The 72,089-nt window shown below is 33.3% G+C and overlaps 3 protein-coding genes and 1 long non-coding RNA gene across 4 annotated transcripts in view; all 4 read left to right on the forward strand.

The window, feature by feature from the left end:
* The first annotated feature begins 796 nt into the window (after positions 1-796).
* LOC134718333 (protein fem-1 homolog C-like) lies at positions 797-43,114 on the forward strand. Its single transcript, XM_063580827.1, has 9 exons — positions 797-814; positions 1,502-1,615; positions 10,200-10,298; positions 11,088-11,186; positions 11,991-12,089; positions 12,858-12,959; positions 24,303-24,383; positions 42,101-42,176; positions 43,080-43,114. Exons 1-9 carry the CDS (start codon positions 797-799, stop codon positions 43,112-43,114), a joined length of 723 nt encoding a protein of 240 aa, XP_063436897.1.
* A 3,959-nt stretch (positions 43,115-47,073) lies between these two features.
* Positions 47,074-61,709, forward strand: LOC134718334 (uncharacterized). Its single transcript, XM_063580829.1, has 6 exons — positions 47,074-47,341; positions 47,819-48,289; positions 51,120-51,226; positions 53,628-54,081; positions 60,205-60,977; positions 61,638-61,709. The coding sequence occupies exons 1-6, from the start codon at positions 47,128-47,130 to the stop codon at positions 61,707-61,709; spliced, it is 2,091 nt and encodes a 696-aa protein (XP_063436899.1). The 5' UTR covers positions 47,074-47,127.
* Positions 61,710-63,129: 1,420 nt separating this feature from the next.
* Positions 63,130-72,089, forward strand: part of LOC134719183 (uncharacterized) — a 17,937-nt gene continuing 8,977 nt past the window's right edge. The window contains exon 1 of the mRNA XM_063582152.1: positions 63,130-63,345. Within this exon, the coding sequence (XP_063438222.1) occupies positions 63,154-63,345 (192 nt within the window). The 5' untranslated portion in view covers positions 63,130-63,153. The remainder of the gene's footprint in view (positions 63,346-72,089) is intronic.
* LOC134719182 (uncharacterized) lies at positions 64,314-66,810 on the forward strand. The gene is made up of 2 exons (XR_010107535.1): positions 64,314-65,382; positions 66,393-66,810. It is a non-coding gene; the product is annotated as an uncharacterized LOC134719182 (long non-coding RNA).

Genomic DNA, 72,089 nt, shown 5'->3' on the forward strand with positions numbered 1-72,089 from the left:
GTTATTGCCCTTTGAAGTCAATTTTTAACCATTTTTCGTAAATCTTAGTTAACTTTTACAAAAATCTTCTCCTCTGAAACTACTGGGCCAAATATTACCAAATATAGCCAGAATCATTATTAGGCTATTTAGTTTAAAAAGTGTGTTTTGTGACCTGGCAAACCAACCAAGATGGCCGCTACGGCTAAAAATAGAACATAGGGGAATAATGCAGTTTTTGGCTTATAACTCAATAACCAAAGCATTTAGAGCAAATCTGACAAGGGGGTAAAATTTTTAATCTGGTCAAGATCTATCTGCCCTGAAATTTTTAGATGAATCGGACAATTTGTTGTTAGGTTGCTGCCCGTAAATTGGTAATTTTAAGGAAATTTTGCTGTTTTGGGTTATTATCTTGAATATTATTATAGATAGAGATAAACTGTCAACACCAATAATGTACAGCAATTTAAGACTCAAAAATAAGGCAAAATGACCAAAATGGTCAATTGACCCCCTAAGAAGTTATTGTCCTATATAATCAATTTTTAACAATTTTCATAAAATTTGTAAATTTTTAATAACATTTTCCACTGAAACTACACGGACAAGTTCATTATAGATAGAGATAATTGTAAGCAGCAAGAATGTTCAGTAAAGTAAGATGTACAAACACATCACAATCACCTAAACACAATTTTGTCATGAACTGTCTGCTTCCTTTGTTTAATTCACATATACCAAGGTGAGCGACACAGGCTCTTTAGAGCCTCTAGTTATAAATATACAATGATTTCATTTTCTTTTACAGGATATAATGGCAAGTTGGGATGGGGTAAGTTTTTCTTCTTAAAATTCAGTGTCATGTGACCTATGTCATGTGACATATGTTATCTATAAACTGTACATAAGATACAGGCATGCAGTATTCTCAGGGGGAGAACAGGAGAAATCAAAATGACTACAGTGAACAGAATTTCAATATTCAAAATTCCAGGAGACAAAAAAAAGAAACATAAGATATTGTAGGACATTCACAACTCTTTAAGTCGAAGAGAATCCGACAATGCCATGGAAAAAAATGAAAAACAATCAAAATTCAGCAGTCTACATTAGTCATTTCAGGGCCTTTTATAGCTGACTATACCATATGGGCTTTGATCATTGTTGAAGGCTGTACAGTGACCTATAGTTGTTATTTTCTGTGTCATTTGGTCTATTTTGTAGAATTGTCTCATTGGCAATCATACCACGTCTTCTTTTTATATTCAAAACATTACATAAAAAACTAAAGACCGAGCAACACAAACCTCAACAAAAACTTAGGCTGATCTCAAAACTGATGCATAATACGACCATGACAATTGTCTACAGACTTTTCTAAAAAAAAAATCTGAAATTATAGACGGCAATTTCACTCCTTCTTGGTAATCACTGCATTTGGTATCTACTGTTTTAAAACTGTAAAAATATAGCTTGTTAAATTCAATTATTACATTTATGATACATTTGTATGTTCTAGAGGAAAATAGATTTGTTTTGCTTACAGAAACTTCTTACAGCTGCAGAGAATGGGAATATAAAAGAGGTAGAATTATGTGTAAAGAACAGAGCTAACTTGGAATGTAGAGATGGTGTAAGTAAAGTAAAATGTTTAACACACTTACAGATATTTATTATATAGTATACACGCTGAATGGTAGCCCAGGCTTGTAAAATTGGTCTTGGGCCTGTAAACATCATATCTACAGGCCAACAGAATCTAACCAAAAATTTTCAAAAAATTGATCTCCGGGCCTGTAGATTTAACAGTTCATTGCGAAGACTATATAATAGTACCCATAATGTGGATCAGTTAAACACTGCCCTTGTTAGTGTTCAGTGATTCAGTGTACATTCTATTTATTGCAAATACTCTTGTCTTCAAAATATTAAGAAACATACTATTATGATATATTGTGATTTACTTCATTACACTGATGAGTACCACTCCAGTTTGTATGTCAAAGAGTTGCTGTCTGATACTTCGTAACTGGAAATATTGTGATTCACTTTATTACACGTAACATAGTATTCTACACAAAAAAACATTACTTTGGTTAAAAAAAAATCTTGCATGACCATGACTTGAGACGTGACACCTGAACATACAACTTTCATTGACCACACCTGTTCTAAACATGCCATGTGACACCTGATTCTACAATATTCATTAACCACTTCTGTACTGAACTTAACATGTGACACCTGATCATAAAACCTGCATTTACCACTCTTGAACTGAACATGACATGTGACCCCTGATTATACAACATGCATTTACCACTCCTGCACTGAACATGACATGTAACACCAGATCATACCACATACATTTACCTCTCCTGTACTGAATATGAAATGTGACACCTGATCATACAACCTGCATTTACCACTCTTGTACTGAACATGACATGTAACACCAGATCATACCACATACATTTACCTCTCCTGTACTGAATATGAAATGTGACACATGATCATACAACCTGCATTTACCACTCCTGTACTGAACATGACGTATGACACCTGATTATACAACATTCATTTACCACTCCACTTCTAAACATGATATGTAAGACCTGATTATATATACAACATTCATTAACCACGCTTGTACTGAACATGACATGCGACACCTGATCATACAACTTTAATTTACCACTCTTGTGCTGAACATGACATGTGACACCTGAATATACAACATTCATTTACCACTCCAGTACTAAACATGACATTTGACACCTGAATATACAACATTCACTTACCACTCCAGTACTAAACATGACATGTGACACCTGATCATACAACCTGCATTTACCACTCTTGTACTGAACATGACATGTGACACCTGATTATACAACATTCATTTACCACTCCAGTACTAAACATGACACGTGACACCTGATCATACACCATTCATTCACCACTCCAGAACTGAACATGACATGTGACACCTGATCATACAACTTTAATTTACCATTCTTGTGCTGAACATGACATGTGACACCTGATTATACAACATTCATTTACCACTCCAGTACTAAACATGACACGTGACACCTGATCATACACCATTCATTAACCACTCCTGTACTAAACATGACATGTGACACCTGAATATACAACATTCATTTACCACTCCAGTACTAAACATGACATGTGACACCTGATCATACAACCTGCATTTACCATTCTTGTACTGAACATGACATGTGACACCTGATCATACAACTTTAATTTACCACTCTTGTGCTGAACATGACATGTGACACCTGAATATACAACATGCATTTACCACTCCAGTACTAAACATGACATGTGACACCTGATCATACAACCTGCATTTACCACTCTTGTACTGAACATGACATGTGACACCTGATCATACAACTTTAATTTACCACTCATGTGCTGAACATGACATGTGACACCTGATCATACAACATTCATTTACCACTCCATTACTAAACATGACACGTGACACCTGATCATACACCATTCATTAACCACTCCTGTACTGAACATGACATGTCACACCTGATCATACAACATTCATTTACCACTCCATTACTAAACATGACACGTGACACCTGATCATACACCATTCATTAACCACTCCTGTACTGAACATGACATGTCACACTTGATCATACAACCTGAATTTACCAATCCTGACCTCTGACATAACAATGTCCCTCTTATACCCAACACCAAACTCTGACATAACCATGACACTTTTATACCTGACACCAACCTCTGACATGACAATGTCCCTCTTATACCCAACACCAACATCTGACATAACAATGTCCCTCTTATACCCAACACCAGCATGTGACATAACAATGTCCCTCTTATACCAGACACTAACCTCTGACATAACAAAGTCCCTCTTATACCCAACACCAACCTCTGACATAACAATGTCCCTCTTATACCCAACACCAACCTCTGACATAACAATGTCCCTCTTATACCCAACACCAAACTCTGACATAACCATGACACTTTTATACCTGACACCAACCTCTGACATGACAATGTCCCTCTTATACCCAGCACCAACATCTGACATAACAATGTCCCTCTTATAACCAACACCAGCATGTGACATAACAATGTCCCTCTTATACCAGACACTAACCTCTGACATAACAAAGTCCCTCTTATACCCAACACCAACCTCTGACATAACAATGTCCCTCTTATACCCAACACCAAACTCTGACATAACCATGACACTTTTATACCTGACACCAACCTCTGACATAACAATGTCCCTCTTATACCCAACACCAACCTCTGACATAACAATGTCCCTCTTATACCAACAACAACATGTGACATGATAATGTCCCTCTTATACCAAACACCAACATGTGACATAACAAAGTCCCTCTTATACCCAACACCAACCTCTGACATAACAATGTCCCACTTATACCAGACACCAACCTCTGACATAACAAAGTCCCTCTTATACCCAACACCAACCTCTGACATAACAATGTCCCTCTTATACCCAACAACAACCTCTGACATAACAATGTCCCTCTTATACCCAACACCAACCTCTGACATAACAATGTCCCTCTTATACCCAACACCAACCTCTGACATAACAATGTCCCTCTTATACCAACAACAACATGTGACATGATAATGTCCCTCTAATACCCAACACCAACATGTGACATAACAAAGTCCCTCTTATACCCAACACCAACCTCTGACATGACAATGTCCCTCTTATACCCAACATCAACCTCTGACATAACAATATCCCTCTTGTACCCAACACCAACCTCTGACATAACAATGTCCCTCTTATACCCAAAACCAACATCTGACATAACAACTTTACTATCATACCTAACACCAACCTCTGACATAACCATGACACTTTTATGCCCAACACCAATATGTGACATAGCAATGACACTCTAATACTAAACACCAACATGTGACATAAAATAACTTTAACAGTACCAATTTTTGCGGCACCAGATAAGGATTCCGACAATAAATGTCTCTTCGGTGATGCTCCAGGACAAAATATTTGCAAATTCAAAGCTTATTAAAACGATGAACAGCTATGATGCAAAAAGGTACAAGACGCATTTCAATGACACTCTTTACCTCAACACCAACATGTGACATATCAATGACACTCTTATACTCAACACCACTATGTGACACAGCAATGACACTCTTTACCCAAACACCAACATGTGACATAAATGACACTCTTATGCTCAACACCAACATGTGACATAGCAATGACACTCTTATACTCAACACCAACAAGTGACACAGCAATGATACTCTTTACCTAAACACCAACGTGTGACATACCAATGACACTCTTATGCTCAACACCAACATGTGACATAGCAATGACACTCTTATAGTCAACACCAACAAGTGCCATACCAATGACACTCTACCTCAACACCAACATTTGACATAGCAATGACACTCTTTACCTCAATACCAACATGTGACATAGCAATGACACTTTTATAGTTAACACCAACATGTGACATATCAATGACATTCTTCTAGTCACCCCAACATATGACATAGCAATGACACTCTTTCACTCAACACCAACATGTCACATAGCAATGACACTCTTAAAATCAACACCAACATGTGACATATCAATGACACTCTTATAGTCAACACCAACATGTGACGTAGCAATGACACTTTTATAGTCAAGACCAACATGTGACATAGCAATGACACTCTTATAGTCAACACTAACATGTGACATAGCAATGACACTATTATACTCAACACCAACATGTGACATAGCAATGACACTATTTCCCTCAACACAAACATGTGACATAGCAATGATACTATATCCATTAACACCAACATGTGACAGCAATGACACTCTTTACCTCAACACCAACTTGTGACATATCAATGCCACTCTTTACCTCAACACCAACATGTGACATAGCAATGACACTCTTATAGTCAACACCAACATGTGACATAGCAATGACACTCATATTCTCAACACCAACAAATGACATACAAATGACACTCTTATAGTCAACACCAACATGTGACATAGCAATGACACTATTTCCCTCAACACCAACATGTCACTTAGCAATGACACTCTTATAGTCAACATCAACATGTGACATAAAATAACTTTAACATTAGCAATTGTTTCTGCACCAGATGCAGATTTCGACAATAAATGTCTCTTCAGTGATGCTCGAGGACATAATATTTGAAAATCCAAAGCTTATTAAAACAATGAAGAGCTATGATCCAAAAAGGTACAAGACACATATCAATGACACTCTTTACCTCAACACTAACATGTGACATAGCAATGACACTCTTATAAATGTAAAGTCAACACCAACATGTGACATAGCAATGACACTCATATGCTCAACACCAACATATGACATAGCAATGACACTCTTATTGCTAACACCAACATGTGACATAGCAATGACACTCTTATAGCTAACAACAACATGTGACATAGCAATGACACTCTTATACTCAACACCAACATGTGACATAGCAATGACACTCTTATAGTCAACACCAACATGTGACATATCAATGCCATTCTTATTCTCAACACCAGCATGTGGCGTAGCAGTACCACTATTTACCTCAACATCAACATATCAGTTAGCAATGACACTCTTATACTCAACACCAGCATGTGGCGTAGCAGTACCACTCTTTACCTCAACACCAACATGTGACGTAGCAGTGACACTCTTATACTCAATACCAACATGTGACATAGCAGTGACACTCTTATACTCAACACCAGCATGTGACGTAGCAGTGACCCTCTTATACTCAATACCAACATGTGACATAGCAGTGACACTCTTATATTCAACACCAACATGTGACATAGCAAGGACATTCTTATACTCAACACCAACATGTGACATAACAATGACACTCTTGACCTCAACACCAACATGTCACATAGCAATGACACTCTTATAATCAACACCAACATGTGACATATCAATGACACTCTTATAGTCAACACCAACATGTGACGTAGCAATGACACTTTTATAGTCAAGACCAACATGTGACATAGCAATGCCATTCTTATTCTCAACACCAGCATGTGGCGTAGCAGTACCACTATTTACCTCAACATCAACATATCAGTTAGCAATGACACTCTTATACTCAACACCAACATGTGACGTAGCAGTGACACTCTTATACTCAATACCAACATGTGACGTAGCAGTGACACTCTTATACTCAACACCAGCATGTGACGTAGCAGTGACCCTCTTATACTCAATACCAACATGTGACATAGCAGTGACACTCTTATATTCAACACCAACATGTGACATAGCAAGGACATTCTTATACTCAACACCAACATGTGACATATCAATGACATTCTTCTAGTCACCCCAACATATGACATAGCAATGACACTCTTTCACTCAACACCAACATGTCACATAGCAATGACACTCTTATAATCAACACCATTATGTGACATATCAATGACACTCTTATAGTCAACACCAACATGTGACATAGCAATAACACTTTTATAGTCGAGACCAACATGTGACATAGCAATGACACTCTTATAGTCAACACTAACATGTGACATAGCAATGACACTATTATACTCAACACCAACATGTGACATAGCAATGACACTATTTCCCTCAACACAAACATGTGACATAGCAATGATAATATATCCATCAACACCAACATGTGACAGCAATGACACTCTTTACCTCAACACCAACTTGTGACATGTCAATGCCACTCTTTACCTCAACACCAACATGTGACATAGCAATGACACTCTTATAGTCAACACCAACATGTGACATAGCAATGACACTCATATGCTCAACACCAACAAATGACATACAAATGACACTCTTATAGTCAACACCAACATGTGACATAGCAATGACACTCTTATAGTCAACACCAACATGTGACATAGCAATGACACTATTTCCCTCAACACCAACATGTCACTTAGCAATGACACTCTTATAGTCAACATCAACATGTGACATAAAATAACTTTAACATTAGCAATTGTTTCTGCACCAGATGCAGATTTCGACAATAAATGTCTCTTCAGTGATGCTCGAGGACATAATATTTGAAAATCCAAAGCTTATTAAAACAATGAAGAGCTATGATCCAAAAAGGTACAAGACACATATCAATGACACTCTTTACCTCAACACTAACATGTGACATAGCAATGACACTCTTATAAATGTAAAGTCAACACCAACATGTGACATAGCAATGACACTCTTATAGTCAACACCAACATGTGACATAGCAATGACACTCATATGCTCAACACCAACATATGACATAGCAATGACACTCTTATTGCTAACACCAACATGTGACATAGCAATGACACTCTTATAGCTAACAACAACATGTGACATAGCAATGACACTCTTATACTCAACACCAACATGTGACATAGCAATGACACTCTTATAGTCAACACCAACATGTGACATAGCAATGCCATTCTTATTCTCAACACCAGCATGTGGCGTAGCAGTACCACTATTTACCTCAACATCAACATATCAGTTAGCAATGACACTCTTATACTCAACACCAGCATGTGGCGTAGCAGTACCACTCTTTACCTCAACACCAACATGTGACGTAGCAGTGAAACTCTTATACTCAATACCAACATGTGACATAGCAGTGACACTCTTATACTCAACACCAGCATGTGACGTAGCAGTGACCCTCTTATACTCAATACCAACATGTGACATAGCAGTGACACTCTTATATTCAACACCAACATGTGACATAGCAAGGACATTCTTATACTCAACACCAACATGTGACATAACAATGACACTCTTGACCTCAACACCAACATGTGACATAGCAATGACATTCTTATACTCAACACCAACATGTGACATAACAATGACACTCTTTACCTCAACACCAGCTTGTGACATATCAATGACACCCTTCACCTCAACACCAACATGTGTCATAGCAGTGACACTCTTATACTCAACACCAGCATGTGACGTAGCAGTGACACTCTTAGACTCAACACCAACATGTGACGTAGCAATGACATTATTACACTCATCACAAACAAGTTACAGATCACACTTATAGGCAATGCAAACTTGAAAAAAATACAAACATGGCTTATTGCAGTTCTTCACTTATACTCACCACAAACATACACCATTGCTATATTAATCTTATACTCACCACAAACATACACCTTCACTTATACTCACCACAAACATACACCATTGCTACATTACCCTTATACACAACAACTCATATGATATGAAGCAGCTGGTAGACACCCAACATTTTACACGGTAATACCACTAGATATTTTCTTAGCTTTGATCATTATTTTTAATAGACACAAAATACTGTTAATCAGACAGGTTTAATGGACAACACATATTTGTTAGAATTATATAAAGTGGGGTCTCATTTTATTCATAACACAGAACTGAATCAGATCGTTAAGGTTTTATTTTGTTTCCTGATGAAAAATTATTTTGTAAACATCTGATTTTAATGAGAAGTTGATGAGAACAAGTTGTGTTAACATCTTTATTCAGATAATGTTAATTCTACAGATCCAATGTAAAACATCTTTTAAAAATAACAAATACTTGACAGAATTATATAAAGTGGGGTCTTAATTTTCTCGTCTCTTCGTACTGAATCAGAAAATATTACTTGTTTAAATGTTTCTTGAAAAAAGTGTTTTTTTTTATCACTTCCGTCATTTTCTTAATCATTGTTAATTGGACAGATTTAATGGACAACAAATATCTCACAGAATTATATAAAGAGGGGTCTCATTTTAATTGTCTTGTCCAGCTGAGTCCATTGATATAAATATTGTTTTGTTTCTAGAAAAAAGTTTTTTTTTAACCCAACAGTTCTGATGGAAGTTCTGACATCTCAAAATAAAACAAGTTGTTTATTTGTTGTTTATGTAGAATATAAATAAAAGTGTGACTGGTCATTTTATTCAGTTTTGACCACTGATTCATGTGATATATATTTTGTTTATATTTATTACACAACATTGTCCAGTTTATGACACTAGTTTTGATGTCTGTTATATGTTGATATTACAGGGAGGAAAGACACCATTAATGAGGGCGGCTGTGTACGGACACCTGGAGGTGGTGACTTACCTGGTCACTCACGGCAGTCAGTTAGAGACTACAGACAGGGTAATGATAGATATAATCACCTTACTCTGAACAAACATCACTTTATACAGAATCTACACAAAATCATGTTGTTAATCAGACAAGTTTAATGGACAACAAATATTTGTTAAAATTATATAAAGTGGGGTCTCATTTTATTCGTAACACAGAACTGAATCAGATAGTAAAGGTTTTATTTTGTTTCCTGATGAAAAATTATTTTGTTAACATCTGATTTTAATGAGAAGTTGATGAGAACAAGTTGTGTTAACATCTTTAGTCAGATAATGTTAATTCTACAAATTTAATGTAAAATGCCTTTTAAAAATAACAAATACTTGACAGAATTATATAAAGTGGGGTCTTATTTGTCTTGTCTCTTCGTACTGAATCAGAAAATATAACTTGTTTTAATGTTTCTTTAAAAAAAAAATTTAAAACTGTTGATCATTCTACGTAATCATTGTTAATCAAACAGATTTAATGGACAACAAATATTTGATAGAATTATATAAAGAGGGGTCTCATTTTAATTGTCTTGTCCAGCTGAGTCCATTGATATAAATATTGTTTATGTTTCTAGAAAAAAGTTTTTTTTTAACCCAACAGTTCTGATGGAAGTTCTGACATCTCACAATAAAACATGTTGTTTATTTGTTGTTTATGTAGAATATAAATAAAAGTGTGACTGGTTATTTTATTCAGTTTTGACCACTGATTCAAGTGATATATATTTTGTTTATATTTATTACACAACATTGTCAAGTTTTTGACACAAGTTTTGATGTCTGTTATATGTTGATATTACAGTTTGGACAGACACCATTAATGTTGGCGGCTATGAACGGACACCTGGAGGTGGTGACTTACCTGGTCACTCACGGCAGTCAGTTAGAGGCTACAGACCGGGTAATGATAGATATAATCACCTTACTCTGACCAAACATCACTTTATACAGAATCTACACAAAATCATGTTGTTAATCAGACATGTTTAATGGACAACAAATATTTGTTAGAATTATATAAAGTGGGGTCTCATTTTATTCGTAACACAGAACTGAATCAGATAGTTTAGGTTTTATTTTGTTTTCTGACGAAAAATTATTTTGTAAACATCTGATTTTAATGAGAAGTTGATGAGAACAAGTTGTGTTAACATCTTTAGTCAGATTATATTAATTCTACAGATCTAATGTAAAATGTCTTTTAAAAATAACAAATACTTGACAGAATTATATAAAGAGGGGTCTTATTTTTCTTGTCTCTTCGTACTGAATCAGAAAATATTACTCGTTTTAATGTTTCCTGAATTTTTTAAATTTTTTTTTTAACTTTGATCATTTAATGTAATCATTGTTAATCAGACAGATTTAATGGACAACAAATATTTGTTGGAATTATATAAAGTGGGGTCTCATTTTAATTGTCTTGTCCAGCTGAGTCCATTGATATAAATATTGTTTGTGTTTCTAGAAAAAAGTTTTTTTTTTGTTTTTTTTAACCTAACAGTTCTGATGGAAGTTCTGACATCTCACAATAAAACATGTTATTTATTTGTTGTTTATGTAGAATATCAATAAAAGTGTGACTGGTCATTTTATTCAGTTTTGACCACTGATTCATGTGATATATATTTTGTTTATATTTATTACACAACATTGTCCAGTTTATGACACAAGTTTTGATGTCTGTTATATGTTGATATTACAGGGAGGAAGGACACCATTAATGTTGGCGGCTCTGAGAGGACACCTGGAGGTTGTGACTTACCTGGTCACTCAGGGCAGTCAGTTAGAGGCCACATCCCAGGTAATGATAGATATAATGACCTTACTCTGACTAAACACAACTTTATACAGAATCTACACAAAATCATGTTGTTAATCAGACAGGTTTAATGGACAACAAATATTTGTTAGAATTATATAAAGTGGGGTCTCATTTTATTCGTAACACAGAACTGAATCAGATAGTTAAGGTTTTATTTTGTTTTTTGATGAAAAATTATTTTGTAAACATCTGATTTTAATGAGAGGTTGATGAGAAAAAGTTGTGTTAACATCTTTAGTCAGATAATGTTAATTCTACAGATCTAATGTAAAACATCTTTTAAAAATAACAAATACTTGACAGAATTATATAAAGTGGGGTCTTATTTTTCTTGTCTTTTCGTACTGAATCAGAAAATATAACTCATTTCAATGTTTCTTGAAAAAAGTTTTTTTTTGAAATTTGATCATTCTACTGAATCAACATAAAATCATGTTGTTTATCATACATGTTAAATGGACAACAAATACTTGTTTGACTTATATAAAGTGAGGGTTGCTATTATTTGACTTGTTACACTTATATAATTAAGAGTTTACTATTTTTTTACCTGTTTTGTTTCACTGAATTAGAAAATATGCATTGAATTTATATATCTTAATCTACCATTTAATAGTTTATACACAAGTATAATTGTTTATTTTCTTACGCAATGTTATTTTTCTTACATTTGGTAAATTGTTTGACTCCTCTCATGATTTTGTTATCACACTCCATTAACATGTTTATATTTCTATATTGTTATAGGATGGAGAAACAGCTTTACATTATGCTGCTAAGTATGGACGGATTGATGTAACAAAATGTTTAATAGATCAAGGATGCAGTCCTTGGGTGAAATCATTGGAGGTAACATTCCGTTTTATTCTTATTAGATAGATATATATTTTATTCTCTAAAAACTTAATACAAGTCAACAGAGAAAATACAATTACAGTATAAATACAAATACATGTACAATAGTTGAGGGTAAACAGCTGCAGATAAAATATAATAAAGTACAACTTTTAAGTTTATGATGAAATACCTGTATAAAAAACAGGTTAAACTAAATATGAAGAAATCAGTCTGTGCTTAACTTTTACATGGAGGGACAAACCTTGTTATTAATACACCTAATGAATGAACACAGTTTTCTTAAGGAGGCTTGCGGGTATAAGATTTTCAGAAAAAAATTAAACAATAATTTTTCATTACAAATTTCATTTATTACCTTAGGTAGTTATTACTTTATCATTATGGTACAAGAATCATTCCAATAAATCAATTGGTGTTGGCCTCAGGTGACTTTTAAAATGTAGATATCATTGGAAAAGCTCAAAATCATCTCTTTTTTTGTGCAAAAATGCCATTTTTGGCATTAAATTTGAAATATCTTTTTTAACTCATCGGTGACCTATATTTTTGTTTTGTTTTCGAAAAAGCTGTACATAAACTAATTAACTGTAAAATTTAAGCGATTTCTGTAATTTAGTTCTTTTTTCATTTCGATATTACAACTATTTCCCCTATTAGGTCAACAGAAAAAAGGACATTAAGAAAAATGTATGCTTCTTTCGAAGGCAGATTGTGAGCGTAAATGAATGGTGACCACATTTTTTTAAAAATTAAACAAATGATTCAGACCCGCGAGTCCCCTTAAAACTGATTGTTTTTGTCGAGCTTTTGACTTTAATCTCAGAAAGCTCGGCATAGGAATGGTGATCAAGCAGTGGCTGCGGCGTTAGCTAACTTCTTAAAAGCTTTATATTTTAGAAGGTGGTAGACCTGGATGCTTCATATTTTGTATATGGATGCCTCATTTTACGAAGTTTCCGCCAGTCACATTTCCAATGTCCTTGTCCTCATTTTCATGATTCAGTGACTACTTGAAAAAAACTTATTTTGTAATTTAAATTCTCTTTTATAAGTAAGAGTATAACTATATTTGTTATGTGCGTACCTTGCAAGGTCCTCATGCCCGTCATACAGTTTTCACTTGACCTCGACCTCATTTCATGGATCAGTGAACATTCAACAAGGTTAAGCTTATTTATATAAAAAAATGAACGAAAAGTTAAGTTTTTGAGTTTTGGTCTTTTTTCTAATACTGCACAATGTATATACAATAGGTCAACTATATTTATACCCATGCAACGAAGTTGCGGAGGGTATAATGTTTTTGACCCGTCCATCCGTCCGTCCGTCCGTCAGTCCTGTTTCTTGTCATCGCAACTCCTCTCAAACCACACAACATAATTTCACAAAACCTTTTCAGATAATAAGGACATACTATGTTGTTGTGCATATCGACGGGAAATTGCGATTCAATTTTTTTTTCTAGGAGTTACACCCCTTTGAACTTATTTACTTTAATGTACTACTGCAACAGTTTGTCATCGCAACTCCTCTCAAACCACACAACAGAATTTCACAAAACCTTTTCAGATAATAAGGACATACTATGTAGTTGTGCATATCGACTAGAAATTGCTATTCAATTTTTTTTCTAGGAGTTACGCCCCTTTGAACTTATTTACTTTAATTTACTACTGCAACAGTTTGTCATCGCAACTCCTCTCAAACCACACAACAGAATTTCACGAAACCTTTTCAGATAATAAGGACATATCGACAGGAAATTACAGTTCAATTTTTTTTCTAGAAGTTATGCCCCTTTGAACTTATTTGCTTCAATGTACTTCTGCAACAGTTTGTCATCGCAACTCCTCTGAAAACACACAACAGAATTTCATGAATTTTGTAGATAATAAGGACATACTATGTATATTGAAATTATTATTCAATATTTTTTCTTATACAATTTTTTTTCTTATACTTATTTAATTTCTCCAATGACAATGTGGGGACATGGGGTATGTGAGCGTGCTCACTAAGGTTCTTTAATTGGTGTATGGAAATGTTTTATGATCAATATGTCAGTCGCGTAGGTTTTATTTTACCTTGACCTTATTTTCAGGGTTCATTGCTCAGTGTTAAGTTTTTGGGTAATGGTCTGTTTTTCTTAAACTATAAGCAATATGCCAACTATATTTGCTGTATGGAAGAACACACCCTACACCAATCCTAAACTACTGACACAACTACCATCTCATCATACTCCAACAACACACCCTACATCAATCCTAAACTACTGACACAACTACCATCTCATCATACTCCAACAACACACCCTACATCAATCCTAAACTACTGACACAACTACCATCTCATCATACTCCACCAACACACCCTACATCAATCCTAAACTACTGACACAGCTACCATCTCATCATACTTCAACAACACACCCTACATCAATCATAAACTACTGACACAACTACCATCTCATCATACTCCAACAACACACCCTACACCAATCCTAAATTAATGACACAACTCACATCTCATCATACTCTACCAACACAACTCACATCAATCATAAACTACTGACACAACTACCATCTCATCATACTCCACCAACACACCCTACATCAATCCTAAATTAATGACACAACTACCATCTCATCATACCCCACCAACACACCCTACATCAATCCTAAACTACTGACACAGCTACCATCTCATCATACTTCAACAACACACCCTACATCAATCATAAACTACTGACACAACTACCATCTCATCATACTCCAACAACACACCCTACACCAATCCTAAATAAATGACACAACTCACATCTCATCATACTCTACCAACACAACTCACATCAATCATATACTACTGACACAACTACCATCTCATCATACTGTACCAACACACCCTACATCAATTCAATTACACATCTAACACCAATTATACACTACCAACACATCAACCATCTAATCATACTCCAATTACACATCTAACTCAAAAAATACACTACCAGCACATCAACCATCTAATCATATTTCAATTACACTTCTACCACTAACCTTACACCAATCCTAAATACTGACACAACTACAATCTCATCAAACTCTACCAACACACCTAATATCAATCCTACACTACTGACACAATTACCATCTCATCATACTCTACCAACACATCTAACGCCAATCCTACATTACTGACACAACCACCATCTCATCATACTCTACCTACAGACCTAACACCAATCATACACAACTGACACAACAACCATCTAATCATACTCCACCACCACACCTAACACCAATCATACATTACTGACACAACTACTATCTCATCATACATCACCAACACACCTAACACCAATCCTACACTACTGGCACAACTACCATCTCATCATACTCCACCAATACACCCAACACCAATCATACACTACTGACATAACTACCATCTCATCATACTCCACCAACACACCTAACACCAATCATACACTACTGACACAACTACCATTTCATCATACTCCACCAACACACTTAACACCAATCCTACACTAATGACACAACTAACATCTCATCATACTCCACAAACCAACCCAACACCAATCCTAAACTACTGACACAACAACCATCTTATCCTACTTTACAAACACACCCTACACCAATCATACACTACTGACACAACTACCATCTCATCATACTCTGTCAACACACTTAACACCAATCATACACTACTGATTCAACTACCATCTCATCATACTCTACCAAAACACCCTACATTGATCATATACTACTGACACAACTACAATATTATCATACTCTGCCAACACACTCAACATCAATCATACACTACTGACACAACTACCATCTCATCATACATCACCAACACACCTCACACCAATCCTACACTACTGACACAACTGCCATCTCATAATTCACCAACACACCTAACACCAATCCTACACTACTAACACAACTACCATATCATCATACTCTGCAAACATACCTAACACCAATCCTACACTACTGACACCAGTAATACACTACCAGCTCATCAACCATCTAAATATACTCCAATAACACATGTAATTGTATCAGTAATGTAGGATTGGTGGTAGGTGTGTCAGTAGCATATGATGTAGTAAATTATGATCCTGGTACCTTTGATAAATAACTCCAATAATACACTACCAGCTCATCAACTCATCTAATTATACTCCAATTACACATCTAAGTCCAATAAAACACTACCAGCTTATCACTCATCTAATTATACTCCACCAACACACCCTACATCAATCCTAAACTACTGACACAACTACCATCTCATCATACTCTACCAAATACACCCTACATCAATCCTAAACTACTGACACAACAACCATCTCATCATACTCCACCAACACACCCTACATCAGTCATATACTACTGACACAACTACCATCTCATTATACTCCACCAACACACCCTACATCAATCATATACTACTGACACAACTACCATCTCATCATACTCCACCAACACACCCTACATCAGTCATATACTACTGACACAACTACCATCTCATTATACTCCACCAACACACCCTACATCAATCATATACTACTGACACAACTACCATCTCATCATACTCCACCAACACACCTAACACCTATCATATACTACTGACACAAATACCATCTCACCACACTTCACCAACACATCCTACATCAATCATATACTACTGACACAGCTACCATCTCATCATACTCCACCAACACACCCTATATCAATCATATACTACTGACAACTACCATCTCATCATACTCCACCAACACACCTAACACCAATAAAATACTACTGACACAGCTACCATCTCATCATACTCCACCAACAAACCTAACACCAATGGCACACTACTGACACAACTACCATCTCATCATACTCCACCAACACACCTAACACAAATCATACACTACTGACACAACTACCATCTCATCATACTCCACCAACACACCTAACACCAATCGTACATTACTGACACAACTACCATCTCATCATACTCCACCAACACACCTAACACCAATCCTACACTACTGACACCAATAATACACTACCAGCTCATCAACTATCTAATTATACTTCAATTACACATGTAATTGTATCAGTAGTGTAAGATTGGTGGTAGGTGTGTCAGTAGCATATGATGTAGTAAATTATAATCCTGGTACCTTTGATAACTAACTCCAATAATACACTACCAGCTCATCAAAACATCTAATTATACTCCAATTACACATCTAAGTCCAATAAAACACTACCAGCACATCAACCATCTAATTATACTCCAATTACACATCTAACACCAATAATACACTACCAGCACATCAACCATGTCATCATACTCCACCAACACACCCTACATCAATCCTAAACTACTGACACAACTACCATCTCATCATACTCTACCAAAACACCCTACATCAATCCTAAACTACTGACACAACTACCATCTCATCATACTCTACCAAATACACCCTACATCAATCCTAAACTACTGACACAACAACCATCTCATCATACTCAACCAACACACCTAACATCCATCATATACTACTGACACAACTACCATCTCATCATACTCCACCAACACACCCTACATCAATCCTAAACTACTGACACAACTAACATCTCATCATACTCCACCAACACACCCTACACCAATCCTACACTACTGACACAACTACCATCTCCTCATACTCCACCAACACACCCTACACCAATCATAAACTACTGACACAACTACCATCTCATCATACTGTACCAATACACCCTACATCAATCCAATTACACATCTAACACCAAAAATACACTACCAGCATATCAACCATCCAATCATAGTTCAATTACACTTCTAACACAAATACTACACTACCAGCATATCAACCATCTAATCATAGTTCAATTACACTTCTAACACAAATTCTACACTACCAGCACATCAACCATCTAATCATAGTTCAATTACACTTCTAACACAAATTCTACACTACCAGCACATCAACCATCTAATCATAGTTCAATTACACTTCTAACACAAATTCTACACTACCAGCACATCAACCATCTAATCATAGTTCAATTACACTTCTAACACCAAAAATACACGAACAGCATATCAACCATCCAATCATAGTTCAATTACACTTCTAACACAAATTCTACACTACCAGCACATCAACCATCTAATCATAGTTCAATTACACTTCTAACACACATTCTACACTACCAGCACATCAACCATCCAATCATAGTTCAATTACACTTCTAACACAAATTCTACACTACCAGCATATCAACCATCCAATCATAGTTCAATTACACTTCTAACACAAATTCTACACTACCAGCATATCAACCATCTACTCATAGTTCAATTACACTTCTAACACAAATTCTACACTACCAGCATATCAACCATCCAATCATAGTTCAATTACACTTCTAACACAAATTCTACACTACCAGCACATCAACCATCTAATCATAGTTCAATTACACTTCTAACACAAATTCTACACTACCAGCACATCAACCATCTAATCATAGTTCAATTACACTTCTAACACAAATTCTACACTACCAGCACATCAACCATCTAATCATAGTTCAATTACACTTCTAACACAAATTCTACACTACCAGCATATCAACCATCCAATCATAGTTCAATTACACTTCTAACACAAATTCTACACTACCAGCACATCAACCATCTAATCATAGTTCAATTACACTTCTAACACAAATTCTACACTACCAGCACATCAACCATCTAATCATAGTTCAATTACACTTCTAACACAAATTCTACACTACCAGCACATCAACCATCTAATCATAGTTCAATTACACTTCTAACACAAATTCTACACTACCAGCATATCAACCATCCAATCATAGTTCAATTACACTTCTAACACAAATTCTACACTACCAGCACATCAACCATCCAATCATAGTTCAATTACACTTCTAACACAAATTCTACACTACCAGCACATCAACCATCCAATCATAGTTCAATTACACTTCTAACACAAATTCTACACTACCAGCACATCAACCATCTAATCATAGTTCAATTACACTTCTAACACAAATTCTACACTACCAGCACATCAACCATCTAATCATAGTTCAATTACACTTCTAACACAAATTCTACACTACCAGCACATCAACCATCCAATCATAGTTCAATTACACTTCTAACACAAATTCTACACTACCAGCACATCAACCATCCAATCATAGTTCAATTACACTTCTAACACAAATTCTACACTACCAGCACATCAACCATCTAATCATAGTTCAATTACACTTCTAACACAAATTCTACACTACCAGCACATCAACCATCTAATCATAGTTCAATTACACTTCTAACACAAATTCTACACTACCAGCACATCAACCATCTAATCATAGTTCAATTACACTTCTAACACAAATTCTACACTACCAGCACATCAACCATCTAATCATAGTTCAATTACACTTCTAACACAAATTCTACACTACCAGCACATCAACCATCTAATCATAGTTCAATTACACTTCTAACACAAATTCTACACTACCAGCACATCAACCATCTAATCATAGTTCAATTACACTTCTAACACAAATTCTACACTACCAGCACATCAACCATCTAATCATAGTTCAATTACACTTCTAACACAAATTCTACACTACCAGCACATCAACCATCTAATCATAGTTCAATTACACTTCTAACACAAATTCTACACTACCAGCACATCAACCATCTAATCATAGTTCAATTACACTTCTAACACAAATTCTACACTACCAGCACATCAACCAGCTAATCATAGTTCAATTACACTTCTAACACAAATTCTACACTACCAGCACATCAACCAGCTAATCATAGTTCAATTACACTTCTAACACAAATTCTACACTACCAGCACATCAACCATCTAATCATAGTTCAATTACACTTCTAACACAAATTCTACACTACCAGCACATCAACCATCTAATCATAGTTCAATTACACTTCTAACACAAATTCTACACTACCAGCACATCAACCATCTAATCATAGTTCAATTACACTTCTAACACAAATTCTACACTACCAGCACATCAACCATCTAATCATAGTTCAATTACACTTCTAACACAAATTCTACACTACCAGCATGTCAACCATCTAATCATAGTTCAATTACACTTCTAACACAAATTCTACACTACCAGCACATCAACCATCTAATCATAGTTCAATTACACTTCTAACACAAATTCTACACTACCAGCACATCAACCATCTAATCATAGTTCAATTACACTTCTAACACAAATTCTACACTACCAGCATATCAACCATCCAATCATAGTTCAATTACACTTCTAACACAAATTCTACACTACCAGCACATCAACCATCCAATCATAGTTCAATTACACTTCTAACACAAATTCTACACTACCAGCACATCAACCATCCAATCATAGTTCAATTACACTTCTAACACAAATTCTACACTACCAGCACATCAACCATCCAATCATAGTTCAATTACACTTCTAACACAAATTCTACACTACCAGCACATCAACCATCTAATCATAGTTCAATTACACTTCTAACACAAATTCTACACTACCAGCACATCAACCATCTAATCATAGTTCAATTACACTTCTAACACAAATTCTACACTACCAGCACATCAACCAGCTAATCATAGTTCAATTACACTTCTAACACAAATTCTACACTACCAGCACATCAACCATCTAATCATAGTTCAATTACACTTCTAACACAAATTCTACACTACCAGCACATCAACCATCTAATCATAGTTCAATTACACTTCTAACACAAATTCTACACTACCAGCACATCAACCATCTAATCATAGTTCAATTACACTTCTAACACAAATTCTACACTACCAGCACATCAACCATCTAATCATAGTTCAATTACACTTCTAACACAAATTCTACACTACCAGCACATCAACCATCTAATCATAGTTCAATTACACTTCTAACACAAATTCTACACTACCAGCACATCAACCATCTAATCATAGTTCAATTACACTTCTAACACAAATTCTACACTACCAGCACATCAACCATCTAATCATAGTTCAATTACACTTCTAACACAAATTCTACACTACCAGCACATCAACCATCTAATCATAGTTCAATTACACTTCTAACACAAATTCTACACTACCAGCACATCAACCATCTAATCATAGTTCAATTACACTTCTAACACAAATTCTACACTACCAGCACATCAACCAGCTAATCATAGTTCAATTACACTTCTAACACAAATTCTACACTACCAGCACATCAACCATCTAATCATAGTTCAATTACACTTCTAACACAAATTCTACACTACCAGCACATCAACCATCTAATCATAGTTCAATTACACTTCTAACACAAATTCTACACTACCAGCACATCAACCATCTAATCATAGTTCAATTACACTTCTAACACAAATTCTACACTACCAGCACATCAACCATCTAATCATAGTTCAATTACACTTCTAACACAAATTCTACACTACCAGCATGTCAACCATCTAATCATAGTTCAATTACACTTCTAACACAAATTCTACACTACCAGCACATCAACCATCTAATCATAGTTCAATTACACTTCTAACACAAATTCTACACTACCAGCACATCAACCATCTAATCATAGTTCAATTACACTTCTAACACAAATTCTACACTACCAGCACATCAACCATCTAATCATAGTTCAATTACACTTCTAACACAAATTCTACACTACCAGCACATCAACCATCTAATCATAGTTCAATTACACTTCTAACACAAATTCTACACTACCAGCACATCAACCATCTAATCATAGTTCAATTACACTTCTAACACAAATTCTACACTACCAGCATGTCAACCATCCAATCAAACCTTACCATCATAACTACTATCTAATCACATTCAACCAACATACCTTACACCAATTATATACTACTAACAAAGCTATGATCTAATCCTACTCCAGCAACACATCATACACTACCAACACAACTACAATCTTATACTTTACCAACACACTTGATACCAAGCATTCACTAATTAATCAATTAGCCAATATATATAAAAAGTATAAAACAAAAACATATTTCAGCCTTTTATAATGTAGATACAGCACAAACAAGAAAAATGACAAATATTACAGTTTTCTTCATGTGTCATTAATATTATATTGAAAAGAGCACAAACAAGAAAAGTGACACTCCACAGTAACATAATATGTTAGCCTTTTACTTGTGTGTCATAGTGGTTGTCAATGAAGCACATTATAGAATAATGATATTATTATTCATGTGAATCGAACACAAAGCACGAAAAATGATACTCTGCAGTAACATGTGTCAGCCTTTTACTCATGTGTCATAGTGGTTGTCATAAAGCTAGTAGTAGAATAATAATACTCTCAATGTCAATGTGAATCGAACAAAAATCACGAATAATAACACTCCACAGTAACATATGTAAACTTTTTACTCATGTGTCATAGTTGTAAATAAAGCACTTACTAGAATAATATTACTGTCATTGTCAATGTGAATCAAACAAAAATCACGTGAGTAAAGAAACAATCCCAGCTGTATTTTGCAGAATGTATTTTAATATAACAGTTGTACCAGTAATATGAGATTTTTCATATGTTCCAAATATGTAGAGTTAGTAAAATCCCTTACACTGTGTTGTTACTTATTACAAGTTAATGACACAGACAAAATTAAGTGTAGTTTCCAGACAGATTGTTGAATTATCATAAAGATAAATTGATTTCTCGTATTTGTTTTGGTTTTAATGTGATATTTTACATACTGCAATAATTTCTTTAACAGTAAAATCTCAAATACTATTCATTGATTTCTTTATAATGTTACTTCATATTTGTTGTTGGTTTAGGTTCACTGTTCTTTATGTTAAGTATAAATAAGACTATTCTGCATTGTATAAATAAAATTGATGCAACAGTTACCTATTACTTTATTGCATTATACATGTTATAAAGGTAACATTAGTGCAATAATTTACCTATTATTTATCGTTTTGAATTATACAGGTAACATTAATGCAACAATTACCTATTATTTATCGTTTTACATTGTACATGTTGTATAGGTAAAATTTATTCAACAGTTACCTATTAATTAATGTTTTACAGTTTTTGAAATAAAAAATATATATGTGTATAATTAATGAAAGATTATTTGATTGTATTTCAGGGTAAGACTCCTTATGATCTGGTATTTATATCAATGTATTGTTATGAAGAGAAGAAGAAAGAAGTGATGTACTTCCTTAAGGTAAATAGTCTTGTCTTACTTTAAAAGATATTTACAGATTATGAGAGACAAAACAGACTTGGTACAAAGAAATTACAATTAAACATTTGCCTGTAGTTTTCAATGTCATTGTAGTAATTTTTGTCAGTTAACAATGTAAGTTAGATTTATGAGTTTGACTGTCCCTTCGGTATCTTTCGTCCCTCTTTTTTTGACAATTCCAAGCTTGTTGCCTGATATACATGTTGGCATATGTGAAAGACAAATGTTTAAAATCTGTGTTCTCATCTGTTGGATGTCTCTTATTTTTAGCTCAGCTGGCCCACAGGGCCAAGTGAGCTTTTCCCATCACTTGGCGTCCTGCGTCATCCGGCGTTGTTAACTTTTACAAAAATCTTCTCCTCTGAAATTAATGGGCTAAATTTCACCAAACTTGGCCACAATCATCATTGGGGTATCTAGTTTAAAAATTTTGTCCGGTGACCTGCCAAACCAACCAAGATGGCTGCCATGGCTAAAAATAGAACATAGGGGCAAAATGCAGTTTTTGGCTTATAACTCAAAAACCAAAGCATTTAGAGCAAATCTGACGTGGGTAAAATTGTTTATCAGATTAAGATCTATCTGCCCTGAAATTTTCAGATGAATCGGACAACCCATTGTTGGGTTGCTGCCCCTAAATTGGTAATTTTAAGGAAATTTTACTGTTTTTGGTTGTTATCTTGAATATTATTATAGATAGAGATAAACTGTAAACCGCAATAATTTTCAACAGAGTAAGATTTACAAATAAGTCAACATGACCGAAATGGTCAGTTTACCTTTTTAGGAGTTATTGCCCTTTATAGTCAATTTTTAATCATTTTTCGTAAATTTTAGTATTCTTTTACAAAACTTTTCTCCTCTGAGACTAATAGGCCAAATTTAACCAAACTTGGCCACAACCATCTTTGTGGTATCTAGTTAACAAAAATGTGTGGAGTGACCCTGCCAACCAACCAAGATGACAGCCATGGCTAAAAATAGAACATAGGGGTAACATGTAGATTTTGGCTTATTACTCTGAAACCAAAGCATTTAGAGCAAATCTGACTGAGGTAAAATAATCTATTAGGTCAAGATCTATCTGCCCTGAAATTTTCAGACAAAACAGAAAACCTGTTGTTGGGTTGCTGCCCAAGAATTAGTAATTTTAAGGACATTTTGTAGTTTTTGGTTATTATCTTGAATATTATAATAGCTAGAGATAAACTGTAAACAGCAATTATGTTCGGCAAAGTAAGATCTACAAATAAGTCAACATGACCAAAATTTCAGTTTACCCCTTAAGGAGTTATTGCCCTTTATAGTCATTATTTAACAATTTTCATAAATTTTTGTAATTTTTAGAATATATTTTCCACTGTAAATACGGGGCCAAGTTCATTATAGATAGAGATAATTGTAGCAAGAAGAATGTCCAGTAAAGTTAGATCTACAAACACATCATGATCACCAAAACACAATTTTGTCATGAATTTATCTGTGTCCATTGTGTAATATGCACATAGACCAAGGTGAGCGACACAGGCTCTTGAGAGCCTCTAGTTTTATATGCAAGTCAACATTTTGACGGGACATATTATGGGATACAAATGACCGGTGTCTGTCCGGCGTAAACATGTCGCACCATAACTTGAGAACACCTTATTTAAATTTCATGAAACTTAATATAGTTGTTTCTTATAATGATGGTCAAATGATCTGTATACTTTTTGGTGAAAATAAGATTTAAACTTTATGAGTTATGGCACTTTGTAACTAAAACAGTGGTGTGATTCTTTTTCACATGTAGCACCGTATCTCAAAAACGATTCTTGATTATTGCTTGATTATTGCTTAAAACTTTACACACGTCTTAGTTACATTAATCTTAATATCTGTTTATCACTTTTTGGTGATGATTCAAAATTTCATAGTATTTTGTAAAAAAGGGGGAGGTTTTTTTTACATGTTGCGCCGTATCTCAAAATTAATTTATGAGTAATGCGTAAAACTTTACACACCTCAGGGATGATTCCACTATATAGTTTAGGGCCGCTTGGCGGCCCTAAAATCGACCAGCGGCCCCCCAAAAAAACACTTGTGAAAGTAAATTCCCAATTCATGAAAATGAAATAAAATCGGTATTTCCGGAGAAGTTTAGGACTTTATTTGTTATAGGTTGAAAAATATAGGCAAAATATAGATGTTTATGAAGTGTCCTTTATTTTGACTTTAGTGGACGATTTGATTATGTCCATATGTGGTAAACAATTTTAGGAGCCGGATTCAATTGATTAAAATGTTAGGGGATTATTTGATTTATTTATTTATGAAATTTACAATTCCAAATAATTTTAAAGTTCTCTGGTCAATTGCTTTAAATATCTTATCTATTAAGTATATAAACTTTTGTAATTGTCTTTCTGAATACGACAATGGACCAGTTCAATTTAAAATCTATTTTAATCAAGGTAAACTTATAAAGATGACCTGTTGAAAATATACCACATGAATGATTTTTTTTCATTGGTTTATATGGCAAGCCATTTTGCTATTTAATTTAATTTCAAGATATCTTAAACACTTTATAAGATATCTTGTATAGTTTATAAGATATTATATGAAATATCTTATAGATTATTTTACAAAATATTCAATAACTCAAAAACAAAATTTTGAATCATCACCAAAAAGTATACAGATCTTTAGATTAATGTAACAAAGAAGTGTGTTAAGTTTTAAGCAATAATCATAAATCATTTTTCGGACATTTGTATAACAAAATACGTCCCGTCAAAATTTTGACGGGCGCATAAAAAAGGAAGAGAAACCTTTTTTTTTCATCAGGGGCCTCGTTTGCCAAGAAGTCCCAAGTAGTTCTTCTACAGTAAACACTAGACAGTCAACACTGAGGGTTTGAGGGCAAACTCGCCCGTTCTGGGGTTTTCGACTCCAATATTAATTGATTAGGACTGTCAGTTTTCCTATTAAATGTGTGTGGTTTTCTCCGGGCACTCCAGCTCCCTCTACCAATAATAACTGGGCGCCATGAAATAGCCGAAATGTGGCACTTAAAGGTGAAGTTAAAACATCAACAATCAATCCATCATTTTTTCTTTTATTTTGAAACTACGATGATTGTACAAAGTGTTTAATTTATCAACTTTTATGGAACTTCAGGTCAGATGGCGGATTTTGTTTTTTTTTTGGGGGGAGGGGGAAAGGGGGGGGAGGTGTCGAATAGCCTGTTCATTCTTGAATTGGAGAATGTAACGTTTTTAGTCTCGCTACACTCGTTGATATTTTTTAATTCTATAGAATACATGTCACATCCCTTTCAGAATCTAGGAAACGCCCCTAAAGGTAAGAATAGATTTGAACTGTGCAGTATATCTGAGGTAGTTAATGCACACCTTAGCTGTGTATTATTCAGATTATAGCACAGTAAGAACAAAGAGATTTTACCCATGTCATGTGTTAAGATATCTTATATAATTTTCTTTATAAGATATCCCATAAACTATATAAGATATCTTAGAAACTATATAAGATATCTTGTAAATTATAAAAGATATTCATAAGATATCTCATATACTTTATGAGATCTCTAATAAATTTATGAGATATTTTATATAATTTATAAGATATCACATATATAAGACATCTTATGTAAATGAAATTATAGAAGATATCTTATATATAAAATGAGATATCTTATATATTACATGAGATATCTTGACATTTGATTAAATAGTAAAATGGCTTGCCATAGATTTATGTTAGCTGGTATATATGTTTATGTACTATATGCAATATGCCTAGGTTACTTCGAAGTAAGGCACCAAAGAAAAACAAATATAAAAGCCTTTCATGATCAAGACCTCATAATTATTTGGACTAGTGCATCATGTGCAATGATATTCATGTAATACAACTTCCCTGGTCTCAATCCAATAATTTTCAAGTAATCTGGTGATCATATCTATGAGCTCAGAATCATAATGATCATATATATCATAATCAGTAGCCCATCCATAATTATTCAAAATGTTACAAATTCTTAAATCAATGTAGACAGGTAGAGGTTAAACTTAATATACATTTTCCGTTTTTATAGGAAAATGATATGATTTCGTCTTAGATTTTATGCATAAAAAAATTCCCAATTTGATTTTCAAGGGACCCATTTGAAAACACCTGGAATCATCCCTGCACCTCTTTGTTATATTTATCTAAAGATCTGTATACTTTTTGGTGATGACTCAAAATTTTATTTTGAGTTATTGAGTATTTTGTAAAAAGGTTCTGTTGTAAATAGACTATTTTCTTATTACTGACTCTTGACTCCGGATATATGTTCCATTTTTGTCTCGCCTGTGACGAAAGTCGTAGAGTGAGACATGGGTATTACTATCCCTTGGCGGCGTAAACTATTTGTATAAAACTTTATATTTCAGAAGGTAGAAGACCTGGATGCTTCATACTTTTTATGCAGATACCTTATGTTAGGAAGTTTCCCTCTGTCATATGTCCATGGTCCTTGTCCTCATGTTCATGGTTCAGCGACTGCGTGAAAAAAAATTGAATTTTTTGTTATGTGAATTTCTCACTTATGAGTAAAAGGATAACTATATTTGGTATATTAGTCCATCAGCTAGTTCTCAAAAGCGCGCTAGTTAAGGAGTTTGTATTACACCCCAGGGTACCGCGATTTTTTTTTTATAGAATTCAACTTCATTATCGTATTGATAAAATACAAGGTGTTAGACTAAAAAAAAAGTGTCCAAAAGAGAATTAAAAACGTCCCTTCCAATGGTCCCCTCATTTAGCAATCACGACCAAGTAATTTTTAATTAAGTTTTTTAATACAAATCGATTAAAAAAAAATAAAGTATAGGTTTAAACAACTAAAGCAGATACAAAACTTATCATATTAAATGTAACACGGAAGATTTTTTGTTTAAAAAAAATGTTTTTTACATTACAAACAATCCGATTTTTTGGGTTCAAATTAAGGCATATTTTCTCCTTTCGTAAAGACATTCGTTATACAATTACCCGTTTTAGTTAATTAAACTTGAGAATTAATCATTATGCAATGTTTAAATCATTTGCAGTGTTTATTTATCATCTAAAATATGAATTATTTAATAAAATATGTACGTGCGAATACTCGTGAAATACCGGAAATCATCAAATAACCGTCTTTGATTCAGTATACAACATGTACAATGTATTCACACAATAGCATTATCAATTTGCAACTGAAAACAAACATTTAATTGTCGATTTATGATGTTTTTGTGAGTCAAGTTATTTTATATAGTGAATGTGTAACGAAATATTTATGAAAAAAATACAAATTAAGGTGATTTTTTTTTTGCGTTCAAAAAAGGTGCACTCTATCGAACTCAATAAACAATGATAAAGGTGTGCTTGATAACATTTTGTGTTTTAGCTATAAAGTGATTGACTTTAGATTGTTAAGTCATTCATTCGACAAACATCGCTTTGAACGAACGTCAAATAGTCAGTTGTAGGGTTTGGCAATACTTTTTACTTTCTTAGGTTTCTTAGAGATACAAACAAATGGCTTTGTTGGTTTCAGTTAAAATAAAGATTCTGATAAACGTTGGTTGATAAATGCACATGAAAGAGCTTCAATATCATTAAAATTTCGAGAATTGGTAAGAATGGTTAACCCTGAAACATCCACCCCAAAAGAACTGAGAAAAACTCCAATGAAGCGAGTCGAAACTGATGTTTTGAAACTGTTTCAGACACTGCAAAGCTGGCCAATTCCATTGTAACATCTGAGCAGTTATATGGCTTGTTCTCGAGTTCTGTTGCTTCTTCGAAATTAATGTGCGACATTTTTAATGCGTATGAAAAGAGTAATCTTGCTTCAGAAATTTTCATTACGGAACGGCTTTTTCAAAAGTCAACCGATATCTTCAAAACACTCAAAAGAAAATCATTGCTTGCATATTCAAAAAAGGAAATAAAATGCAAGCAGTTAATGGCCGATAAGAACAACAAAACATTGAGAGCAGATGAAAAAAAATGTCGCCTGCTTGTCATATCCCAGACAAGTTATGCGATAGGTTCTCTAGTTTGAATTAGGCCCTCTTCCAATGTCTCTTTTTTTTTTGCAAACTTTGATGGTACACATGTAATGAAAAATAAAAACCTGTCCTGAAAAGGCTCATTCCTAAGGAAAGTATATGTGGATATTTGATGACATGGCAGTTATTCAAACCATAACTAGGATACCAAGCACTTTTTTTGATTTGGCAATTGTTATTTTAAAAACCATTCTTTTAGTTACGAAAAGTGGTCCTGCATTGATTTTGTCTCTGAATAGTTTCGCACAATATTCATAACGAAATTAGAACGGCAGGTCCTTGGGAGGGCAAATCATTACCATAAGTTCTAAACCATAACAATCGTGTTCTTGGGAATGTTTGTTAGTTGGGGGAAACAAAGTTGCTTTTGTTGAATTCTTTTGTTTTGAAAAGAGTAAACAATCCTATAGATGTACGTATTGATTTATCTGTATCACAAGGAAGTATGTGCCACAAAATATATGTTGAAAATGAAATAGCGTAGATTGGTTTTAGCTTATAATTAAACAGGAAGACGCCGATAAAAAATGTTTCTTAATAAAATGCAAAAACAAGCAGCTGACAAAGGTTAGTTAGGTTACGACTCCATTGTTAAAAAACCTTCTGACACTGTTGTGGAAGTATGTGCTTACTATTTTCACAGTTGCATATCAATTCTAACATTGTAAGTCTGACAGATACATCCCCCAAATGCAGATTATTAAATGTGCAATCAATGTGTGCAAATTTGGTGAGAATGTTTGTAGAAAACTGCCAGGATTTTTCGCCAATACAGGTTGTGATTCAGTAAGTGTTTTGTCTGGTACAAAAAAGGCAAAGCATTCAGCTTTTTTAAACGTTATATGGAGTTTTTAGAAGGTCTATTCCATCTTAGTGAAACCTTGGAAGAGGTTTGGGAAGAGTTGTCAAAACACTCGAGAGGTTTTCGTGTTCTATATATGGCTAGGAAATTAAAAATATCGATAAATAAAGATCAGAATATTTTGAAATGCAAAAGATGCAATGTTAAAGCACATTAAACAAGCAAACTTTCAGACGAAGATTTGTAAATCTGCTCTTAAACACAACACTGGTCTGTTGCCAAACAAATATGGATGGATTGTTTAGAGCGGTATAATCAGTATCAATTTTCTAGACCAACCACCAGCGTTAGATGCTTTGGTAATTCTGATGTGCTGTTCGTGTAAAGCTGGTTGAGCCAAAAAAGATGTTCATTTGTTCAACAAGGTTTATCCTGAACAGATAGCTGAATGTTAATGCTCAAAAGCTTGTAGATATAAGCATTATCAAATCGTTGATATTGCTAATGATGACGACAAAGATAATGGAAAATATGATAATGATATTTCGGTAGATGCAGGTGACTAAACTGATGATGATTCTATGGATTGACCTTATGTGTGACCTTAAAATGTGGTGATGCGGTTGTTAAATTAAAAAAAAAATAGAAATCTAGAAACCCTGACAGTTTTGTGTGTTTTAATATGTGAGTTATTTCATGAATGCGATGTATAAATTTGTGAGAGAATCGTGCATTTCTGATTGCCTATGTTTGTGTTTGTCGTTGATTCTATGTTTTTGTTTCTTACCTTTAATTTTTTTTCCAACAGGCTTTATATACTTATGCTATATGTTTCAATGTGAAAAAATATACCATTTAATCAAGAAAATTAGTACGTATGCTTCTTTTCATTCAAAATCATGACTTTTGGAAATTAACTCTCTCCCTTTTTTTCTTGGTCCTCTACGATTTAAAAATTAATTAAAAATTAGCCTGCGTTTTAATAAGATATGATGTGTTCCATTTAATAAAAAGTATAGTACTGAATACTGGGTTATTTTTACATTTTTCTGTAATAATGTGCAAAACAAAACTTTTGATATACCCTGAAATAAGTCCCCTTTTAACCCCTTTTGGACACTTTTTCAAAAGTCTAACACCTCTTAAATATTCTTCAGATATTACTATTTAAATTTATGCAAAAAAATTGCAGTACCCTGGGGTGTAACACAGAACTGAATTTTTGCCCTACCAGCTGATGGACTATATGGGTTCCTTGCAACGTCTACATGTCCGTCAGATAGGGGTCACCTGACCTCCACCCCATTTCATGGATCAGTGATCAAGGTTAAAGTTATGTGATTAGGTCCATTTCTCGGATACTATAAGCAGTAGGTCAGCTATGTATGGTGTATAGAATGATTGTAAGGGGTACATCTGACCTTGACCTCATTTTCATGGTTCATTGATCAATGTTAAGTCAACAATACTTGGTGTATGGATTAATGATTGTAAGGTGTACATGTCTGACTGGCAGGTGTTATTTGTCCTTGACCTCATTTTCATGGTTCATTGGTCAATGTTAAGTTTTAGTGTTTTGGTCTGCTCGTCTGTGCCTCTGTTCAGGTTAAAGTTTTTGGTCAAGGTAGTTTTTGATGAAGCTGAAGTCCAATCAACTTGAAACTTAGTACACTTGTTTCTTATGATATGATCTTTCTAATTTTAAGGCCAAAATAGACTTTTGACCCCAATTTCACGGTCCACTGAACATAGAAAATGAAAAGGGGAGTTTCATGTTAAAGTTTTTGGTCAAGGTAGTTTTTGATGAAGCTGAAATCCAATCAACTTGAAACTTAGTACACTTTTTGCTTATGATACGATCTTTCTTATTTTAAGGCTTTTGGATTTTTTGTTATGTGAATTTCTCACTTATGAGTAAAAGGATAACTATATTTGGTATATGGGTTCCTTGCAACGTCTACATGTCCGTCAGATAGGGGTCACCTGACCTCCACCTCATTTAATGGATCAGTGATCAAGGTTAAAGTTATGTGATTAGGTCCATTTCTCGGATACTATAAGCAGTAGGTCAGCTATGTATGGTGTATAGAATGATTGTAAGGGGTACATCTGACCTTGACCTCATTTTCACGGTTCATTGATCAATGTTAAGTCAACAATACTTGGTGTATGGATTAATGATTGTAAGGTGTGCATGTCTGACTGGCAGGTGTCATTTGTCCTTGACCTCATTTTCATGGTTCATTGGTCAATGTTAAGTTTTAGTGTTTTGGTCTGTTTTTTCTAATACTATAAACAATAGGTCAACTATGTTTGGTGTATGGAATGATTGTAAGGTGTATATGTCTGTCTGGCAGGGTTCATCTGACATTGACCTAATTTTCATGGTTCGTTGGTCAGTGTTTAGTTTTCCTGCTTAAGTCTGCTTCTTAGATATTATAAGCAATAAGGTCAACTTTATTTGATGCATGGAATGATTGTAAGGTGTACATGTCTGTCTGACTTGGTTTATATGACCTTGACCTCATTTTAATGGATCATTAATCATTTTAAGTTTATGTGATACTTGTAGCGAAACTTAATCTTTAAGACTATCAACATAAAACCAATCATGGTTAGTAAAGCAGGCGAGACATTTCAGAGGTGCACTCTTGTCAGAATTATTTCGTTTTACTTTTCTAAAAACCATATATACTTATATTGGGTGATTGCCCCCCAGACTAGGCAAGTTAGTCTGTGTCAACAGACCCTTTGTCTATAATTTTGAAAACCATTATAAAGAGAAAATCTGACAAGAGCTAAAATGTTCAGGATGTTGAGCTCTGCCAATTGTCTATACTTGTCAAAACCGTCAGATGACTTCTTGTAGGATTTATTGCCCTCAAATGACAAATTTAACCATTTTTTTTATTTTTGCCTACTATCTTGAAAACTATAATAGATACAGCGGTGAAGATGATGAACAAGACAAGTTCTACAGATAGGTCAACATGGTCAAAATTGTCTATAGACTCCTTATTAGAGTTATTGCCCTTCGCTGACCAATCTTTCCGTTTTTATGCCCCACCTACAATAGTAGAGGGGCATTATGTTTTCTGGTCTGTGGCTCCGTTCGTCTGTTCGTCTGGGCGTCCGTTCGTCTGTGCGTCTGTTCAGGTTAAAGTTTTTGGTCAAGGTAGTTTTTGATGAAGCTGAAGTCCAATCAACTTGAAACTTAGTACACTTGTTTCTTATGATATGATCTTTCTAATTTTAAAGCCAAAATAGACTTTTGACCCCAATTTCACGGTCCACTGAACATAGAAAATGAAAGGGGGAGTTTCATGTTAAAGTTTTTGGTCAAGGTAGTTTTTAATGAAGCTGAAGTCCAATCAACTTGAAACTTAGTACACTTGTTGCTTATGATACGATCTTTCTTATTTTAAGGCTTTTGGATTTTTTGTTATGTGAATTTCTCACTTATGAGTAAAAGGATAACTATATTTGGTATATGGGTTCCTTGCAACGTCTACATGTCCGTCAGATAGGGGTCACCTGACCTCCACCTCATTTCAGTGATCAGTGATCAAGGTTAAAGTTATGTGATTAGGTCCATTTCTCGGATACTATAAGCAGTAGGTCAGCTATGTATGGTGTATAGAATGATTGTAAGGGGTACATCTGACCTTGACCTCATTTTCACGGTTCATTGATCAATGTTAAGTCAACAATACTTGGTGTATGGATTAATGATTGTAAGGTGTGCATGTCTGACTGGCAGGTGTCATTTGTCCTTGACCTCATTTTCATGGTTCATTGGTCAATGTTAAGTTTTAGTGTTTTGGTCTGTTTTTTCTAATACTATAAACAATAGGTCAACTATGTTTGGTGTATGGAATGATTGTAAGGTGTATATGTCTGTCTGGCAGGGTTCATCTGACCTTGACCTCATTTTCATGGTTCGTTGGTCAGTGTTTAGTTTTCCTGTTTAAGTCTGCTTCTTAGATATTATAAGCAATAAGGTCAACTTTATTTGATGCATGGAATGATTGTAAGGTGTACATGTCTGTCTGACTTGGTTTATATGACCTTGACCTCATTTAAATGGATCATTTATAATTTTAAGTTTATGTGATACTTGTAGTGAAACTTTATCTTTAAGACTATCAACATAAAACTAATCATGGTTAGTAAAGCAGGCGAGACATTTCGGAGGTGCACTCTTGTCAGAATTATTCCGTTTTACTTTTCTAAAAACCATATATACTTATATTGGGTGAATGCCCCCCAGACTAGGCAAGTTAGTCTGGGTCAACAGACCCTTTGTCTATAATTTTGAAAACCATTATAAAGAGAAAATCTGACAAGAGCTAAAATGTTCAGGATGTTGAGCTCTGCCAATTGTCTATACTTGTCAAAACCATCAGATGACATCTTGTAGGATTTATTGCCCTCAAATGACAAATTTAACCATTTTTTTTTATTTTTGCCTACTATCTTGAAAACTATAATAGATACAGCGGTGAAGATGATGAACAAGACAAGTTCTACAGATAGGTCAACATGGTCAAAATTGTCTATAGACTCCTTATTAGAGTTATTGCCCTTCGCTGACCAATCTTTCCGTTTTTATGCCCCACCTACAATAGTAGAGGGGCATTATGTTTTCTGGTCTGTGGCTCCGTTCGTCTGTTCGTCTGTGCGTCCGTTCGTCTGTGCGTCTGTTCAGGTTAAAGTTTTTGGTCAAGGTAGTTTTTGATGAAGCTGAAGTCCAATCAACTTGAAACTTAGTACACTTGTTGCTTATGATATGATCTTTCTAATTTAAAAGCCAAAATAGACTTTTGACCCCAATTTCACGATCCACTGGACATAGAAAATGAAAGGGGGAGTTTCATGTTAAAGTTTTTGGTCAAGGTAGTTTTTGAAGAAGCTGAAGTCCAATCAACTTGAAACTTAGTACACTTGTTGCTTATGATACGATCTTTCTTATTTTAAGGCCAAATTAGACTTTCACCCCAATTTCACGGTCCACTGAACATAGAAAATGAATGGGGGAGTTTCAGGTTAAGGTTTTTGGTCAACGTAATTTTTGATGAAGCTGAAGTCCAATCAACTTGAAACTTAGTACACTTGTTGCTTATGATATGATCATTCTAATTTTAAAGCCAAGTTAGTCTTTTGACCCAATTTCACGGTCCACTGAACATAGAAAATGAAAGAGGGAGTTTCAGGTTAAATTTTTTGGTCAAGGTAGTTTTTGATGAAATTGAAGTCCAATCAACTTGAAACTTAGTACATATGTTCCCTATAGTATAATCTTTCTAATTTTAATGCCAAATTAGATTATTACCCAATTTTTACAGTCCATGGAACATGGAATATGATATTGCAAGTGGGGCATCCGTGCACTTTGGACACATTCTTGTTTGCCTTTTATCTTAAAACTATATTAGACAGATAGAAAATTAGCTAGACAAAAACGATCAGCAAAGCAAAATCTACAATGAAGACAATATGGAGGAAATGGTCCGATGACTCCTTTTTGGAGTTATTGCCCTTAAAAAGATGATTTTCACCTTTTTTTTGCGTTTTGTCATAAATGATAGAAAATTATAATAGATAAAGATACACTTTAAATCACAAAAAGATCAGCAATTCAAGATCTACTTACAATTCAAATTTTGCCGATATAGTTAAGTAGACTGACTCTTTATAGGAGTGATTGCCCTTAAATGAGAATTTTGTTTATCTTCTTTTGTGTTTTGAGCAAAAACTAAAGAAGTTAGATAGAAAGTAAACAGGCTAAATGATAAGCAATACAAGATCATCTAAACTGATTTTTGTAATGAATTCTATTCTTGTCTACAATGTTGGAGAGTGTCAGTTGTTGAATATGCACATAGACCAAGGTGAGCGACACAGGCTCTTTAGAGACTTTAGTTAAAAGTTATCTAGTAAATAAATCTAGTTAATCCTGCAGCCATATTAATTTTTATGGAAGGAGAAGTATTTAGATATATATTGAAATTCTCAAAATAGAAAGAGTTGTTCAACATGTTCAACAAGAAAAAAAAAAGATATATATATATATATATATAGAGATTACTAATAAATCCAATATTTCCGGTATGAATAGTTTTAACTCACTAGTACTTTCATGTTTAAATAACAATCTTCAGGTGAAACTATACATGATTAACGTAATTAGTAATCTATATATATTTCTATACACAAGAACATTTATTATAGTGATCTTTATATATATATATATATATATACAACTCGTCTAAACATCAACCTAACAATGTTAGATCTGTAAATTTGCTTTCGCAAACTTTTGGTTCTTCCCTCGCCGGGATTCGAACCCATGCTACTGTGATATCGTGACACCAAATCGCCTGCACTGCAGCCGTCCCGCTAGACCACACGACCACCTGGGCTCTCAAAAAAAGAGCTTTCGGTGGCCATATGTTACCTTTCCACGTCAGTTTTAATCTAGCGGCGTACTACAGTACATGATATATAAGGCATGAAGATGTTATTGTTACAGATCAGCTAAATTATCTATAGTAAAGGATCCTACAAATTAATGTAAGATACAGTCACAGAAAATATATATATCTGTCATTTGTGGATAGATGTCTTATTGGCAGTCTTACCCCAGATATCTATAGTTTTATACCATATTCATTATATATGTACCGGTATTAGAATATTCTTATTAGTATATTAGTAATACTTTATAAAACAAATTCTCTTAATTATAAAATAAATATGTCTCCTGTCTTACACACTTGATAATATATAAATTAATGCATAAATATATTGTCTAAATTTTTTCTTCACTGTAAAAAGTTAAGAAGACACTTTAAATATCACTATTTTGAACTAAATGTGCATACACACTTATTCAAAATGGTGGAAATTCTAATGTACTTACAAAAAGATGTTTCCATAAATATTTGTTAAAACATCAATCTTCCTAAATCCAAAAGTCATGCCATCAGATGAATACACTGCACTATTCAATGTCTATACAGTTATTAGTAAACATTCATTGTAAAATTCTTATTTTATTCATGATAGCTAGAAGACATCTTTGCTTGCCATGTGCATGCTCAAGCCCAGTTCAAATTTTAACTTTGATTGAGGTTTTTAGGGTATTGTGACAGTGTGATCCCTTTAACATTTGCTCCTAATAATAACTATTTTAATTACCAAAATCTTGAATATTTGATCTTATAATAAAAAAATACTGTTTGTTTTTTTATTTTTATGTTATGAGTTACTGTGAAAGTACTTTTATTCGTGGAGTACCAATTTTCGTGGTTTTCGTGGATGACTTAATCCACGAATTTAAGTGTCCAACGAAATAAAACAACCATGGTCAAATCAAGACATGGAAAGATTCCCATGAAGGTTTGACTACTGATATAATCTGGAGAACATATTGAATAACCTCGAATCTGAGAATACTTTATTATCAGCCACAAATCTACAACTGCATGCAGGATTATACCCATTTAGTTGTTGATAACATAAACTGTACAACTTTTGATCTTTTAATTTTCATTAAAAAAGTTTTTTTGATGAAAGACAGATTTACGATAGTGATATGCAAGTATGATAAAGTGTTCATTTTATATCCTCATAGTTTTCGTACATATTGGAAATAATAATTTCATGCTGGGTTTGATTTTGATAAGAATTATTTGACAATTTTAATTGCTTACAGCATTTGTTTATGATACTGATTTCTATAGGTGACATGTTTATGGCCTAATTAACACCTGTGATGGTCCTTAATCTGATGATCACTTTATCTTGGTTTAATTAGTGTTGTCACTACGATTTACAGGATCAATATTTACTTTGCAATATCCTTCTATTCAGACTATTTGAAACCTCCGTTTCTAAAGGCTTTAATTGTTCTTCTTTTTTTTTAGAAAACTAAAATCCACGAATTTAAAAACACACGAACATGTAAATATTGCACCAACCACGAAAATTGATACCCACGAATTAAAGTACTTTTACAGTATAGTTAAGTAAATACCTGAAGAAAAATGTATTAAAACATGTGCTTCCCTTAATTTTGCCTCAAACTCTGTGTACATTTACAATACAATTTCCTCTCTTCTTGTACTTTACACATGTACACAGAGATAAATTGAAAACAGATGGACCACATAACATTGATATCACCAGCTCATATTTCTAATTGCTCAACTTTTGCTCAACTACATGAAAAGTTAAATCAAAGATCAATTGCTCAACTTTTCTTCAACTACAAAAAAAAAATCAAAGTCTGAATGCTCAACTTTTGCTCAACTATATGAAAACCAAAGATCAATTGCTCAACTCTTCCTCAACTTAATGGCCAGGTTCAATTGAGGGCCAGTTGAGCGACATCTATCAAACATACAGTGCTTGGCAAGGTTTGAGTTGAGCTATAAAATTGAGAATGGAAATGGGGAATGTGTCAAAGAGACAACAACAGCAGAAGGTTACCAACAGGTCTTCAATGCAACGAGAAATTCTCGCACCAGGAGGCGTCCTTCAGCTGGCCCCTAAACAAATATATACTAGTTCAGTGATAATGAACACCATACTAAACTCCAAATTGTACACAAGAAACTAAAAGTTAAAATAATACAAGACTAACAAAGGCCAGAGGCTCCTGACTTGGGACAGGCGCAAACATGCGGCGGGGTTAAACATGTTTGTGATATCTCAATCCTCCCCCTATACCTCAAGCCAATGCAGAAAGGTAAACGCATAACAATCCGTATTAAAATTCAGGTCAAGAGAAGTTCGAGTCGGATGTCAGAAGATGTAACCAAAGAAAGCTGCTCAACACCTAGCCCTCAACTATTTTGCTTAAAACAGCTAGCCCTCAACTGGCCCTCAACTTTTTATACGACCGCAAATTTTTAAAAAATTTTCGTCGTATATTGCTATCACGTTGGCGTCGTCGTCTGCGTCGTCGTTGTCGTCGTCATCGTCGTCGTCGTCGTCGTCGTCCGAATACTTTTAGTTTTCGCACTCTAACTTTAGTTAAAGTGAATATAAATCTATAAAATTTTATCACAAGGTGTATGACCACAAAAGGAAGGTTGGTATTGATTTTGGGAGTTTTGGTCCCAACATTTTAGGAATTAGGGGCCAAAAAGGGCCCAAATAAGCATTATTCTTGGTTTTCGCACACAATAACTGTAGTTTAAGTAAATAGAAAATAATGAAATTTAAACACAATGTTTATGACCACAAAAGGAAGGTTGGTATTGATTTTGGGAGTTTAGGTCACAACAGTTTAGGAATTAGGGACCAAAAAGGGACCCAAATAAGCATTTTTCTTGGTTTTCGCACCATAACTTTAGTATAAGTAAATAGAAATATATGAAATTTAAACACAAGGTTTATGACCATAAAAGGAAGGCTGGTAATGATTTTGGGAGTTTTGGTCCCAACAGTTTAGGAATAAGGGGCCCAAAGGGTCCAAAATTAAACTTTGTTTGATTTCATCAAAATTGAATAATTGGGGTTCTTTGATATGCCGAATCTAACTGTGTATGTAGATTTTTAACTTTTGTCCCTTTTTCAAATTGGTCAACATTAAGGTCCAAAGGGTCCAAAATTAAACTTCGTTTGATTTTGACAAAAAATTATTCGTTTGGGTTCTTTGATATGCTGAATCTAAAAATGTACTTAGATTCTTGATTATCGGCCCAGTTTTCAAGTTGGTCCAAATCGGGGTCCAAAATTAAACTTTGTTTGATTTCATCAAAAATTGAATAAATGGATATGCCAAATCTAACTGTGTATGTAGATTCCTCATTTTTGGTCTTGTTTTCAAATTGGTCTACATTAAAGTCCAAAGGGTCCAAAATTAAACTTAGTTTGATTTTAACAAAAATTGAAATCTTGGGGTTCTTTGATATGCTGAATCCAAACATGTACTTAGATTTTTGATTATGGGCCCAGTTTTCAAGTTGGTCCAAATCAGGATCTAAAATTATTATATTAAGTTTTGTGCAAGTCTTTTCAATTGCACAGTATTGGGCAATGGCAAGAAATATCTTATTGCAAAATATTGTGAAATAGCAATTTTGTTTTTAATTAGAGTTATCTTTCTTTGTCCAGAATAGTAAGCAAAAAATATCTAATTGTAAGATTTTTTTTTATTTGGAGTTATCTTTCTTTGTCCAGAATCAACTTAAATCTTTGTTATATATACAATATACAATGTATATTCACTTTTTACTACCAACTGATAAATTAAAATAATCTTTACCATTCAGTGATAACAAGCAGTTTTTTTACATCTTAATATTTTATGATGTATTTAAATGAGTAGTTATTGTTGCAAACTCCATTAGAAATTTTAATTGAGATTAGTTTTGGAATAAGGGAAAGGGGGATGTGATTAAAAAAATTGTATCAATTTTCTCATTTGAAATTTCATAAATAAAAAGAAAATTTCTTCAAACATTTTTTTGAGAGGATTAATATTCAACAGTATAGTGAATTGCTCTAAGAAAAAACAAAAAATTAAGTTCATTAGAACACATTCATTCTGTGTCAGAAACCTATGCTGTGTCAACTATTTAATCACAATCCAAATTTAGAGCTGAATCCAGCTTGAATGTTGTGTCCATACTTGCCCCAACCGTTCAGGGTTCAACCTCTGCGGTCGTATAAAGCTACGCCCTGCGGAGCATCTGTTTTTTTCTGTAGGGGTATTAAACTATTTGACAAGTTTTCACATGGGACATGATAGTCTATAGCATATTTTTCTTTTGTAGACTGTCATGTCAAAGACATCCCCAGAAGTAACTCCTGACACCCATTTACAAGAACCTGCAGCACCAGTAGTTGAAGGTAATTATCTAATGTTAATCATTCAGATACCGGCTGAAATGATTTATAATTACTTGTTTCTAATATAGGGATATTTGTTGTCCCAAGTACATCCATACTTTTCTGAGAGTATTGCCACAGTGGGATATAGCTGATCTGCCTAAGACAAGTAAATGGATGTTTTAAGTTCTGCCTACAATAGTAGAGGGTCATGATGTTTTCTGGTTTGTGCGTCTGTCCCAGTATCAAGTTAAAGTTTTGAAATACACATGTAGTTTGTGATCACATCAACTTGAAACTTAGTTAATATATAAATCAAGCAATTGAATATTTGATTAAAATTGAGAATGGAAACGGGGAATGCGTCAAAGAGACTTCAACCAGATTAAAAAGCATTAAACAGCCCAAGGCCACCAATTCGTCTCGAACACAGCGAGAAAATCCCACACCTAGAGGCTGCTTCAGCTGACCCCTAAACTTTAATGTATACAAGTTCAGTGAAAATTGATGTCTCACTAAAATAAACTATCAGTATTCACAAAGTGTGGATTAATAAAATAAATTAAGTAAAAAGACAGGATATCACATACTTATGTATTGAAGTGTTTCTTTGCAAGTACAAACTGATGGACGCCACTAGTGGATCAATAATTGTTCTCATGGACGTTTGGTAAGATTTTTTGCTCTATCTGCAATTTCATGTTTAATGTTTTTAATGGATTTGTGTTTGTCTTGATGTTGATTCTAATGCGAATAAAAGGAAGTTGAATTGCTGAAAACCAGCTATCGGCTTAACTGGATTATACAGAATAAGTAGTTTTTTGGCATATTAATGCATTGACACATAGACAGACAGACACATTGATCAGTTGACCTATTAAAAAATTGACATATTAATCAATTGACATATTAAAACATTGACAGATCATCATCTCAAAATTGAGGTATCAAAAGAGTAACAAATTCAAACATTGACACAGACATATTGACACATTGACCAGTTGACAAATTAACATATTGACATATAAATACATTGACAGTTCTAAAGCTTTTTACACATCAACACCTTGAAAGATCGACACTTAAACAGACTCATATACTGACACATTGACATATCCACACTTAGACAGATCAACACAATAACAGACTCATATATACGTCGACACATTCAGGCCTCTACAATAACTTTTTTTTCAACTTGTCCAGTAGGACAAGTACATACCAAAACTTACCTGTCCGAATGAAATTGTTACTTATCCAAAATTTTTTAACTAAAAATAACCTTTTTACATTCTAAGTTGATTAAAGGAACAAAACGGATTTAAATAATAGAATAGAATTTGATGAATTTCTTTTAAAAAAGATTCAAAAATATGAGTCAAGTACAACTGAATCTAGTCATGTCACAGGACTTAGGTTCTAGTTTTCACCAATGCCAGTCTCATCAGAATCTAAACATTAGGCACCATCTGATAGGCCTGTACACTCATCATTGCTTATTGAATTTGTATCCTGATTTTTTAGTTGAAACAAGTTTTATTCAAATGCAATCAATAAAAAGAAGATGAGGTCTGATTGCCAATGAGAAAACTCATATGGTATTTATTAAAAAAGAACATAATAAGGTAAGAAAATGAGATACTGATTTGTCTTGGTCCCAAATTGTCTCCTGTCTTGCCAAACTGTCTATCAATCATGTCTACTAAATATGTGTCCTACGGTGCCAAACTGTCTTAAACTTCGAGCTAAACCTGTCCAGGTGACGAACTGTACTATAAAGTTACCTTATCTATAAAGCGCAGCATTGATTCGGATCAGTAAGACTGGTTTCCAAGAATAGTATACTTTTGACCTGTTAAAAACACCTGACAAAGAACCAGTTAAAAATTATCGATTGCAAGTCGAAGAAAAAGGTTTTGCATTTGAATAGACAAAATACAGAAACCACGTGACAGAAACATGTCAAATTAATATTTGTTTTGTTTGTTTGTTGTTTATAATTAAACTTTGTTCATTAAAGTTGGATGAAGTTTATTTTCTGCAGAATAATTGTACTTGTCCCAACGGACAAGCTTGATACAGCTTTTACTTGTCCGACCTTTTTTCCCTCTGGTACCGGACAATCGGACAAGCGTTATTGTCGAGGTCTGCACATTGCTATATTGACACACTGACAGATTAACACTTTTACAGATTCATACATCAGCACATTGACATATGACAAACTGACAGATCAACACACAACAGACTCATCAATTAGCATATTGCTACACTGACAAATCAACACATAAACATATTCATACATCAACACATTGTCATATCGATACACTGACAAATCAACACTTAAACAGATTCATACATCAACACATTACCATATTGACACACTGACAGATTAGAAAAATTAACAGACTCATATATTGACTCATTGACATATTGAAACACTGACAGACACATCAACTGACTCATACATCAACATTTGATATATCAACACATTGACAGATCAACACATTAACAGACTCACACATCAACACATATACATATTGACACACTAACATATTTAACACATCAACACATTGACATATTGATACACTGACAGATCAACATATTAACAGACTGGTGCATCAACACATTGACATTTTGACACACTGACAAATCAACATATAAACACACTCAAACATTAACAAGTTGACATATTGACACACTGACAAATCAACAAATAAACAGACCCATACATCAGCACATATACATATTGACGCATTGACAAACTTGACACATTAAAAGATTCACACTGACAGATCAACATATTAAAAGACTCGTACATCAACACAATGACTTATTGAACATATACATTGGCATATTGACACACTGACAGATCAACATATTACCAGACTCCCACTTCAACAATTTGACATATCCACACACTGACAAATCAACACTTTAACACACATTTGTCATCACGCTGATAGATCAACACATTGACAGGCTCATACATCATTACATTGACATATTGACACACTTACATATCAACATATAACCAGATTAAAACATCAACACATTGACATATTGACACACTTACATATCAACATATAACCAGATTCATACATCATTACATTGACAAATTGACACACTTACATATCAACATATAACCAGATTAAAACATCAACACATTGACATATTGACACACTTACATATCAACATATAACCAGATTCATACATCAACACATTGACATCTTGACACACTTACATATCAACATATAACCTGATTCATACATTAACACATTGACATATTGACACACTTACATATCAACACTTTAGCACACATACATCATCACGCTAATAGATCAACACATTGATAGACTCATGCATCAGCACATTGGATATTGACACACTGACATATCAACATATTACCAGACTCAAACATCAACAGATTGACATATTGACACACTGACATATTAACACATTCCCTGACTCAAACATCAACACATTGACATATTGACACACTGACATATCAACACATTCCCTGACTCAAACATCAGCACATTGACATAATGACACACTGACATATCAACACATTCCCTGACTCAAACATCAACACATTGACATAATGACACACTGACATATCAACACATTCCCTGACTCAAACATCAACACATTGACATATTGACACACGGAATATCAACATCTTACCAGACTCAAACATAAATACATTGACAGATGAACACATTAACAGACTCATACATTGACACATTGACAGATCTACACATTAACAGACTGAAACATTTGCATATTGACAAATTGACACACTAACAAATCAACACATTAACAGACTAAAATATTCACACGTCGACATATTCACACATTGACAGGATCATACATCAATACATAGACATATAGACACTCTTGACAGATTGAACCACAAACATATTGAACAACTCATACATTAACACATTAACACATTGACACACTGTCAAATCAACACATTAACAGTCTCTAACATTCACAAGTTGACATTACGACACATTAAGAGACTCACACAGCAACACATTTGGATATTGACACACTGACAGATGAACACTATTACAGATTCATAAATCTACACATGACATATCAAAACATCAACATATCAACACATTAACATACTAAAACATCTACACATTGATACATCGACACACTGACAAATCAACCCATTAACACTCATACATCAAAACACTGACATATCTACATAGAACTAGACTCATACATCAACACAATGACATATTGATACCTTGAGAGACTTAAAAATCAATGCATTGCCATATAAACACACTGACAGATTAACACATTAACAGATTCAAACATCAATGCATTAACACACTGATATATCAATACATTAACATACATCGACACATAAACATATTGACACACTGACATATTAACTAAAATTTCAGACTCATACATACACCTTGACATATTGGCACACTAACATATCAACAAATTAACAGACTTGTACATCAACATGTAGACATATCAACACACTTATAAATTAACACATTAACAGATAAATTCATCCACACAGAGATATCGACAAACTGACATTTTAACACATTATCATGCAGACTCATACATCGACACAGACATATTGACACACTGAAATTTCAACACATTAAAATATTCACATATCAACACATTAACATATTAAAACACTAACAACTTAACACATTAACAGACTTCTACATCATTACACCAATAATTCAATACATAAACAGGCTAATACATCAACACATAGACATAAAGACATTGTGACATATTTAACACATTGAAATATCGAAAAGATGACATATCAACATATTAACCAACAAATGAGGAGAAATTATCTATGAGCATGATGAGTGTTTGTATGGATACATTTTTTTTTTCACAACATGAACAAATCAAAACTTTCCAATTTTTTTTTTTTTTTTTAGATTCCATCGGAAAAGGGCAACAGTCTGCCATGTTAAATCGTTTATTAGGGAAGGGCAGCTATGAATCTTTTGATATGAGATGCATGGTAACTGGCCAATTTTCTGTTGGGAAGTCGACTCTTGTTAAGCTGTTAGCTGGAGAAATTATACCTGATGGTCGACACCCGACAGATGGGATTTCTCTGGTAGAAGGTCGCTGTGGCCTAGATATTCTTACAAAAGAGTGGATTCTTGTTGATCCAGGTGAGAAAAGGCATAAGTATCTGACCACATTTAAAAAAACTCTATTGTATGGACTGCGCTATCAGCAGAGATGTTATAGCACTGATTTAAATTAGTTTCACATTATAGCCATCTTTTTTGTGCCTTCTATTCACGCACCATATTAATTCAATATCAAATTTTATTTGTGTATGAAAATCTTAACATCATTACTAATCTCATTAGAAGGATGTTAAGGTTTTTATATTTTGAAATTGAATTTAAATGTTAAAATTATGCAATGAATTAACATTTATTTTCAATAATCAATAATGTCATCAATCAATCAGTTAAAATATGACTCTCTTTAAAATGTGTTAATAGCATTATGTAAATGTTACACCTGATAAGATATGATTCTAAGCTTAATTACTGATTTTTCTTACATTCTTCACTTCGTTTTGACAGCCTGCAGCTGATTTTGATTTGATTTGCCTGATGTATTAAATATAATTTCAGACTCTTTTAATGCCCTGGATGTTGTGTACAGTAAGGTTTTAATGACCTCTTTGGAAGAAGAGGATGAGAGTGAACTAACCAAAAAGTTCATCAAAGCTTCAGATACAAGCCCAACTGGTTATGCCAAAGCTACACTTTCCTCTTTGCCCTCAGAACAGTCTGCAGCAGCACAATCTCTAAACGTGCCCCACACGGTAAAACAGACGGAAAAGAAAATGAGAACAAGAATGACAAAAGAAGAAATAAGAAAGAAAATGGAAAAGTTCCTCAAAAGTGGAAAGTATAAGATGAAAGTTGGACGTCTTATCTTCTGGGATTTTGGTGGACAATATGTTTATTTAACAACACATCAGACCTTCATGACGTTCCGGGCATTGTTTCTTGTAGTATTTGATGGGAGCAAAGATTTGCATGAACAGGTCCCTGATGTGATGTGTTTTCCAGGGCAGCACATGACGCCAACGCCAGCAGGTAATGTGCATGTTATTTACACTCAGATAATGCAAACAGGATACATTTCTATAACAGCAAGGTGATAATTCAAAAAAACAATTGAAATTGTCTAAATATTTAAGCCAATCTAAATGTTTACGTAACTTGTTTACATTCTCACTTTGAGCTTGTTACAAACTACAATATTAACCTCAATATGTCTCACATTTTGAAACATTGATATGAGGTAAGACAATAATATTTATCAAAGATACCAGATTTGAATTTTTGTATGTCGGAAAGTGCTTTAGATTTTTGAATGAGTAAATTCTTACAAAAAAGGAGCTGATGATGTTATCATAAGCATGAACAGAGTGTTGCATTTATTGACAGACAACATTATTTTTTTGCGGTCATATATTGGTATGAAGTTGGCGTCGTTGTCGTCGTCGGAAGACATATTGGTTTTTGCACAATAACTTAAGTTTAAGAAATGGATCTCTATGAAATATTACCATAAGGTTCAATACCACAAAAGGAAGGTTGGGTTTGATTTTGGGGGTTATGGTACCAACATTTAAGGAAATAGGGGCCAAAAATAAGCATTTTTGTAACTTCCAGACAATAACTTGTGTGTTAGTGTATGGATCTCTCTGACATTGTACCACAAGGTTCGATATCACAAAGGAAATGCTGGGATTGATGTTGAAGGTAATTGCCTCAAAATTTTTGGAATTAGCGGCCAAAAAGGGTAAAAAAACATGCATTTTTCTAGTTTCAGGACAATAACTTTTGTGTAAGTGTATGGATCTTTCTGAAATCATACTACAAGGTTCCATATCACAAAGGGAATGCTGGGTTTGAGTTTTGGGGCAGTTGCCCTAAATATTTAGGAATTTGGGACCAAAAAGGACACAAAAAAGCTTTTTTTCTAGTTTCCAGACAATAACTTGTGTTCAAGTGTATGGATCTCTCTGAAATTGTACTGCAAGGTATTATACCACAAAGGGAAGGCTGGGATTGAGTTTGGGGTGATGAATCATAAGGGGTTCAAAAAAGTTGGGGGGAATTTTTTTTTCTGTTTTTTTTTTCTTTATTTTTTTTTAATTTTAATTTGTTAATATCTGATATATATATATATATAAAAGCAAATAATAATGATATGGCAGGAGATACACACCAAACAGGATATGTGAATTATTATATTAAGTATTGTGCAATAGCAAGATATTTTCAATTGCACAGTATTGCGCTATAGCAAGAAATCTTCAAGTGCACAGTATTGCACAATAGCAAGAAATCTTCAATTGCACAGTATTGTAGGTGTGATCTGACCTTAACCTCATTTTCATTTCATTGAGTTTTAGTATTTTTGTCGAGCCTTCGACTTGAGTCGAAAAAGCGAGACTAAGCGATCCTACATTCCGTGGGCGTAGTCGTTGGCGGCGGAGGCGGTGTCCACAAATATTCACTCTGTGGTTAAAGTTTTTGAAATTTCTTAAACTATACTGAATTTCTACCAAACTTGGACAGAAGGTTGTTTATGATCATAAGAAAGTATCCAGAAGTAAATTTTGTAAAAATAAAATTCCATTTTTTCCGTATTTTATTTATAAATGGACTTTGTTTTTCTGCGAGGAAACATTACATTCACTCTGTGGTTAAAGTTTTAAAAAAATTAATAACTTTCATAAACTATCCTTGATTTGTACCAAACTTAGACAGAAGCTTGTTTATGATCATAAGATAGTATCAAGAAGAATATTTTATAAATGGACTTAGTTTTTCTGCGAGGAAACATTACATTCACTCTGTGGTTAAAGTTTTTAAAATTTTAATAACTTTCATAAACTATCCTTGATTTGTACCAAACTTAGACAGAAGCTTGTTTATGATCATAAGATAGTATCAAGAAGAATATTTTATAAATGGACTTAGTTTTTCTGCGAGGAAACATTACATTCACTCTGTGGTTAAAGTTTTTAAAATTTTAATAACTTTCATAAACTATCCTTGATTTGTACCAAACTTGGACAGAAGCTTGTTTATAATCATAAGATAGTATCAAGAAGAAAATTTTGTAAAAATAAATTTCCACTTTTCCGTATTTTACTTATAAATGGACTTAGTTTTTTTGCCAGAAACAAAACATTCACTCTGTGGTTTAAGTTTTTAAAATTTTTATAATTTTTTTTATAATGTTCTTAAACTATCCTCGATTTCTACCAAACTTAGACAGAAGCTTGTTTCTGATCATAAGATATTATTCAGAAGTAAATTTAAAAAAAAAAAATTCACTTTTTCCGTATTTTACTTATCAATGGACTTAGTTTTTCTTCTAGTTAACATTACATACAGTCTGCAGTTAAAGTTTATACAACATTTATTAGATTCATAAACTATCCTGGATTGTTTTACCAAACTTGGAATCTTCTTTCAATCAAAAGACAGTATCGAGAGGGAAATTTTTATTGATGTTTTTCCTCATTTTGTTGAGTCTGCAATTAACAGCAAAAGGAGGCTAGACACTGGGTTCCTCGGAACCCTCACGAATTTTTCTAATACTATATGTAATAGGTCAACTATATTTGGTGTATGGTAATATTTTATGATGTACATGTCAGTCTCCATGTATCATCTGACCTTGACCTTATTGTCATGGATCATTTATCAATGTTTAGTTTTCATGGTTAAGTTTGTTTGTTAGATACTATAAGCAATAGTTCGACTATATTTAAATTTGGTCATGAATTTGTATTCCATCTGCTTCCTTTGTTTAATATTCACGTAGACCAAGGTGAGAGACACAGACTCTTTAGAACCTCTAGTTTATACTTTTTTTATGACAGATTCTGATTTTATTTTGTAGTATTCTTGCAATATTGGGTCAATTCCATCCTGACCTATTGTAAGGTTGTATATGCAGGCATTCCAAAAATCTTGTTTGTTGCCACTCACAAGGACAAAGTACCAATGGTGAGTGATCTTATGTTAGAAATATAGTAGTAAGTCATTGCCATTTGAAACACTTGAATAATGTGTAAAAACTGCTTACATAATGATAATATGCCCATATGTCTTAACTTGACCAAACTTTGTATAAAGCTACACTTTCGAAAGAACAAGATCCTAATTGATTTGTGGGTAATAGAATATAAAGATCAGATTACAGGGCCTATAACTAGAGTAGAATATATGAAGAAACACTTATAGATAAGAAAATGATATTGGTTAGCATTTGTATTAAAATTCAATTTGATATATCTCATTGTCATGGAGATTCTTTACCGTGTCACTCTCGGTCATGGTCTATTGAGTTTAAACAGTTGCTCAGTTTAAATGTTAAAGTTTGTATTTTCTTTTTAAGTCAGTTTTATTTCAACAAATATGTTGACAATATGAAAGTTTAGAATTTAGTGGTACTGCACCAGATGCACATCTTAACAATAAATGTATCTTCAGTGATGTTAGAGGCCAAAATATTTGAAATTCCAAAACGTAATACAAATGTTGATGAGTTTGTGAAATAAAAGATTGTGACAGGGAATGCAGGAGGACGGACGATTCATGATTTGTTTTAAAATAAGTACATTTTTTTCCAACAAAAAATGGAAATTAAACAATATCTTTATGTTCATGCAAATACCCTCTTGACCTGTTTTAGATTTATTGCCAACTTATTAACTGTGACTTATGTTGTTTACTTGCGTTTCTTTACTAGGTAGGTAAAGTGAATTACCAAACAAAAATATCAATAGCAAGTTTTTCTTTCAAAAGACCCTTTTCATTTTATTTCCATTGGAAGGTAAGATTTAACAACTGATAACAGTTTCAGTCTGTTATCTCTGAAAGTATGAGATCTAGGTTAAAAGTGTAAAATTGACCTTTGAGAGAAGATGTTTGTCACTTGAAAATTTGAGATAAATCTAATTGTAGAACGCATTATTAATGATGGTGATATCAACTTAACAGTCCTGTTGGATTTTAAGAAAGCTTTTGATGTAGTAGATCAAGATTTTCTCTGAAAAAAAATTGAAATTTATTGATTTGATAATACTGCTGTTTCTTTTTTAAAGTCATATTTGAATGAAAGAACTCAACAAGTACAAATTGGTAATGCTCATTCTGAAAAACTTTATATCAAGTATGGTGTCCCCCAAGGCTCCATATTAGGCCCCCTTCTATTTATATTATACATAAACGACCTTCTTTTTTATATGAAAAATTCTTTCACAGTTATATGCCTATGATTCAACTTTACATCTTTCTGGTAATGGTTATCAAACTCTACAGTCAAAGATACAAGAAGATGTACATGGTGTTGAGGAATGGTGCAATGATCATGATGATAACAATATGTTCATCAATAAAAATAAAACAAAATATATGATTATTGGAACGAAGCAAAGAGCAATGCCACATTACAATGAGAGTTGTTTAACTATTAACAATCAAGTGATACAATCTTCCACATGCAAAGGTATTTTAGGAATTCAAATTGACCCTTCCCTCACATGGACAAACCAAATTGATGTGATCTGCTCAAAAATATCATCTAGACTATATCTACTATTAAAGATTAAAAAAAATTTGAATCCAGACTGCAGAAAATTATTCTATATTGGTTTTACCTTGCCACTAATTGATTATTGTTGTTAAGTGTGGAGTAGTTGTAGCAGTGAGGATATTAAAATTACAAAAGAGAGCTGCTAGATTAATACTAGAAACCGACCCTTTCGCTCCGTCTTGCCCTTATTCAAACACTTAAACTGGTTGACAGTTGAACAGAGAATAAAATATCACAAGTTTGTGATGACATTTAAGTGCATTAAAAATGACGCCCCATCATATCTAACTGACAAGTTTCATTATGTTTCAGACAGAAATACATACCCCTTGAGAAATGCTGTTCAAGGAAACCTCATACTCCCTAAACCAAGAACAGAATTGTTCAAAATCTTTTTTACGTATTCGAGACCATTCTTGTGGAATAATTTGCCAATACCGTGAAAAAATATTACAAATGTTAATTCTTTCAAATACAACATTTATAACAGATCATTTATTGAAATCAACCTAGCTGTATAAATAATATTAAAAACTGATTATGTCATTATGTTTATTTATTCATCACATTTTATCAAGTTGTATTGAACATTATTATCATACTTGACTTTTTATACTAATGTATGCAATGTATATGTTTGCATTTTGTTTGAATTTTCACGATGAGGGCCTCAGGGAAGATTAACTCATTGTGTAACTCTCTTAAAACAATGTATTGTTGTTGTTGTTGTTATTCCACCATTGAAGATGCATTTAAATCACCAGGTGTGCGATACAGTGTTTTATTCTGTCAACTTTTTATGTTTAACAGGAGAATATTGAGACCAGACGTGAAGAGCTTTACAGAGGAATTGAGGAGTTGTTTAAAGACCACGAGGGAAAACATCATCTGGTCCTTAGACCTCTAATATTTGTCAATGCCAAAGATCAAGCCGACCCAGAAATAGAAGTTCTGAAGAAAACAATAACAGAACTTACATTCGACCACCCATGCTGGGGTGAAAGAATGCCCAATGCTTGTGTTCCACTAGAGCTAGAGATCGCTGAACTAGTGGCAGAAGGAAAACAAATAATGTCATTGGCTGAAGTTAAAGAATTAAATGCTATCAGCGAGGTGTCTGTCCTGTCCCCTGGGCAGTTGACTGATTTCCTACATTTTCATCATTCCCTGGGGAAGATTGTTTATTTCGATACCCCCCAGCTGAGAGATAATGTAATCATCAACCCTCTTCTTATGGTGGAAGTTATGAGATCTTTTATCACAGGTGTGTATGTATTTTCATTGTGTAGTGAATATATATATATTGCAGTTAAAAATGTTCCAATATCCAAAAAGTGTTTACCTACCTTTTATTAGAGCGTGACAGACTGTTGGATAGTATCCTATACTAATATTATTGTTGGTATGTGAGATCTGGTATGTAATATGATTAGTAAAAAGATTAATCTTTTTTTTATCCACAGTGTTAAAAATTGTGAAATGCATGCAATTTTTTATCAGATTTCTGAATAAAAATGTAGTTTTTTAATTGGTGATGTACAGCAGCAGGCAACCGAGGAGTTTACTTAGATACTTAGATCAAATTTGAATTGTGTGGCGTCACTTTTATTATACTAGAGTATGTCCCTTTAATTTATAAATGGGAAAATTGCTGAATTTTTTGTTTCCATTTCCTTACTTAAGTTTGCCTCAACCAGGGACTTTCTATACTAACGGGACTCGTCTTTATTGATTTTAACTGATTACTCAGCCGCCTGTTTAAAGCTACCACCCAACAATAAACTTAGGTCTGATATACGATGCTAGTATATTTTCTTATTTCACAGTACATTGTAATTGTATAATTATTATTAATTGTATATATAAAATCGATAAATAGCGATTTAAGATGAAAAAAATATAAGATTTTGAAAGAATGATGAATTATTTAACTGAGACGTATCGTTTTTAAGAACACCCCAGTTGTGTAAAATTGTTTACATATCACACAAGATGGCGGCCACTGAAAATTCAACGAACAAATTCCTCAAAGTTCAAAGATCGATATTTAAAAAACAATCCGAGAAATCTTTTGAAAAACAGCATTTTGCAATGAAAAAATGTATAAAATTTCATAAAAACAATTTTTTGTTAAACTTGAACATATAGTTTATTTGTAGTTATGAAGAATACTTCGTAAAAGTGAAATGATTTGCTATAAAGTCACGTGACATCAGCTAAGGGCGAGATCAGACTGATAATTTAGATATCGTTATAAGTGACCAGTCCCGTTAGTAAAAAAAGTCCCTGCCTCAACCAAACTTTATGAATTCTATACAAAATGCTTATTACCACAAAACAAAGATCACGTTTGAATTTTTGGTGCCTTCCCTTTTACTGTTCTAGAGATTTTTTTATGCCTTTTACAAATGAAAAAATGCGGAATTTTTCGTTTCTGTTCTCCGACTTATGTTTACTTCATTGAAATTTTATGAAACTTAAATATAATGCTTATTACCAAAAAGCAGATCATTTACAAATTTGGGTAGCTTAATATGCAAGCTGGGGCATCATCTGTGTCCCATAGACACATTCCCTATTTATTTATTTTTTTCTATTTAAACTGAAACTGATATTTATTTAGTATAAAGGTATCGGTATAACTATAGAACTACATGGTTTCAAAATATAAAATATATTTGAACAATGCTAAAAAAAACTTTAAAAACTTTGAGAATGCAAGTAGTTCTATCTCGGTATGAGTTGATTTCCAACACAATTATGTTTTGAGAAAATGTGTAGTTTTTATATATTTAAACTGAAACTCCTATACTAGGCTTTTTATAGAAAGTGAATGTAGACGTGGTAAGTGTGACATTCATATCACTATAAATTCAATCTAACATACATTATTGTTTAGGGACCAGCTGATGCACTCCTAGGGTTGCGAGATTTTTTCGATGTGTTGGTGTCCTTTGATGTTTTTCTGCATTTCGGTCAGTTAGTTGTCTCTTTAGCGCATTCCATGTTTCTATTTTCAATTTTATTGCAGGATCAATGCATTTTGACCACAAATGAAACACAATTTGCAAAATGGTATAAGTGTCCATATTGATGTCTAGTGTTACAAATTAAATTATTCATTGGTTCCCATTTTTGAAATATTTGTCAAAAGATAAAACAAGTTTGATTCACAAATTTAAATGACATATGTATTTTGATGGAAGATATCCTGGATTAATCAATTGTCTGAAAGTCTACAGACATTTATATTCCATGATTATGAAATATCAACTATTCATGTTTAGTTCTCACATCATGTTGTAACTGCATCACTTTCTTTTTTTATTGGGGAACATATTTCAACCTGAAATCTGAACCTCACCAATGAAGCTTGAATTCCTGCTAAATTAAACCAATAGTTCCAAATGGTAAAGTTGAAAGAAATTTTTACGGACACCATCACAAGTTGGTTGACCGTTATGAAATATTCGTTTCACAGATGATAACAGATATGTTCCTTATGTCATATCTATAATCCCTACCCTTTTTAACGAATTTAACCTACCGAATTAAACTTGGTACCACTTTTGTACTAAAATGAGCAACACGGTGGGTGCCACATGTGGAGCCGGATCTGCTTGCCCCTGATTACCACAAGTTTTTGGTGAGGTTATTGTTGCTTATAGTCTTTAGTGTTCTATGTTGTGTTCTTTGTACTGTTTGTCTTTTAGTTTTTTAGCCCTGGCGATGCCAGTTTATGAGTATGAATGTCCCTCTGGTATATTTTGCCCTATTTTAAAATATTATATTTGTCTGTTTGTCTTTTTCTTTATTAGCCGTGGCAATGTCAGTTTATGAGTATGAATGTCCCTCTGGTATATTTTGCCCTATTTTAAAATATTATATTTGTCTGTTTGTCTTTTTCTTTATTAGCCATGTTAGCCATGGCGATGTCAGTTTATTAGTTTGAATGTCCCTCTGGTATATTTTGCCCTATTTTATAATATCATATGTGTCTGTTTGTCTTTTTCTTTTTTAGCCATGGCGATGTCAGTTAATGAGTTTGAATGTCCCTCTGGTATATTTTGCAATATTTTATTATATCATATGTGTCTTTTTCTTTTTTAGCCATGGCGATGTCAGTTTATGAGTTTGAATGTCCCTCTGGTATATTTTGCAATAATTTATAATATCATATTTGTCTTTTTCTTTTTTAGCCATGGCGATGTCAGTTTATGAGTTTGAATGTCCCTCTGGTATATTTTGCCCCTATTTTATAATATCATATTTGTCTGTTTGTCTTTCTAGCTCACCTGGCCCAAAGGGCCAAGTGACCTTTTCCCATCACTTTGCGTCCGGCGTCGTCCGTCGTCGTTTACTTTTTAAAAAATCTTCTCCTCTGAAACTACTGGGCTAAATTAAACCAAACTTGGCCACAATCATCATTGGGGTATTTAGTTTTAAAAAATGTGTCGGGTGACCCGGCCAACCAACCAAGATGGTTGCCATGGCTAAAAATAGAACATAGGGGTAAAATGCAGTTTTTGGCTTATAACTCCAAAACCAAACCATTTAGAGCAAATCTAACATGGGGTAAAATTGTCAATCAGTTAAAGATCTATCTGCCCTGAAATTTTCAGATGAATCGGACAACCGGTTGTTGGGTTGCTGAGCCTAAATAAGTAATTTTAAGGAAATTTTGCAGTTTTTGGTTATTATCTTGAATATTATTATAGATAGAGATAAACTGTACACAGCAATAATGTTCAGCAAAGTAAGATTTACAAATAGGTCAACATGACCAAAATTGTCAGTTGACTACTTAAGGAGTTATTGCCCTTTATAGTCAATTTACAAAATATTTTCCTCTGTTACAAATGGGCAAAGTTCATTGAAGATAGAGATAATTATAAGTAGCAAGAACGTTCAGTAAACTAAGAACTTCAAACACATCACCATCTGACACCAAAAGACAATTTTGTCATGAATCCATCTGTGTCATTTGTTCAATATGGACAAACACGGAGGTGAGCGACACAGGCTCTTTAGAGCCTCTAGTTGTTTTTTTTTATTATCTTGATTCTGAATTTAAAAAGAAGACTGCAAACTTTTATTCAAATTGATACCTTGAATTGGTTGAATCAAGGACTTATATAGGTCCCTGGTTGAATATATATAGAAAACTTTTTTTCCCTTGTTGGTTATTATCTTGAATAATATTATAGATAGAGATAAACTGTAATCAGCAATAAAGTTCAGCAAAATAAGATTTACAAATAAGTCTGTACTATCAAAATGGTCAGTTGATCCCTTTAGGAGTTATTGCCCTTTATAGTCAATTTAACCATTTTTTGTAAATCTGAGTAATCCTTTACAAAAATCTTCTCCTCTGAAACTACTGGGCCAAATTAAACCAAACTTGGCCACAATCATTATTGGGGTATCTAGTTTAAAAATTGTGTCCGGTGACCCGGTCAACCAACCAAGATGGCCGCCATGGCTAAAAATAAATAATAGGGGTAAATTGCAGTTTTTGGCTTATAACTAAAAAATTAAAGCATTTAGAGAAAATCTGAAATGGGGGTTCAATTGTTTATCAGGTCAAGATCTATCTGCCCTGAACATTTGAGATGAATCGAACAACCAATTGTTGGGTTGCTGCCTCTGAATTGGTAATTTTTAGGAAATTTTGCTGTTTTTGGTTATAATCTTGAATAATATTATAGATAGAGATTAACAGTGAACAGCAATAATGTTCAGTAAAGTAAGATTCACAAATAAGTCAACACGACCGATATGGTCAGTTGACCCCTTTAGGAGTTATTGCCCTTCATAGTAAATTTTTTACATTTTTCATAAATTTTTGTAGATTTTTAGAAAATATTTTCCACTGTAATAACTGGGGCAAGTTCATTATAGATAGAGATAATTGTAGCAACAATAATGTTCTGTAAAGTAAGATCTATAAACACATCACCATCATCATTGTTATGCATTTATCTGTGTCCATTGTTTAATATGCACATAGACCAGGGTGAGCGACACAGGCTCTTAAGAGCCTCTAGTTCTTTTTTAGCCATGGCGATGTCGGTTTATGAGTTTGAATGTCCCTCTGGTATATTTTGCAATATTTGATAATATCATATTTGTCTTTTTCTTTTTTAGCCATGTCGATATCAGTTTATGAGTTTGAATGTCCCTCTGGTATATTTTGCAATATTTGATAATATCCTATTTGTCTGTTTCTTTTTTAGCCATGGCTATGTCAGTTTATGAGTATGAATGTCCCTCTGGTATATTTCGCCCTTATTTTATAATATCATATTTGTCTGATGTATTTTTTTCTGTTTTAGTCATGGCAATGTCAGTTTATGAGTATGGATGTCCCTCTGGTAAATTTCGACCCTATTTTATAATATCATATTTGTCTGTTTGTCTTTTTCTTTTTTAGCCATGAGGATGTCAGTTTATGAGTTTGAATGTCCCTCTGGTACATTTTAGTCCTATTTTATAATATCATATTTGTCTGTTTGTCTTTTTTCTTTTTTAGCCATGGCGATGTCAGTTTATGAGTTTGAATGTCCCTCTGTTATATCTCGCCCCTATTTTATAAATATCATATTTCATGTATTTGTCAAGGAAAAAAATCACATTCTGTGTATTTAACATAAATGTCTTCTTTATATATACGATCACAGCTTGAGAAGTTACCTCAAGATTAATAAATTACCCACCCAGAAGGATCACAGCTTGGGAACTTACCTCAAAACTAATAAATTACCCACCCAGAAGGATCACAGCTTGGGAACTTACCTCAAAACTAATAAATTACCCACCAATATTGGGAACTTACCTCAAAACTAATAAATTACCCACCCAGAAGGAATGTATTTAATCAAGGTAATCATAGTTATAAACATTCAAAATATTTGTTTACTTCATGTGCTTAGAATAAATAGTAACTAAGGAGTAAACTTTATGTGCTAAAAGCTGGAAAATAAAAATATGAACGACAGTAATTGACTGACAAGATGTCATCATGGATGACTGCCATACAACATTCGTAGTGTTTCTCCTACAGAAAACATGTAGAAACCATGCAAACATTTGAAAACTCGCAGTTTTCCCACAGCACATGCAAGCCTTGTTTCAGATTATTTTCTTACAAATGGGAAATGATTGAACTTTGATCACCAAATCCCGTTATAACAGACTAGACCCTAACAAAATGTGTTCTGATATAAAAGACATTTAATTGAAATATGAGGATAAATTGTTTTTTCCAGTGATGATCAAAATGAGTGATACAAATTGTTTTATCATGTAGCTTTTATAGACCGGTATTACCTCATAATTTAAACTATATTTTAAATCTGAAAACATATTCTTTGTTTCATGTTTATAGATGTTGCATTTTGGCCCAAAGAAAATAAAACAAGGAAAACCTTCAAAAAAATGTCTGAAACTGGAATGATACAAAAAGCAGACCTCTACCAGATTTGGGAACAAGAAGAATTCCGTCAGATTTTACCATTTAAAGAGTACATATTTGATATGCTGATACATCTAGATATTGTATCCGAACAACGGAGATATGATACAAAAACAGGGAGTCGTCTACCAATAGAAAACTTCTTTGTACCCTGTATGCTTACACAAAGAAATAATACAGATTACTTGACAAAAGAATGTACACCAGAGAGGACTGTTAGTTTGGCCTTTGTTTTCAAAGGAACCATCATACCTCCAGCCTTACCAGACCGTCTAATATGTGCATGTCTGAGTATGTGGACAATAAAAGAATACCAAGGACAGAAACTTATGTTTTCTGGTATTGTTGGGTTATCATTTGATAAAGAGCATGATATTGTTGTCTGTGTAGAAGGACATAAGATCTTACTGTACCTAGTCCACAAGCGCTCCAAGGGCCTGATAATACCTGATATAGCCACCAGTGTCCGGGATTGTTTGTTTGTTACTTTAGAAAGAATCTCCGAATTTTATCAGTCCTCCATTGATTGTAAAGCCAGCAGCAAGTTACCTTTCCTCACCGAGTACTCCTGCTCGACATTAAACTGTTTCACTTCAGAAAACAAGTTGGTCTCCGAGACTGAGGAATGTCTTTGTAAACACGGAGAAAACATTAAAAATAACTGGCGTATTTGGAATAAGAAAAAGGTATGTAAATACTTTTATAAGAACATCACTGCGAGAAATTTAGAAATTTTTGCTCATATGTGGTCAAGTTCCCTTATTGGATAAGATAGTTACTTTATTTCCATTATATGTTAGACCTTCAATCTTTCAACATTATGAAAGAAATATGATATGGTATATGATTGTCAACGCAACAACTCCCCACCATAAGCCAAAAAACGTAAAATTCAGAAACCTTTAGCATGTTTAGGTTGCCGTAAGATATTCAACAATGAGTAAAATACATGTTACATATCAAGCTCTTAAAGTCGTTACGTAAAAATGTGTATACATTCAGAGACAAATGTATATCTGTACAAACTTGTTGATGTTGGTATGATAGTAACTAAACAGCAATAGACGAATGTATCAGACAGAGGGACAAAGGATGATAATTTTTCTACAGCACCTCTATGTTTAAACGTTTTTTGTGTAAGGTAGAAGATCGGATTAATGTCTATAATATTTACCTGACTTTGCTTGTAGTAACTGTCAGCAATTGTCAATATTCTATTTGTTTTATTATGTGTGCTTTTCACACATTTTACAAAAAAAAATATGTTTTGTGGACCGACAAGCAAGTAGGTTGTTACGTGGAATTATACAAATACTTGGATTGTAGAGTTATTTTCTATTTTACAGGAACACAAGCAGTGTGATGCTAATTGTCCAGGTAAATGTATCATTAATCTCTCTGCACTTCCATATTATTGACAAGAGTTAACATTCAACTTATGAAAATATCCAATTTAATTCCAATCTCATGACATAAACTATGCTACTGATATGCTTTACTTTTTTGCTGTTGACAATATTTCACATAATTCAGATTGAAACTTCTTTGGGAAAGTAATGGATTTTAACCATCTGTGTTTATACAAACATACGTATTTGATTTTAACGAACATAATCTATGTATTACTGGTAAATTATTAAGCCAGGGATTTCGTTCGTTACCATAAATTACTTAAAACCTTTACTAAATTTGTCCATAAATATAAAGACTTGGTTTTGAAGTTTGGTAGTACCTGTAGAAAACTTATTTGAAATGGGATTAAGCACATCCTTATTTTTACGGAAATTTTGTCAACCGAAATTTAGAGTTCTAGTAAATCTTATCGATCCTTCAAATAAACTTATTCTAAAAGGTTTACAATTCAACACTGTAATAAGATCATTGAATATTGTTTGTATTGGTATTAATATTGATTTTGTTATCAGTAAATTAGAAACAAACTAAATATAACTGGTATGCTATATACATAAACACATTCATGGATCTACAATATATCGATACATGTACTTGTCATTGCACAAGGTTTTGTTTTTCCCTGACTGTTTAGGACGTCTATAAAATAAATCCATTGGATGTTGGATGTGTACGGATTGATAATATAGTCTTAGATGCATGATTTTTTATTAGTTGTTAGTTGCTTTGAATTAGCTGTCATTTAACTGCGAGTACTCTCAGATATGTATTAAGTGTCGTTTTGTTGTTGGGATGTACTAGTTCCCGGCCACGTCCACTTGTATTTATAGTATTTGTATTTTTATCCATCTGATGAGTGAAGCCTTTTTCAACTGATTGTTTTAGTTCGTTCTTATGTTGTACTGTAATTCAGTGGTTGTCGTTTGTTTATGCGTTACATATTTGTTTATCGTTCATTTTTGGTAAATAAATTATGCCGATAGTTTTCTTGTTTGGATTGTTTGACATTGTCATTTTATAGCTAACTATGCGGTATGGGCTTTGCTCATTGTTGAACGCTGTACAGTGACCAGCAGTTGTTGATTTTTGTGTCATTTGGTCTTTTGTGGAGAGTTGTATCATTGGCAATCTTACCAGTTTTGTGTTTCTCTTGTGTCGTAGTTCTCCTCTTTTTTTTAAGTGTTTTCCTCAGTGTTGGTTTGTTTTTTTCTCAATCGATTTATGAATTTTATGAATAGGGGTATTCTATTGTTGCCTTTAATTATATACTACATCTCTTGAAGGCAAATTTACAGATCTAACATTGTTGGGTTAATGTTTAGACGAGTTGTATATATATACATATATACATGTGTTTTTATTTTCATTTTAGGTTTGAGTGAAGATGCTTTATCTCAGATCCCAAGTAACACAGAGTTGCTTCGTCTGTCTGTTACTTGTGAGACACGCATGCTACACGATTTGGCTCTCCATCTTGGAATGGAAGAAATGGTATGGAGTGATATGGTAGAAAATTACCCAACAAATACACAGATGGTAAAGTTTTTGACACTGATGCATTTGAAAGAGAATGAAATAACATTCACAGAATTGGACAATGGATTGAGAGAAATGGAAATAACAGCACATACATTATGTGTGGTAAGCTATTACTGCAATGGACTTGTGCTAGGATTTTTTTTTTATATATTTGGTATATGGTATGGTTTTAAGGTGAACATGTATGTCTTGTAATGTTCATCTGCAGTTGACCAAAAATTGCATTGGAAAGTACCAAGACCTAATAGAGACATATGCAATGTCATAATAAATTATAGATTCTAGTTTTTATGTTGAGTTTGTTTCTTTCAATTTTACTCCAGTTTCCCTCTATTTGTCTTCGAGATATCATGTTTTTTTTTAAATTTTACTTCAGTTTCCCTTTATTTGTCTTCGAGATATCATGTTTCTTTCGATTTTATGAATGTTGAATGACTCTCTATCTGAACATACTACCATCAGGTTGTTGTTAAGCCTACAAAATTAATTTCGTGAAAGTGAAACATAGCAATCCTTGATACTGGTTTAGGCGTCGGCCTTAACATCAACATTTAGGTCCAGTCTGTGGTTAAAGTTTAATAAAATGTCATTAACTTTTTCAATCCTTTCTGGAATATTATGAAATGTGAATAGATCCCTGTTAATGACAAAAAGTATCCAGTTCTTGTTGATATCGGGTTATATGACTGTAGGCAGTCTTAGGAGGTCACCTCAATGGTTAATTAAATATCATCTAGACTAGAATACAGGGATGGGGTAATTGAAAATGTAATAGTAATTAAGTGTAATGCATTACAATTTTCCATGTAATTGAATGTAATGTGTAATTGAGCATTTTTTTAATTACATGTAATGGTAATTTAATTAATTACATTGAAAAAAAACATGTAATGCTCAATTACTTTTGAATTACATTTCAATTACATAAATTTTTATGGTGTTAAAGATAAGGATTTGTGTTTAATAATATAAATTGTAAAATAACACTTTTTTTTTTAATATTGACATTACATACTTTTTGAATATATGAAGTCTATAATTTATACTGAAGTTACAGTGTGTATTAATATGTCCCGCTTCAGGTTAAAGTTTTTGGTCAAGGTAGTTTTTGATGAAGTTGAAGTCCAATCAACTTGAAACGTAGTACACATGTTCCTTATGATATGATCTTTCTAATTTTAAAGCCAAATTAAACTTTTGATACCAATTTCACGGTCCACTGAACATAGAAAATGAAAGTGCATGTTTCAGGTTAAATTTTTTGGTCAAGGTAGTTTTTAAAGGCAGTGCTTTAAGGCCTGACTTTCAAGTCATGAGGTTCATCTTTTCATACGCAATCTATGCAGGGGGTCTTTTGGCCAGAAATAGATCCGGAAATGTTCGAATTTCTCCTCTTCTTTTTATGGTATGATATGGTTTTTGTTTCTTTCATTTACATTGGGGACTAAAGAAACGTTCAGTGTGTATTGTTCGTTTTATAGAACTTGTTATTAATGTGTATTTTGCATTATAAGCAGTCAACCTGACTACAAACTATCATTATTTGTATTCCGTGTGGAAAGAGGTCGGGTCAATTTCGAGTGTTATCTGACATCTAAAGATTTTTTAATTAGTTCAGACGTTGATATAACAATAAAAAGTCGACTGAACATGATTAATATTGCATCTTCTATAATTCAAAGCGGATTTCGGTTTATAAACGAGAAACCGTAAAGCGTTTTCAATTTCGGTATTAGTTATGTATGTTGTCTACGTATTATCCTGGTTCCCGGTACTACGTTCCGAGTATTAGCTATTTAATATATCTGATGTGTAACATTACGATCAGGTACCAGCCAATCTACGTGTGTATGTGTACATGATTTCCCGCCAAAATGACCGACTTACAGCTATGGAAAAATAGTCCATAAACGTTCCGTATAATGATATGCAAATTCATAATTAATCGTAACTTTTTTTATCTTTATATAATAAATATAACAAAATGGATTCCACAAAATTGAAAATAGCATTATTTTACGAGGATTTCTAATATTTTTTTCACTTCCGGGCGCAGTAATACGTATGTTTTGAAGGAGCTCGAAAAATTGACAAAGTGAATTGAGAAGGAAACGGATAGATATACGTCCTTGCTATCAGGTAAAACAATTTAAATGTACAGAAAAAACACATTTACTTCACACAAATAGTACAGGTTTAAGCATTTTATTGTCTTATACACGACTGTAGTCTAGTGTTTAAACGACGGCGGTGACCTACAATGTACGGGTCATACTGGGTCAAGTCTAAATATGTAAACATATCCACGTGCTATTAGGTAGAAAGCATCGTAATGCAATATCTACAATTTTTTCCTCCTTTATACATCGTTTAACCAGATATATTTTTCTTTCAAATACACTTAAACACGGGTTGTATGTACGTATCTTTTCTAGTGTTTTCTTGTCCTTATTAAAGTTCATTTGTTGATGTTTAAATATTTTTGAACGACTGAACACAGGAGTGAATGAATGCAACAATTATATATACTGAAGACTTGGGCTGTACAATGATAGTGTACGTATATCATACTGATAATTATTCTAGCAGTAATTATGTTAATTTAGGATGTAATGACAGGAATTCATGAGCTATGCCTCAGGCTTTCTGAAAAAATATCAATGACAATGTAAACAGGAACAAAACATTGACACGAATGATGCTCTCTTCTATGTTATAGTTATTTAGGTATGTGTGTTGCACAAGTTTCAAAAAAACTTAAGTTATAAAACTTTTTTTCAGAGCCGTCACCAATATCTGACACCGAATGATAAGCGGACCAGAGGTAAAAACCGTTTCTTCCAAGAAAGAACAAGTACAGACACTTACGGCCAATCTTTCTTCCCGAGGACAATCAGGGACTGGAACAACCTACCAACAACAGTTACAGCGACCAACACCGTTGAGGGATTCAGAGCTGCCCTGAAGGCATTCTCTGAAAGGAAAACCCAGTTGTACATAATTTTAATTGCATATTTTTGCGAACGTTTTAAATTATTTGTATATAGCCAAGAGAAGGCTTTCTGTGTTGCCCGACACTGCGTAAAGTTTTCGCACGAAACCATGAACATTCAAAATTGAATCCGGTTCCTTACCTGGAAGAAGAAGAGGGCACAAACCCACTTTAAAGAGACTTGTCTACTGCCATACCCATCCTATTTTCATGCACCATTTGCAAGCAAGAGACTGAATGGTTTGCAAAATTAAAAATCAGGACGGTGTCCAATTAAACCAAAAGAACTAACCTGGATGAATATTGTAGGAGAAATCTAGAGGAAAGTTTTGATTTTTGAAATTGGTTTTCCTGAAAAGTCATTCATCCTAGCCTGCAGAAAGGAACTATAACTGTCCACCACCAACTGACGAGCTAATGTTGAGCTTCACATATGGAATTACTCAAATACCATCAATGTCTATGTTTTCAGCACAGATTTCACAAGTTATGACACAGCTGTGCTTTTTTTTTATACCTGTTAAAGAGTTGTATACTAAATTTTATTTTTTTATCAATAAATATATCTTGTGTCATTTAAGAACTTGTATTTTGCCAAAAGATGCATACTAGTGAATGAAAGTGGTGCAGTTCATTTTGCTTTGGTATATAGAATTGAATTACAATTATTCATGTTATTGGAATGCATATAAAAATAAGGAGATGTGGTACAATGTATATACATGATATTTAGTGAGTTTATCAAGCAAAAGTGAAAAAGAAATAGGTATAAGCAGTTACAGGTACTACTGTACAATCTCAAACAATGAGAAAAACTCATACCGTAAAGAGAATTTCATATTTACAAGTAAGTTTTGTTTTTGCGTTGAATAATTTTCTTCTATTGTTTTAATTGCAAATATGGGAAGTGGTTAAAATGCTAATGAGACAGCTGTTATGGCCACAGAGCCTTAATTGAAAACTTCTTTTTCATTCATACCGGTAGATTTTGCCTGGAGTTAGAAACATATCTGCCAACTTTTCAAAATGCACATGGGGGTTTTACATGAAAGATGGTTCATATAGTCATACAAAACCTTCAAGGGGGCCTTCAAATGGAAGCAGGACAAGTCGCCTCACTGGCTAATCGCCCACTTTTAAAAAAACCGCCACAAACTGATTTATCAAATCGCCCCACATGTGAAATTGGTTAAATCATGTTAAATATTACTCCTGCCAACCTTACTATAAAAAACGGTAATATTTAGATTAATATATATATATATAATTAAAAATAAAAACTCGCACCACTTTAATGAAAACTAATCTACACAAAATACAAACAAACCGAAAATTTATTTAATTACTATTATTGATATACTGAAATTATAATTCTAAAAAAAAAATGTATTGTTGAAGAATAACTAAGTTTTGAAGCTTAGTTATTTGCATAATAATTGAAAAGAAACCTGTTAATTGTATCATAATGCAATATAAGGAATTTAACTTATATTCAACGGGATAACATCTTTTTCCATAAGTGGGGAGAGTTGGCATTACTAAATTCATCCTGGTTAATAATATATTTATCTAGATTTCACCGATTTCCATTAGGTGGGACCAGTTAGCAGGAGTAATATTAACGGAATTTAACTTATATACAACGGGATAACATCTTTTTACATGAGTGGGGCGAGTTGGCATCAGTAAATTCTTCCTGGTTAATAATATATTTATCTAGATATTATCGTTTTCTATTAGGTGGGGCAAGTTGGCAGGAGTAATATTAAGGGATATAACACATTTCACAAGTGGGGCGATTTGGTTATCCAGGTTGGGGCAGTTTTTTTTTAAAGTGGGGCGAGTTAGTGAAAAAGTCGGGCTATTTGCTAATGGGGCGATTTGTCATGGATTCCCTTCAAATATATTCTAATGTGGTTTTTGGCTTCTTCGTGCATAAACAAGCTCATTGCCATTGTTGAATTAATTGTTTTCTTTAAAATAGTCGACAAAATTGCTCTTACAAAATTTCCATTTGGGAGCCTTGAGCTCGATGGGGGGAAATACTCTGCAAATACTGACAGTTGGCAGGTATGGTCATCAAAAAAGTTGATGTGTTACTATGTACATTTACCATTATGTTACTTGATGTTCTTCCTATACACACAGTACAGAGACTAGTCAATCTTTGTGAACTATTTTTTATGGGAGTCATAGAATATGCGTATACAATCAATAATTAAAAATAGTCTATTTATATTGAAAAGGAAAAGTTCTTATATGTCTAAAGAAGAGGGACGAAAGACACCAAAGGGACAGTCAAACTCATAAATTTAAAGTAAACTGACAAGGCCATGGCTAAAAATGCATTTCATGGCGAGGCACAGAAAATATACTGTAAACAGTAGACTATAGATATAGGTGAACTAGGTACAAAAGAACTCTAAATCTTGATTCTACAAACCACCTCTGTTCTATGGAAGATAATGATATAACTGGACTAGAAATACACACAACCTGTAATTAACTGCCTTTACAGCGCTTTCGCGCTTTGATTGATGAAGTTAAGTCCAATCAACTTGAAACTTAGTACACATGTTCCCTATGGTATTATCTTTCTAATTTTAATGCCTAATTATATTCACGGTCCACTGAACATAAAAAATGAAAGTGCATGTTTCAGGTTAAAGTTTTTGGTCAAGGTAGTTTTTGATGAAGTTGAAGTCCAATCAACTTTAAACTTAGTACACATGTTCCCTATGATATTATCTTTCTAATTTTAATGCCTAATTATATTTTTTATCCAATTTCATGGTCCATTGAACATGGAAAATGATAGTGCGAGTGGGGCATCCGTGTACTTTGGACACATTCTTGTTAATAAATATTATTTAATTCTAAATTAAAAAAAATGTGAGAATCATATATTATTGTTCAGTTTTTAAGAAAGATCTTTTAACTAAATAGATTGATAAATAATTAATCACTTTGTTAAACAAAAACCAAAATAAGGCCAATTAAAATTAATTGATAGATTTTCATTTTTTTTTTATTTTGCAAAATTAACGATTTCCGGATTTTGTTCATTTCTGTTACCGGTAACCGTCAATAATTTCGTTTCATTCGAACTTCCTGTTTAAAAATTTCGGTTTTCATATTTCTTGTTTCGAGTACTTTAAAACGATTATGTTGACAAAATCTGCTGCTCAATGATGACAGTATCATCTACGGAGAATATAAACAGATTACCAGAAGGGTATGAAATATTCGGGTTACGAACAAACAACAAACAAATATTTTATTTGCCAATCACGGCGCCCAGAATGAGCAGAATAATTATAATATAATTTTCAAACATAATGTAGAGTAAATTCAAAATAGGTTAAACAAAGTACATAACATGATTGATTTTGATTTGGTTGATTGATATAATATTAAAGAAAATGAAGTAGGCAATTTGTAAATAATAAACATATATAATACAATATGACCAATAGTCTGTTATTCTGGTCCCTTTGTTGGACAGCACACCTCGTAGTAAATACTAATAATTTATCAAATGTAAAAGAAATAACTTATGTAAATGCATATTTGATCATACATAATTTTGTATAGAGAAATCTAATTTAATATTGTATTTCTGTTTATATTTAAAACCTCTAATAACTGACAAATTATTATCAAAATGTTTTTATCCTCATTTCCCATTAGCCAAATAAAAAGAGATTTGTTATCAAGTTTTGAAATATTTTTATTTTTACTATATATTTTGCTTAGAAAGGGATTTCTAACATTATCCAGAGTTTTACGAGTATTAAATACGCTGTGTCCAACGCAAATCGCGGTATGTCACAAATTGGAAATTTCTTTCATCAGAACATTGTGGATTTATTTAATAATACATTGACTTTGTGTAAGCAAATTTGGGCTGTGAATGATTTCCAAAGTGCAAGAATCGTGGAACAAATTGGTAGAAAAAAAGAGTTCAAAAAGTCGGCAAACATACACATTGTGTACTAGAAAACCCTTAGATTTACCTATGGCTATTGTTTTTGTTGAAAAACACAAAATACCATTTATGATGTAATTATATATGCGTCACTTCTTGCATAACTTGAGAATCTTAAAAGCGCCAACTTTACTATTCCTGGCAACACTTGTTTGAGTAAAATTGAGAATGGAAATGGGGAATGTGTCAAAGAGACAACAACCGGACCAAATAAAAAACAACAGCAGAGGGTCATCAACAGGTCTTCAATGTAGCGAGAAATTCCCGCACCCGGAGGCGTCCTTCAGCTGGCCCCTAAACACATATATACTAGTCCAGTGATAATGAACGCCATACTAATTTCCAAATTGTACACAAGAAACTAAAATTAAAATAATACAAGACTAACAAAGGCCAGAGGCTCCTGACTTGGGACAGGCGCAAAAATGGGGCGGGGTTAAACATGTTTGTGAGATCTCAACCCTCCCCCTATACCTCTAACCAATGTAGAAAAGTAAACGCATAACAATACGCACATTAAAATTTAGTTCAAGAGAAGTCCGAGTCTGATGTCAGAAGATGTAACCAAAGAAAATAAACAAAATGAGTGTTCATTTCATTCATAATACTTGTGTTGCATACCATTGCATTTGCATAAGTTCATGGGGACTACAAACCATCGCTTGGAGAGCAAAATAAATTTGGAGTTAGTAGTCAAATGAATAGAGAATTTCTCCATGGTTTTACTGTTTACTGAAAATATGTTTCTAAAGTAGCAATTGCATGTAGAACAGTCCGCGTTGCAAATCAGAGATGTTTATTCAAGAATTATATACGATTCTTTATACATGTTTAAACATTTACATGGTATAAGCTAAGTTTTGTAATTATAACACTTGCATATATATGAAGTTCACGCCACAAGAAGGTTTCAAATTGAAAAAAATTTAAAAATAAAATCCTCCCACCCGCCCCATTTTTTTCAAAATTTGGATGAAAATCTACTAATTAATTTTAGTTGGCCGAAAGTGTCACTGTGAAAAATCTTTCTTAGACAGTTCATTTAGAATTTAAAATCACTGCTCAAAATCATTTTGTTAATTTAGTCATGTTAGTATACACAAAAGGATTATAGAGATAAAAATTAACAGCTGTAAAAACAAACAGCAATTAATCAGATTAAAATGTCTAGGGGCAATGCCACTGTTACATGTATTTTTATCTAATTAGTATAATATTGCTAATATTTAGACGTTATACATACATTATTTGTACTAAAAAGTATTTTCAATATTGTGACAAGCACGATTTTTTATATTTTTAATGTAAAAACATATATTTATGATTTATTTATATTATGTTTAATTTAAATGACTTCATTTCTGATATTTTAAAATACCCCTTGATGTATTGACAAATTAATAGGAACCAATTCCCCCTCCTTTTATTATGATGATCTTTTGATCATAGAACTTCAATGTTCTGATCAAGCAATATCTGCCACATTAGCGCCTGTCGAAAAGCTATTTAGAATTGATGTCAAAGTGTTCAGACCAGAGAGATTCAGACTAAATGACAAAACATTAAAATAACTTATGATTATCAAATGCAAGCTTCAACTATGCTTACATGAATATTTTACACATGCATTATTTATACATGTATAATATTGTTAAAAAATACCATGACGAAATGTAATGTGTAATTTAATTAATTACATTAGTAAAGTCATTGTAATTTAATTAATTACATTTCAAAAACAGGGTAATGTGTAATTGATGTAATTGATCATTTTTGCAATGTAATGTGTAATTTAATTAATTACATTTCAATGTAATTGACCCCAAGTCTGCTAGAATACACACAAAATACTGATAAATATTATCG

This window comes from Mytilus trossulus, chromosome 5 (assembly GCF_036588685.1).
Source record: "Mytilus trossulus isolate FHL-02 chromosome 5, PNRI_Mtr1.1.1.hap1, whole genome shotgun sequence".
NCBI classification, from domain to species: Eukaryota; Metazoa; Mollusca; class Bivalvia; order Mytilida; family Mytilidae; genus Mytilus; species Mytilus trossulus.

Excerpts from the sequence above, each read along its gene's own strand:
- LOC134718333 (XM_063580827.1), top strand. Across the intron at positions 12,960-24,302 it reads CTTGGGTGAAATCATTGGAG|GGTAAGACTCCTTATGATCT; the intron begins GTAACATTCCGT and ends ATTGTATTTCAG. Across the intron at positions 24,384-42,100 it reads AAGTGATGTACTTCCTTAAG|ACTGTCATGTCAAAGACATC; the intron begins GTAAATAGTCTT and ends TTTCTTTTGTAG.
- LOC134718334 (XM_063580829.1), top strand. The coding sequence starts at position 47,128 with ATGTTAAATCGTTTATTAGGGAAGGGCAGCTATGAATCTTTTGATATG. Across the intron at positions 54,082-60,204 it reads TATGAGATCTTTTATCACAG|ATGTTGCATTTTGGCCCAAA; the intron begins GTGTGTATGTAT and ends TCATGTTTATAG. Across the intron at positions 60,978-61,637 it reads GTATTTGGAATAAGAAAAAG|GAACACAAGCAGTGTGATGC; the intron begins GTATGTAAATAC and ends TCTATTTTACAG.